This window comes from Pygocentrus nattereri, chromosome 17 (genome assembly GCF_015220715.1).
Source record: "Pygocentrus nattereri isolate fPygNat1 chromosome 17, fPygNat1.pri, whole genome shotgun sequence".
Taxonomy (NCBI): Eukaryota; Metazoa; Chordata; class Actinopteri; order Characiformes; family Serrasalmidae; genus Pygocentrus; species Pygocentrus nattereri.
In genome coordinates, this window is record NC_051227.1 from 16,610,593 (window position 1) to 16,682,681 (window position 72,089).

The following is a 72,089-nucleotide window of genomic DNA, read 5'->3' on the forward strand; positions in this document are numbered from 1 at the left end:
GAATATTTTTTCAGGTTGTTCCAGCTGCTACACATCCACTTATCTCCACAATGTGAACACTTGCATCTTTAGATCTTTAGAATGATCCACCACCCAAATAGTACCTTACACAGCAGGTCCTATTTGGGTGGTGGATCATTCTCAGCACTGCAGTAACACTGACTTGGTGATGGTGTGTTAGTGTGTGTTGTGCTGGTCTGAGTGGATCAGACACAGCAGTACTGTTGGAGTTTTTAAACACCTCAGTGCCGCTGCTGGACTGAGAAAAGTCCACCAACCAAAAATATCCAGCCAACAGCGCCCTGTGGGCAGTGTTCTTTGACCACTGATGAAGGACCAGAGGATGACCAACACAAACTGTGCAGCAGCAGATGAGCTATCGTCTCTGACTTTATATCTACAAGGTGGAGTGACAAGGTAGGAGTGTCTAATAGAGTGGACAGTGAGTGGACACAGTGCTTAAAAACTCCAGCAGCACTGCTGTGTCTGATCCACTCGTACCAACACAACACACACTAACACACCACCTCTATACCAGTGTCACTGCAGTGCTGAGAATGACCCACCACCCAAATAGTACCTGCTCTGTGAGGGTCCATGCAGGTCCTGACCACTGAAGAACAGGGTAAAAGGGGGTAACAAAGTATCAGAGAAACAGATGGACTACAGTCTGTAACTGTAGAGCTACCGAGTGCACCTATAGAGTAAGTGGAGCTGATAAAATGGACAATGAGCGTAGAAATAAGGTCATAATGTTATGCCTGATTGGCATATCAAACTGCTCACTGTCCAAATTTTATACAAATGAGCTGGGCAATGACCAATTAGACTGTTGATTATTTTCATGTTATCTGCTGCTGAAAGAGACTGTCACTCCCACAATCACATGTTGAGGTTTGACACTTGAATAAACAAAGATTTTGAGATATGATGGTCTCCAAAGATTTGGAGGCAACTGCTAATTTTACTGTATTCAGTGTATTTTATTGAACTCAAAACACAGGACATTATTAGTTGGATTAATGTTTCAAGTTTAAAAAACAATATTATAACACTCCATACACTTTTACTCTGGTCACCTCAGCCTGCTTGTGTTTTATCCACACACCCCCACAATGGTCAACAGTGAGGGAAGCGAACAAACGAACAAACAAACAAACAAACAAACAAACTAGTTTCCCTAGTTGAATCTATTTTTCATAACCACCCCCCCTCCTTATTTCAGTCCCGTTCTGTCTCTAGTCGTACAGTAGGTCATGCACTTTTTCTCACCACTTTGTCAGCTAATGCTGCTGTTTACTTCTCACTGCAATCTCAGTGTTGGCTAGCTTTGTACATAATGTCACCTTTTACAGTTACTGGGCTTTATATCATTATACTAGCAGCAGGTTTATAACATACATTACTTATATGGGCGGCACTGAACCTTTCTGTTCCTTGAAAAGGCCTAAACTTGGTTTGAGCTATTGTTAAATAATGCCTGGGCAAAATTCAGACATGCTCAGTAGAACCCTATTGGAGTGATCCATTTGGAGAGGGGGGTTCATGGGATTCATATGAAAAGTATTCACCAAACCAAGTCCCTAGGCCTGCAGACTGCTTCTACAGACATTAGTGAAAGAATGGGTCGCTCTCAGGAGCTCAGTGAATTCCAGCGTGGTACCATGATCGGACGTCACCTGTGGAACAAGTCCAGTCATGAAATTTCCTCACTACTAAATATTCCACAGTCAACTGTCAGTGGGATTATAACAAAGTGGAAGTGATTGGGAACGACAGCAACTATGTAACCATGTAAAAGGACAGAGTGGGGTCAGCGGATGCTGAGGGGCATAGTGTGCAGAGGTAACCAACTTTCTGCAGAGTCAATCGCTACAGACCTCCAAACTTCATGTGGCCTTCAGATCAGCTCAAGAACAGTGTAGAGAGCTTCATGGAATGGGTCTCCATGGCAGAGCAGCTGCATCCAAGCCTTACATCACCAAGTGCAATGCAAAGCATGGAATGCAGTGGTATAAAGCACTGACACTGGACTCTAGAGCAGTGGAGACGTGTTCTCTGGAGTGACGAATCACGCTTCTCTGTCTGGCAATCTGATAGACGAGTCTTTGGCGGTTGCCAGGAGAATGATACTTGCCTGACTGCATTGTGCCAAGTGTAAAGTTTGGTGGAGGGAGGATTATGGTGTGGGGTTGTTTTCAGGAGTTGGGCTCGGCCCCTTAGTTCCAGTGAAAGGAACTCTTAATGCTTCAGCACCAAGAGATTTCGGACAATTCCATGCTCCCAACTTTGTGGGAACAGTTTGGGGATGGCTGCTTCTTACTCCAACATGACTGCGCACCAGTGGACAAAGCAGGTCCATAAAGACATGGATGAGTGAGTTTGGTGTGGAAGAACTTGACCGGCCTGCACAGAGTCCTGACCTCAATCCATTAGAACACCTTTGGGATGAATTAGAGTGGAGACTGTGAGCCAGGCCTTCTCGTCAAAGGGTGGGCCAACATCATATTAAACCCTATGGATTAAGAATGGGATCTCACTCAGGTTCATGTTAATGTGAATCTAGACGAGCCAATGCTTTTGGCAATATAGTGAAGTTTGAAATGTTCTTTTTTTCTCATTTGATCTTGTTCGTTCTGTGGGGTTTTTTTTCCTTATGATTCCGTGATCTGTTTGTGAACAAGCTTTTCATGTATTATGTATTTATTTTCTGGGTTATTATTGATGGTCATTATTGTGTCCCCCTGCAGAGGAGAAAGACTGATACATGCTGGGCTGGGTAGACCAGTAGATGACTATTTAAGGAGCTCAATGCGTTTCTGTAGGAGAGAGGAGATGGTTGGTTGATTGTTCAGCCAATGTATTTTGAGGGAAACTCTTGCTTCCTCAAAGTTTATAATGTAATCTGTAAATAGTTTTTTTTGTTTATTTGTTTCTTTTCCTTTTTCTCAACATTTTGTTATTTTCTCAACACCTTTCACTAAATAAACACCCTTGCACTGAATGTGTCATCGCTTTTTCTTACAACTCACAACCTTGTCAGAGCATATCTACCCTCACCTGCAAGCAAGGTGTGACAGCTGCAGCATTAAACAATTTTGAAATGTGGGTGTGCTGGGCCCCCATAGCACCCCTGCTGCCCAATCCCCGTGCTAGGATTTAAAGCAGCTAGTTCTATGAGGTCACCCACTGTAAGTTATAAAGAAAGTATAATGGACATAAGAAGCTAGCCATAGCTGTAATATCTTTCATCAGTGTTCTAAGTGGAAATACGTGAACCCCTTAAACTACCAGGCTTATTGCATTCTAAGGCTTCTACATATTTAAGCTTCTAATTAAGGATCTAAGTTATTCATTAACTACAGGTACTTCAATGCAAACGGACTGAGTTATTCTTAGGTTATAGAAATGTGTAAAACGTTGGGCCCTGGCCATTTCAGGAGTCAACACATCCTCGACAGAGCTACACATTTTAACGCACAGTTACTGTTTATGTGCTGAATTTAATGCACAAGAACACAAATTGTGGCCTGGGCAGAAGTTAAGGCCCATTTCACTTTTTATTTTTATTCTTTTCCAAAATGTTAAACTCAGCAGATAAATAGAGACTGTGCAGATATTCAAACTTACTACTGTATTTCTTCCTGCTTGCCTACTGATCGGGTTAATAGAGCTTAGCTAATAGCTAATTTATAGCTAATAGGATAACCATCACAGCCATTTACACACATACTAATAGAGAAATGATAGTTTTATAGATATGGCTGGCATTAATCTGATTAACTCTATCACAGCGCAGGAGGTGGGATTTGTCGGGGTACAGAACAAGGAAAGAAATAATATGAGTGAACAGGCAGAAATGGGATGTGACAGGGCCAAATCAGCATGAGGTCTGAGTCTGAAGCCCAGAGGGGTCATCTGAGAGGAAAACTCACAAAAAAGCACATTTTATGCCAGTAGATAGAACTGAACTTTCCAGAACATGGCAAAAGTACCAGTGAAGTACAGCAATTCATATATATATATATATATATATATATATACACACACACACACACATTTATATTATATATACACACATTATATATATCGCTGTTGTCGGAAGAAAACCTTGTATCTCTGTTTTTGTCGATTTTCAGTTTCTCAACTTATTTGAAAATACCTGTTGCCCTTTACATTGTGTTTGAAGTTCATGACAAATGGACGAAAAGAAATGAGCCAAAATGACTTGGAAAAAGTCTGGTTTCATTGACTTACATTAAAAGTAGAGTAGGTTCTTTCCTTTTCCTGTAAAGTTGTCATTTTGGAGATACAAGGTTATACCAACATTTTATATATATATATATATATATATATATACACATGCAAATATAAAAACAGTGTAATTTAATTGTACTGAAATGTTAGGATTTTATTGTAGGACATGGTAACACTTCACTTCACTAACACTTCACAGGAACGCCATGTACAAGAAGCCCTCATGGCACATCATGAACAGTACAGTAAAACTCCATTACAGTTACATAACGAAAAATTCATTAAATACCTTTGCTAATGAGTAACGAACCAACAGTGTCATGAATGTAACACATATTCAGTGATGCTTAGTGTAAAATTCATGATATGATCATGAAAATATTAAAATGCACAGTCCTTTTTTCAGAGAGCAAATATTCTGGGCAAATGATATTCAAAAGATATCCATGCTGCATTTATTATTTATCCCTTAATAACATTCAAAATGATTGAAACAAAAATGGCTATGACATTTCACATTCCTGAACATGGGAAAGTGTCCATAAATGATTTACTAATATTTCATCCTGAAAGTGGCAATGTAATTTTACTTTAATATTACTGTACAGTTCACAAATGCTAGAGGAATATTTCACATATGAGTAGATGCTGTATTTGCATTCATTTCATGTCAGTCAGGGATGCTTTATGACCGCCAACAACAATAATGGATGTAACCTGGATTTCTGTTGAGTAGGCTTACCATATGCTTAGTGTCATAAGCTGCTCATTCCCAGAGTAGATTTTAATTCCTTTTTATAAAACGGATAGTTCTGGTCCTAAAATCTGATTGGCTGAGCTGCGTTTGAAGCCATTGTAAAATCTATGATACACCCACATCTATGAGCACCTCACAGCGACTGAACTCTGTATCACCATGGCACGAAAAACCCTTGTGCTGTTAAAGTAGTAATCTTTGACTCTGATGCTGCTCACATGGACCACTATTGATGATGTAAGAACCCTTTTTTTTGTTTAAAAAAGTCGCGTCAAACCCAGGTTGAATACCAAATGGCTCCATACTCCCTAAATAGTGTTCTAGCTATGACCATTTAGAAATTCTAGCTCTCTTTATATAGAAATAGTGCATCATTTATTGAGTGTGGATGAGTGTGAATCCCAAATGTCTATTTATTTTGGCTCTATTATGCACTGTTGAACTGCAGGATCCAGTATTTAAATTCCTATGTAGTGCACAATGTAGGGAGCAGGGAGACATTTGAGATTCAGCCCCAGCATGACCGGAGGAGCATTGCTGGATTTGTGCTAAATAAGACTTCACTGTGGTAGTTTTGTGAACAAAACATACTCTTAAAGCAAAGGTTTTTGCATTGAACAGTTATGTGTTATCATATGTTGATTCTTATATGCCAAAAAAAAAAGGCATGAAATGACAGCAGTTTATAGTAATGGGCGACCAAACGTTCTCAGTCAGCGGTCCATGGTTGCTTGGCAATGATACTGCACTCTAAGGGATTTACATTTCTTGGTGGAATACTTGTTTATGTCAATTATTATTAATATATGAATTGTGTATCTTATTTGAATTTATGTTGGCTGGCATTTTATTACAGCAACAAGCCACTTGAGGCCTCTCGTCGCTCACTGCTATAATAAATGCATCATAAAGTGTAGATTAAACACTACTGAGTGTGTTTTCAACCCATTATGTTACATGTTTACTACTTTTGAATTATTGAATGTACTGGTAACACTTTCTATGAATTTCTATGAAGAACATTATAACATTATAATTCATTCATAAGGCATTATAAACATGGTTATAAATATATATATACATATATATACATATATATATATATATATATATATATATATATATATATATATATATATATATATATATATATATATATATATAAATTAATTACACTTTATAACCATGTTTATTATATGATATGAATTGTTAATATAATGCATTATAAATAGTGTTTATAACATGTTATACTGTCATTACCAAATAAATCAGTCCCAGCTTGGAAAGTGTAAAGTAAAAGCAAATAAAGTTTATTTAAGAGATTTCCAGCATTTTATTTCTGACCACTGGTACTGTTTGGGCTGTATCTTTGGGGCTTCAGTTCTGAATATTCAGATGCTCCAAACAGGCTGTCCAGCCTAGAATTACTTCTATAATTCACTTTACTTAACCAGCGGTCTCACATTAAATGTTACATTACACCACAGAAAAACAAATACTCATCAGCCCCTCCAGAACCCCCTCTGACATAACACTGAGCATGAAGTCACAGTGGCGTGAAGGCCTAGAGAAGTAGAGGCGAGATAGTCGAGTGCTATCATTATAATTTGTTCCATCACTGGTTCTAACGTCAAGCTCTAGAACCCTTCACTCTGTAACATCACACTACGATACAGTCCAGTAATGCTTATTTCTGCTAGCATTCTATTGAATATGCAGTGTTAAGTTAGTGCCAGGCTAACGGTGGTGTACATTAACAGTGGTGTACATTGACTTTCCCACATTAGGTAAGACACTGATGGCAGCACTAGTTTAAACTCTGACGTTTGAAGCCTGTAATGAGCTTTATTGTTTATGTTTTCAGGAAATCCTTCAGTAAATGCTTCAACTTGAAGCCTCGCTCTTAACACTGGAGGAGGCTTTAGTACAGAGTGCTTCACTTTACTTTGAGTGGACAAATACAGTTTATGAGCTCTTATAATTTGTTATGAACAATACTCATCATGTATTATGTTAACAATTCATAATGCATAATAAGCATGATTATAACATGTATTGCAGTTTTATAAATATTTATAGCCACGTTTATAACACCTTATTAATGAATTATAACATGTTATGAATGTGTTTATAAAGGTGACATTCATAGAAAGTGTTACCAATGTATTTAATAAAAGTACAACTTTTAACATGTGTTATAACTGCATGACTGATTTTGGGGCAGTCATGGGTTGGAGGTTAGGGAACCAGCCCTGTGACCGAAAGGTCACCGTTTCTATCCCCTGAGCTGACATATGTGACTGAAGTGTCTTTGAGCAAGACACCTAACCCTCAACTTCTCCTCGGGTGCTGTGGATGGTGCTTCAGGCAAGTGTGCTCACTGCCCCCTAGCGTGTGTCTTCACTAGTGTGTATGTGGTGTTTCACTGCACAGGTGGGTTAAATTCAGAGGTGAAATCTCCCTTTTGGGGGACTAATAAGGGTCACTTGATCACTTTGTGTGATCAAGGTGTCTTTGAGATGAGCTCATTTTAAACATTCATAAACCTTTTATGAGGGCAGTCTTATTGTACAGTACTTCCCGTAAAGTGTTACCTAAAATTTATATAGATAAAGAAGTCACTTAGCAAGTATTAACTAAATAATTCAAATAGTTCAATTAGTGCAGCTGTGTTGATTAACGTTAACAAGCCCTGGGCCCGCCAGCAGGCCCAAATGTCTATAACCTAAGAAAAGCTCCATTAGTTTGCATTGAAGTTGTATTGTAGTCACTGAATAGTAAGCCTTGTATTAAATATATCTGGAATGTTAAGCGGCTAATTTATCGTTAAATAAAATATGTTTATATATGAAGTGTAATGCAATAACAAAAGCTTGTATTTCTGAAAAGAAGAAGTAAAATATTCTTAAATGTGAATGCATGCTAAAGTAAGGCGATTCTATCCAAATTCAAAAGTCCATTCATCATGAAATGTTCACTAAACATAAAGAGCAGCTGTGTTTTCAAAATACCTTTAAAAACTATGAAAAATGGTGTGAGATTTTCTCATGACAACAACATTGAGAAACGTTCAGGGAAGCATAGAATGTGGATGATTTTTCCATATTATTGACCTTGTGCCATCACAACTCCAGTCAACACACTGCAGCATATTACAGTCCCTATATAACAATATACGTACAAGATAAAATACGTCTATAATTAAACAGGCTCATGGATAAACAATGCATCACACATGCCAGCTCTAGAACGTTGTCATCCCCCTTGAAATAAATTAGAGTTATTATGGAGCAGTGCTGCATGATGCCCATACCAAAGGGAAATGCCTACTGAGGCCAGTGTTATTGCACAATCCAGTCTTGTTCATTTTCCATTTGGATAATTTACCAACTCCATTAGCAGGCTCTTATGAAGCCGCCATACCTCATTGCCGAGATGAGCAAATTACTGTATGTGCCTTCAGTGTGAAACTGCATCTCCGCGAGCCTGAAAAACGCTCTAATGAGTCCAGATTCTTCCATATACACATATGCAGGCTCCTGAATAATCATGAACTAATACTTATTCAACCCGGAAAGAAATTATAGTGAAGCGAGGGTGCTGTATATCTTCTTGGCAGTGAATTCAGTTGTAAGGTTCACACTGACACATGCACACCCACCCCCGCACACACATACACACAGAATCACGCTGCCACAGAAGTAATTGCTCTTGCTGTAACCGGCAACAAATCAGGCTGCAACCAGCAGCCACTTCCAGGTCAATAATTTCTATTCGGGTCTAAATGAGCTTTTTCTTAACTTATCGGTATTTCTGTCGGCTGACCCTTCCCCACATCCTTCTGGGGTCGATTGGCCAGTCAATCTCACCGGAAATCTGCACGTAATGGAAGCTTATGTAACATTTGCGAGGCTCCGTGTCCACAAAGCCATATTTGATTGGGCTCTTTTGGAGCCTCTCTCGAAATGCCAGTGGGTGGCGAGGGGTGATGGCCAGGGGGCTGGATAGCATTCAAGACCCAGAGTGAATAAACCAGAAGTTATTCTTCACTTTCATGTACAGCTATTGCACAGAGTTTCTGCTATCATTTCACCATGCCATAATGTGGACTGCTTAAAGTAATAGCCTAATAAAAAAAAAATATTTGCCCCATTTTCATTCCACTCTTCAACTCAAGTGAAGGCCATTAGCTAAGACTGTGGTGTAAAATAGGCATAAGCTGAAATGTGTCTTGCATTAATATATTAATATTTCCATTTTCAGTTTATTTGAGCATTCAACACCAGTACTGCACTGATAGTGATACCATACTGGTGCAGCATCAGCAAATAGAGGATACAGATGTAATTAGGCTATTTCTGACATGCATATGTGCAGCATGTTGTCAGTGTGGAATTAGTTCACATTTGAGACAATGAGTAGCACTAGTTGTGGGTCAGGTGCGTAGTTGTCATGCATCTGGTGAACTCTCCAAATGAGATGGACTTCATTTCCCAGACTCCTCTGGGAGATCGTGTGATAGTGCAACTCCCCTCTGACTTGGAATTTGAGATTGACTCCATTGCCCATAATACAACGGGGAATAACATGACTTCTGATGCTCTCACACACACCTATCAGAGATCACAGTTTCCTGAATACTAAGTGGTTTCACCTGTGGTTCATTGTCATTTTGGTGAGAACAGCTTAGTATATAAGACTGGGCTTTAGTTAGTTTCAGTGCGAGGTATTGCTTCCTAGTGAACTTAATAAGCATTTGTTCTGATTGCATTCTTCTGATTTATGACCATGGCCTTGTTTCTTTGACTGTGCCTTTTGCCTGACCCTTTTTTTGCCCATGAATTCTGTTTTGCGTTTTTGACCTTTTCGCCTGCTTTTTTGACCATGTCTTTTGTATTGTGTGCCTGGCGTTATGATCACCATTGTGATCCTTGTATGTTTTGGAGTATCGACCCACGCCTGTTCTTTGACCACGTTTTTGCATTGTGGTAATAAACCCCATCTTCTGTGTTTTATCCGCAAGCATCTGGATTCTGCTGACTTGTTACAGTAGTCAATTACAATCTGAGTTAACCCTTTTATGGCCAAGGCCCAAGGTTTTATTACACATTTCTACAACTTAGGAATATATCAGACAATTTAAGAAAATCCGCAACAAACACCACCTTCAGCACTGCATCATGGAGGCTTGTCACTGTCACAATTGGCCCCTCCCACTCTTCCATGTGCCTTGTGTTTACTTCCCGGTTGTCCATGTGTTTCTTTATTTTGATACTTCACTGTCCTGCCCCCTTGTTTCGTGACTCCACCCCTGATTGTTTCCACCTGTTTTCCACCTGTGTCTTGTGATCCCTTCTGCTATATAAGCCCCGTGTTTGCCCTGGTCTGTGCTGGTCTTTGTATGTATGGTTTGTGCTTTTGATATGTTTGATGTTTGATCTTCCAGCCCTGTTGTTTGTTTAACCTGTTCATTTTCATTATGTCTGTCCCTCCTGCTCTCCGTGTTGGCTCTTTAAAACTGGACTGTTTTGATCATAACCCTGGATTTGCCCTGAATAAATCTTGCTTTTCTTCGCACATGTCCACCTCATCATCGCTCCTTGTTACAGTGACAGCATAAAAAAAAAAAAATAAATAATAAAATAAAACGGTGTCCTGTGACTTTTGACACCCTGTATAGAACCATTTTCTTTACTAAAGAACCCTTGAGGAACCATTTTTAATGTGTGTATAACATCAGTGCTGTTATCTGAAAAACATGGAGAAAAGTAGAGTATATGGCTGAAAACAGTAGCCAGTCTGAAGCCTGATTTGTTTGCTGTTTGTTGTATAGACAACTGGTGGGCTTTGACCTTCCATCACTTGTTAGCTACATTAGCCTCAAATCTCCAGTGCAAAACTAAAGAAGTGAATTTCAGGCAGCAAACATGTCTAGGCTGACGGACAAAATTTAGGAGAAGTGACTGTAGAAGAAGACTGCAACCCTCTCATTGCAACTTTTACACGGAAATGTCTATTGACTCATGTTCATGTTCATATGAAAACTGCATTCACATGATAAAAATAATGTTATTGATTTACTGAAGACAACTGATACGTTCTGATTAAGCTTATTTTATCCACTCATGCTGAAAAGCATGAAAAGTAAAATGCATTGCTTTTAACCCATTAAATGGCCAGGGACCACCAGTGGGCCAGTTTTGTTTCACATATCTAGAACCTATAAATAGCTCAGCCACTTTGCACTGCAGTCCCTGTTACTGAGTAATAAGTCCTATAATTTAACAAGCCTGAGATTTTAGCAGGTTAAAATGGAAAAAAAAAATCTTTCTTCAGGGTCAAATTTGACCTAATAAGACAATCTCCATTAACTATGCAGAATAATGTGATTAATTATGACTAATTATTTTAATCATTTGACAACCCCAATGATATAAAGTTGTGTATTTAGGCATGAAAACTAACAATTTAAGGAGTCTCTAATAGACTTGCTTATCATTGTTGTCAGAACAAAACTTTATTTCTGTAACACTGGGTTTGTAAATCAGACACACGCAGACTCAAATGAACCCGGAGGGTTTATTTGAAAGGAGATGAACAGGGTTAACACCAGACCAGGTCAATAACCAAAAGAGCCAGATACAATACATAGGGGTAGGTGAAAATGGAATCCAGAAACAGGGGAGGGCCGTAACCATAGAAGAATCGTACAAACAACAAAGCCAAAAACAGGAGCGAGAATCAGAATCCGGAGGAAACAAAGCGAGGTCAAAACGCGGAACAGCAATCAGGAAAATGAACAGCTTGGTATGCACTGACGGAACAGTGGCAATACTTTGCAAAGACAAGGTTCAAACAGACTGCTTATACAGGACAAAACAGGTGGAAATAATTAGTATTCAGGTGTCTGCTGGGTGGGTCGTGAAGAGTCTCATGACAGAAGCATTCTGGGACGTGGAGTCCTTGATGATATGAGTGTCCAACTGAGAACCAGGAAGTGTGACAATATCACCATTTTTGTCATTTTTCAGTGTTTGACATAATTTGAAAATACCTATTATGCTTTACATTGTGTTTAAATTTCATGAAGAATGGACTAAAAGAAGCAGCCCAAAATGACATGGAAAAATGTCTGGTTCCACTGACTTACATTAAAAGTAAAGTAGGTTTTCTCCTTCTCCTGTAAAATTGCTATTTTGGAGATACGAGGTTTTCGTCTGACAACAGCGATATGTGGTTTACACAATGTAATACTGTTATCTATAAACATGAGCAACATCATTTTAATGTACTGGAGGTGAAACGTAATATAGAGGAACGGAAAAGCAGCTTTCTCAGAGAAACTGTTCTTCTCGAGGAAACATGAGCGTTTATTTTTGTTCTGTTCAGCGTGAGGAGGTCAGCGATCAGATGGTCAGTGGGATGTTGATAATGGAATGTGTGAGTGTGGCTGTGTGAGGTGGAGAGACCGAAGCCAGACGCTTAGGGCCAGCAGCAACATGAGCAAGGCATAATGAGAGCGTGTCAACACCCCGTCAGCCACCAGCCCAGCACACACGCACACTCAGAGATCTGTGGATCTCACGCTGGAGTGGACATCCAATCAAGATCTCATATGTTTTGCATGATTTCATGCATGGCCCCCCCTTGTCAGTGTACGGTGCAGTTTGAATTGGCCTTGTTTTCTGCAATGCTATGGACTGCTGGTCCACTGGATGATGTAGACATGAGATGATTTTTTTGCTGCTTTGCACTTTAGCAGAACAGAAAACACTTTAGTACTGTGATATATAGTATATGCTGTACACTTGGGAATATCCAACAGCTACAGTTCACCTCAGGCATTCCTGTCTGTAGCTGTCCATTTTCTGAGAACAGGATTGAAAATGCTCCTATGTTGCAGTCCTTTCTAATTTAATAAAATAATGTTCCATTACAAATTATATTACCAGCATGACTATTTTAATGGAAGCAGAATCTTCAAATTAATCACAGGATTTTCATAATTTCTCAAGGTTTCTCAACCTTTTGCTGTAATGACAGTGGGCACTCGAGCACAGACTCTGATCACTACCACCGACAAAAGCCTCTGATGAGTAGATCAGATCAACTGGGACGTCATCTGAACACAAGCTTTAACAAAAGCATTAAGACTTTAAAAATTACTCTCTACCTACACACTACTAACTACTGTAGACTGTAAATACTGCTGCTATTCCTAATTATGTTTACACTCATTGTGTTGTGAACTACCTCATGCTACTTAGTGCAATACCTGCTCTTATGTAAATACAAAAAAACTGTCTTTCACAAATCTGTTTTTTGTTTACAAAAAAAGTAAACATACAAATTAATTAATTCATTAATATATGTATGTAATTAATTAATATATGTAAGTTTATGTGCAATTATATGTCCTGCTACTGTAACACTGCTCGTTCTATCTATCTATCTATCTATCTATCTATCTATCTATCTATCTATCTATCTATCTATCTATCTATCTATCTATCTATCTATCTATCTATCTATCTATCTGTTTTCAAAACAAAACATATCTCCAAAATGGTAAGTAGGGAAAAGAAAAAAACCTACTTTACTTTAAATGTAACTGAAGGTAACCAGAATTTTTTTTCCAAGCAATTCCAGACTTTTTCTTTCGTTCCATTCATCATAACAATTTACATACATTATAAAGGGCAACAGGTCTTTTCTAATTATGTCAAAAACGGTAATTACATAATGTATATATATATATATATATATATATATATATATATATATATATATATGCACATTGGCTGCATATTCCAACTTCTCTGCGATTGCATTCTCTCGCTCTCATGCTGCTACCTTACATCTTGTTTCAAGGGGATCTTTGCTTTGCTTCTGTTAGTTTGTTTTGCATCGATTTAATCCATAGATTTCCCGTGAGCACTGCCCAGAGTACCCTGCCAAAGGCTGTATGGGCTGGAACTACTCTGAAACTAAAACTGGCTTCTTGTTGGAATTTGCTATTATAGACACCAGAATGTAACTACTGCACTAATTAAGAAGGAACGGCAAATGCCTACATCAAGTTGGCAATCAGTGAGCTAAGTCTGCCTTTATATCTATATCTATATATATATATCTATATATATATATATATATATATATATATATATATATATATATATATATATATATATATATCACTGTTGTCAGAATGAAAACTCATATTTCCATTTCTGTCGTTTTTCAGTTTTTGACATAATTTGAAAATACTTGTTGCTCATTATGTTGTGTACATTTTTTGAAGAATGAACCAAAAGAAAAGGCCCAAAATGTATGATTCCATTGACTTACATTACACTAGTACAGTATGTTGTTTCCTTCTCATCCAAGTGATCCAAGTGAAATATATATATATATATATATATATATATATATATATATATATATATATATTTATAGGGTAAAAAAGAAAGTAATATATTTGCATATTTTGATAACCCTTTGAACCATCTGTAGTCTGACTGTAACCCTCTCATTGCAATCTAGCTTTTATGTGGAAATGTCTAATGACTCATGTTCATGTTCATATGAGCACTGCATTCACACCATGAAGGGCGGCACGGTGGCATGGTGGGTAGTGCTGTCGCCTCACAGCGAGGAGGGCCTGGGTTCGATTCCCCAGCCAGGTGACCGGGGTCCTCTCTGTGTGGAGTTTGCATGTTCTCCCCGTGTCTGCGTGGGTTTCCTCCGGTTTCCTCCCACAGTCCAAAGACATGCAGTCAGGTCAATTGGACATGCTACATTGCCCCTAGGTGTGAGTGAGTGACTGTCTGTGTCTGTCTGTCTGTGTGCCCTGCGATGGACTGGCGACCTGTCCAGGGTGTATCTGGGCTCCAGCACCCCCCTGCGACCCTGATGGAGAAGCAGCTTAGAAAATGGATGGATGGATTCACACCAATATTAATATTAATATATTAATGCAAGACACATTTCAGCGTTCCGCTAAACTACAAATCTATCATTTTGCTGAAAGTAACATGTTTTTCTTCAGTTGTACTGTATCCATGTTCCTTTGTATTTATTCCAGTGTTAAATGGTGATTTGACTAGCAAAAACACACTTACTGTCCAGATAAACAGATTTAAAGTTCATTATGGCTACCTAAGCCTCTTACATTGCACTGTATATATGTAGTTTTTGTGATATTATATGATATTTTACATCATTTCAAGTTGTCCTTTGCATTGAGTGACCATTTCATTGTGAGTGGACCAATAGAAATGCTCTAAATATATATTAAAGTTAAGCCTCATTCATAAAGCCTCATTCATAAAGCAGTCCAGGCTGATAAACTGCTCATGACTTCAGTGTGAATGGGCTAAACTGATATAAACACTGAAAAAAATAACATCTTAATCAGTGTAAACTTCTTAAATGCAGTCAATAAATCTAATATTTCTCTTTTTGATGCTGTTGTGTGAATATTATAAGATTATTCCACCTGTTTCTGTACATTTTAACTGGACTTTATCCAGTGAAAGTGTCAAATTCCATTGGCAGATAAGTTTACTTGTTTTGCTAAATAATGAAGATAATTTTACTTATTTTAATAAATAATACTTTAAACAAGGAGCATGATCTGCCAATGAAATTAGACACTTTTATAAGATAAAACTGCTTAATAACAAGTAAAAATGTCTATCAAAACTGACTTTTTATTATTTTAATATTTTACATCATTTCAAGTTGTCCTTTGCATCGAGTGAACATTTCATTGTGAGTGGACCAGGATAAATGCTCTAAATGTCCATTAAAGTTAGGAACTTTGTTTGCTTTTCTTGTAATAGTCTGTATATTCAAAGTCAGTAAGCTTACAAAAGGTGGTAGACAGAGCTGCTAAATGGCTGTTTTCAGGGTCAAAATAACTTGTACTTACTCTAAGTTTGAGGGATTAGAGGGGGAAATTTTGGCCCAGCATTAGGAACATTAGTCGTACCACCAATCCAATGTGATCCGGCACCAGCAAAGTGAAAATAACCAGCACCATACAATACAGTTGAGTCTCCAGGTGGTCACCCTACTTAGGAAGAGGCTTCTGAATATTTAATGGTGTATACATTTAAAAATGAGTTAGGGAGCATATTCATCATAACTGTAAAAAAGGGATGCAATGCAATCTAAACAGCAGTGCTTTAAACATTCTTTGGCTATACATTCTGCAAAGAGTGCATATTGGCGCCCTACTTTTCAGAATTCAGAATTTTAGGTGATATTCATTTCTTTTTAGATTGATTTTAAAGCAATAGTTCAGTGAATCAAGTACAAATCCAGTTTCAAAAAAGTTGGCACACTGTGAAAAATGTAAATTGAAACAAAATACAAAAAAAAGAGCAAATCATTTAAACCCTGCGTTTCATTGAAAATAGTACAAAGACAACAAATCAAATGTTGAAACTAAGAAAGTTTGTTATTTTTTTTACAAATATTTGCTCATTTTGAATTTGATGCCAATAACACATTCCAAAATATTTGGGATGGGGGCAACAAAAGGCTGCTAAAGTTGAAAGAACACCTGGTGTTTAATTGGCAACAGGTCAGTAACATGATTGGGTATAAAGAGCATCTCAGAAAGGCCGTCTTTCGAAGTAAAGATGGGGAGGGGTTCACCACTCTGTGAAAGACTGCAAGATCAATTGAAGAATATCGTTTCTCAACATATAATAGCAAAGGACTTTTGGACATCTATAATACATAATAACATTAAATGATTGAGAGAGTCTGGAGAAATCTCTGTATGCAAGGGACAAGGCCGAAAAACTGTATTTGCTGGCCGTGATCTTTGGACCCTTGGACGGCACTGCATTAAAAAGCCAAAACCAAGCCAAATCACCAAACAAACCATGTGGAGCTGTTCAATAATCTCAAAAGATGATGTGGTTTCTGACACGTTGTTATCTATAAGCATGGAAAAATAGTAGCAACCACCTTGACGCCTGAATTTTGTCCATACTTGTGTCAATGTTCTGCACAACTCTTTGAGTTGATCAGATAATATGAGATGTAGTCGATCTGATTTGCTTCTTTAATTTTAGGAATGGAGCCATAAGCCTACTGTAGCAAACAAGCACTAGAAGTCAATAGTCACCCAAATCTGTAAACATGACCTCAAAACTTCTGTGAGCTCACTCAAACTTCATCCTGCTCTTCAGTTCACACAGACATGCCGATGTGGTTTAGGGCAATGAACATGAAACATGGAGGCAATGAAAATGAACGAAACTCTATCAAATAGCTGAACTCTGGGTGACTATTGACTTCTAGTGTTTGTTAGCTTTATTAGCTAAAAAGGCAAACTTAGGACACCAAATATGTGTTGATATCTGATTGCAAGTCTAAAATTCTTAAATGCAGTATCTAACATTTCTCACTTTGAGACTGCTGAAAGAATATTGTAAGATTATTTAACAAATTTTTAGACATTTATTACTTGTTTTTAAGTGGTTTTCACTTAAAAGATCACTTAAAAAGTAAAAATGTTCAGAAATAACTTATTATTATAACAGTCTCACAATGACAAATATTAGATTTATTGACTATACTTAAGAACTTTACAGGTACTAAGATATCATTCTTTTGCAGTGATGAAATTCACAAATCAATTTTCACTATTAAATTCTCCAACTACAATCTCCAAAGTCCAAATAAGTGCAAAGCAACAAAGCAAAATGAGGATACAGTGTGAAGTCTTTGAGTACTGTTGTTTATAGTGTTAGTATTTTGTAGGTCCCACTTATTTCTGTGCCAAAATTGCTTGTAATTCATTTGTACATGATCATTTTCCAACCCTTATCTTTAAGAATTAAACAAGCTGTTTCTGTTACTGTGCCCTTAAGCATCATTCATAAATCAGCCCAGGCTGAAAAACTGCTCTTAACTTTGGTGAAGAATATTATAAGACTATTCCACCTATTTCTAAATAATGAATATAATTTTGCTAATTTCAAGATGGAATGCATATAACAAGGAACATGATCTGCCCATGGAACGAAGACACCTTCATAGGATAAAACGGCTTAAAAACAAGTAAAAATGTCAAGAAAAAATTAAATAGTCTTATAATATTCTCACAACAGTCTCACAGCGAGAAATATGATATATTGACTACATTTAAGATGTTTACACTTCCTAAGATGCCATTTTATGCAGTGAATGCTTTTTTTATGACATCACAACAACCATTTTTTTCAGGTTAGTTTGTATTTATGGACTGAAGAGTGAAACTTTAACAATGTAAACATCCTACATCTGACTCAAATGAAAAAGCAAGAGCAAATCAGTTTTCAATGATAAGGCCCTTTAATGCGTTTGCCATGTGAACTTGGACAGATGATGAAATTCAGCCGTCTCAAGTGCATATGATAAAGCTGGATTTCCTCATCCTGCATTATGCATTTCATATTATTTATGCCATAGCCGCTTCTGTGAGGACTCCTTAAAGCACACGGACTGACAGACTGGACCAAAAGGGGGCAGTATGTAGTTGTGAAAGCAGAGACGGTGCCTTTCTCAAGCATCACGGCCTTGAAAGCCATCGGAAATGCTTTATATGCTTTAATATCTTCTATTTATCCCACAGATTGTAACGGTTCAAATTGTTTTCTCTACTCATTGAAGTGTCTCCGTCATGTAAAATTCATTTTGACTAATAGCAGTGAATAAAGCGCAGGGAGCGAGGAGTAAAATCATTTTCTCTGCTGTTAAAGTCGCCGTTTGACTTTTATTTTTCCGTGTAAAACCTGCTGAAATATGTCGCTGCGACGAGGCCTCTTGTCAAATATTACAGAGCTTCATTTCAGCCGGATGGTAAAAGCGTCACTCCTGAGATATTACGTACTGGAGGAACATACAAACATGGCTGCAATAAGAGACGCACAATAAACGTGTACCATCTGATTTGTAACAGTCGTGGAGCACGGCTCTCGAAAATGATCTCAACCACATCAATATTACATCGATTTATCAGTTTGTCATCATTTCTCCGTCATTGTGTCATCCATCAGGGCGGACAGAAGCTGCTGGTGACACCTTTGTTCCGAGCATGGTTTAATATTTGTGTAAAGGAGTGGTGAATTGCTTGCAGTAGGCCTGTGATGAAAAAAGAGAAAAGGAAACAAAGGAATTGCGTGAAATAAACTGACAATTGTAGAAAGTTGGAACTCAGTTCTTCTCTACTTCGGTGCATTTGGAGCAGTTACACCCCATTGACCTGACTACTATACAAAACCAGGAGAACACAGTACTGACATTAGCTCTGCACACTTCACACATCCTGCTGTACTCAGGTCTCTAAAAGGCTCTAGAAGAACCACTGTAGGCCCCTCAAGAACATTTCAGTTGAGAGTTATTTAGAGAACCATGTTTATGAGATTTGTGAGCAAGAACCTGAGCACAACCTTAAGTTGCTATAGAACCTTTACATAATGAAAAGGTTCTAGGACACACCCTTAGAATCTTTACATTGTGTCAACTTTGTGAGGTTCTTCACATGCACAAATCCTCTTTTTCAAACAAGGTTCTCTAGAAATTCAAATCTTTCAGTAGATTGTTTTTCTTTTTTTTTTTGGAAATTAAAGAAGCTTTTAAAGCATTAAAGAAGGATCTTCAGGGAACCAAATCTTTCAGCAGATGTATCTTTAGAGGACTTTTCTGTAAATGAGAGAACCTTTTAGACCTTTAAAGAACATCCAGAAATGTAAAAGGTCTAGGACAAATATATTATACTGTATTATAATCTTTTCATTGTGTCAACTTTGTGAGGTTCTTCAAATGCACAAATCCCCTTTTTCAAACAAGGTTCTTCAGAGAGCCATATCTATTAATGGATGCTTCTAAAAATAGCCATTATTGTCAATTTGATGTGTGAGTTTGAAGAACCCCCACATTATATGAAGGTTCTGGGATGAACCCTTAATAAATTGGCATAAAATCTTCACATAATATAAAAGTTCTAAGAAGAACATTTAAATTGGTTTAGAACATTTACATTATTTAAACCTTTGAGTGGTTTTACGGACTCACAAATCTCTTTTTTAAACAGACATCTATATAGTTCAATTGATGGTTCTTTAGAGCAATGGTTCTCAAACTGGTCCTGCATTTTTTCTCTGTCCTTATGCAGTGTGAATGTGAAGACCCTGAGGTCTGCTTTGAGAACCACTTCTTTAGAGAACTGTATTTATAAATGGTATGTGTGAGTGTGAAGAACCTCCAGGTTTCAAGAACCCTTAAATTGATATAAAACCTTTCCATTATGTAAAGGTTCTTCACTTTCACAAATGCTTTTTTTATTCCAAACATTGCTCTTTGAGGAACTTCTATGGCATCGCTCAGAGAACCTTTTGCAGCATGTTTTTTTAAGAGCACAGATATCAGGTTCTCCTGAAGAAGGTTGGCATTTTTCCATGTTCTATTTCAGAACGGCTTTTCTCCCTCAGTGAATGGCTTTGCGTGAGGTGGTGCAGGAGCACAGGGAGGAGTGAGTGAGGGTGGTGGGGATGGTCCATCCTGGTCTCTGGGGAACGAGCATCTCTCCTATAGGATGTAATGAAGGGACGAGTCCACGTCACACGTTCCGCAATTAATCTACCATTAAACTGCTTCAGATTCACTCAGCTCGCATCTAAGCTCTCTCTACCTCCTCTCTCTCACTCTCTATTTCTCTCTCTAATATCTCCTTTCTCTTTCTTTGCTTTTTCCTGCTCTCCCTCTCTCTAACCTTTCTCTCCTCTCTGCTTTTCTCTCTCTTTTTGTTCTCTCCTCTTTTTCCCTTTCCTTCTCCCACTATCTCATTTTTTCTCTCCTCTTTTTCTGCTTCCTTCTTTCTTTTGCTCCTTCTCTAATCTTTCTTTCTTTCTTTCTTTCTTTCTTTCTTTCTTTCTTTCTTTCTTTCTTTCTTTCTTTCTTTCTTTCTTTCTTTCTTTCTTTCTCTCTTCCCCTTCTTCTTTCCATCTCACTTTCTCTAATCTATTTCTACTCTATCTACCCTTTCTTTCTTTCTCTCATACATTTTCTCTTTTCTCTTTCTCTTCTCTCTCTCTCTCATTTGTTTTTCTCTCTCATTTACTCATAAACACATGCACTTGCTTTAGACCATCTCTCTCTCTCTCTCTCTCTCTCACACACACACACACACACTCTGTCTGTCTGTCTCTCTCTCTCCTCTCTATCTATATCTGTCTCTCTATCAGTCGTTAGAGCTTAATTCTCCTCTTACAGCTATGTGATTAGGTGTTTTAGGCATTCTTCCCTTTCTCTCTGTCTCTCTCTCTCTCTCTCTCTCTCTCTCTCTCTCTCTCTCACACACACACACACACACACACAGACATTTACCAATAGATACATCCCCCCTTGGTCCATCCCTCTCTTCTGCCTCTCTCTCTCTCTCTCTCTCTCTCTCTCTCTCTCTCTCTCTCTCTCTCTCTGTATGTCCCTCATCGCTCTCCTCCTTCTGAGAGTTTTCCCTTCTCTGTGTGCAACAACTGGCAGCCCCCCTTCTCTCTCTCTCCTCTCTCTCTCTCTCTCTCTCTCTCTCTCCTCCTCTCCTCCTCTCGGCTGCGTGGCGGAGAGTCCGCCGCTTATCTTTCAGCACCTGCGCTTCGGGGGAGGCTGGAGTGGGACCGTGTGTGCGTGTGAGGGTTTGAGCAGTAGCCAAGAAAGCAAGAAGGGAGCTGAAGGCTGAAAGCTTCTCTCCAGCAGCATCACCAGCATCACCAGCATCACCAGCGTCAGCAGCATCAGCAGCAAAGACGAAGGCAGTGGCTCGCTTTCTCGCTCACTCAACAGCACAATAACCTCGATCGCCCAGCCAGGAGCCGAGGAGAAGAACCAGGCGGACGACTCCCAGCTCTACGCACCCCCACCTTCTTGCTGGGAGGCTGCTCCACAAAGACGGACAGAGAGATGGAGAGAGAGAAAAAAAGGGCGAGAGACCTCCAGGGTAAGCTGCTTCAATGGACTGGGGAATTTGATCCTGTTTTTTTGTTTTTTGTCCGTTCTCTACTTTTCCCCTTTTGTTCCTTTGTGAAGTCCCACTACCACTATAGCAGGGGGGGCGGGGGGGCGGGGGGGGATTTCGTGCCGTGGGTTTTGTATCGTGTTGTGTGAGCTGGTCGCTACGGCGATGCAGATTTGTGTAATCGCTGCCACTATCAGGGCGGTGGATTTTGATTTTTTTTCTTCCCCTCTCTGCTGGATTTGTCAACTGCCGTATTAACATATTCATGGGATTCTCGCCTCACTCCTTCAATTAAATGGCAATCAGCGGCTCAGGCTGGAGCTTCTGACAGTGAGGACGCCGCTGAAGAACCTGGAGAGCTTTTAGGATCTTCTCTTTTTGTGTTTACCTTTGTGTTTTCTTGTGTCTGTTCGTTCAGCTTTTCCTACAGGTGTTTTTTTGTCATTGTTGTTATTGTCGTGTCTTTGAGTTACCCAAAAATGGGAGGGAAAAGTCGCTGAAGGGTTGGAGCAGCAAGTTCACCTCCCTGTTGATTGCTGTGATTGCTAGCATTGGCCAGAGTGAGGGTGTCTGGTACCTGCCCTTAGGAAAAATCACTGGCTCTCAGTTAGATGCACACTCGTTCTTCTACAAGTCTATTGCTAGTTTTTGTTTTTTGAAAGCATCAGCTGCCTTTTACATTTCATTCCATGGTGAACGGATCAATAGAAACGATGACTTAACTGAATAAAATGGCCTTAACATACATTAAAGTTAAGAACATGTTTAGTGTCTCTTAAGTTCTTATTTCAGAGATATTCACGAGAGTGACAGTATGTTCCTGACATGTAATGCGTTGCATGAGTGTCATGTTTTGAGTGAAACCTGCCTTTCAGACTGTACAGTATGAAGATGAACTTTGGCTTCTTATTCACCACTTTCTTATGTGAAATTTCCATTCCACCTTAAATGATATGGCTTAAATGGCTGAGTTGAATTTGGCTTCCTCTTCGCCAGGATCTCCTTTAAATCTTCCATTCCACCTTAAATGATATGGCTTAAATGGCTGAGTTGAATTTGGCTTCCTCTTCGCCAGCATCTCCTTTAAATCTTCCATTCCACCTTAAATGATATGGCTTAAATGGCTGAGTTGAATTTGGCTTCCTCCTCGCCAGCATCTCCTTTAAATCTTCCATTCCACCTTAAATGATATGGCTTACATGTTTCAGTTAGGCTTCCTTTTCACCAGCTTATTTGAATTTTCCATTCCACCTTAAATGGTGCATCTGAAATGGTGCAGCAGTTGCAGGTGCCAGAATGTAACTGCTGCACCATTGATACCAAGCCAAATTAAACTCGGCCATTCAAGCCACATCATTTAAGGTGGAATGGACAATTTAAACGGGAATCAGTTGAGTAGGAAGCGGTTTAAATCAAAGGAAGAGGATTTTGTCCTCTTTCTCAGCCCTAGGCTGCCTAATGGAGCCTGATGGAGCAACTTAAACTTGTTTTGCTAACATATTTCACTTCCTGTGAGAACTTTACCTTGAACAAGATTGAAATCGATGGTACTAGGTGTGACTAGTGGGTGGGCATATAGATGCACCTTTCAACCTGCTACTGTGCAGAAGACGCAGAAGAGCAGAAGATAAAGTTGCCTGGTCGAATTCACTCAAACGAACAGCAGAGCACTCCTTTAAAGGACAAAGAAGAAGAAAAAGATGGTAAAGAAAGTGAACTGAGTGACATTGTATGTGGATTCAAAGAAGTGTGGAAGAAGAGAGAAGCGGTAAATGAAATGGGAATGACATTTTTGCGTATTCAAGGCAGGGAGAGGGAGTGCACACGAGCAAATTCCGCCAGCTTTTGAAAAAAGATGCACGTTTCTGTCCATCTTTTTCCACTTCCATTTGGGCGCCGGTGCACCCCTCAGAAAATGAGAGTCGTAATAACAGTCATTGTTCCTTTTTTCTGACAGCCGTCATTGCATTCCTTTTTTTCCCCCCAAACGATCTGTAATTTGCCTCCCGCTGCTAATGGATTTTTCTGTATGGCTCCCCCTTCTTTCTCTCTCTCTCTCTCTCTTTTCCCCTCTCTCTGTATATGCGTGTGATGAGCATGTTTGACTTGAAGGGCTGACGGTGGTTGACTATTAATGCGGCTGGCGGTAGTTAAGGGCTTGGGGTGAATGGCAGGAACGGCAGAATCCTCTAAATGAGCCTACGTGGACATCATAGAGCGGATTGATGTTGAACACGAGCCTCTGTCCATCTCTCCATCCCTCTGTCCTTCTTTTTACCCTGACATCCCTTCATGCTTTTACCTCTCTGCAGCTATATCTTCCTTTCTTTCATCCATCCATCCAGTACTGTCTCACCACCTGCTATACTGAAATCATTGTATGCTGATCTAACTTACTCCTTCAAATTCTCCCTCCATTTCAGCTCCCTTTGACTTTGGGTCAGCCAAACTGGATCTCCACTGGCCTTCGGGATATACACCAGAGATCTGGACCAGCAGGACGAGTGTGCAGCCACAGACCGTCACTGAGGTAAGCCTTTCGTCAGGCCTCAGAGAGTTTATCACTCAAGCTCCTCCTACGATCTTAAAAATAAAGGTGCCACAAAGGGTTCTTTAGAGTGATGCTGTAGAAGAACCACTCTCAATGAATGGTTCTCTAAAGAGCCATGTTTCTAAAGGAAATGTGAAGATGTTTAAAGAGCCTCCACATGAGATTCTAGAACCATAATGGAAAGGCTTTGTTCAGTAAAGGTTCCACACAGGACCAAAATGTAAAGCTTCTATTCTACTCCATTCAATAAAGATTCCACAAAGAGATATGATGTAAAAATTATATTCTATAGTGATTCTATAAAGTACCATAATGTAAAGGTTCTTTTGTTTGATGATGCTGTGAAGAACCGTAATGCAAATATTCTGTTCTCTAAGGATTCTATAAAGAACCATGATGTAAAAGTGCTGTTCTATAATGGTTATCTAGAGAATCATCATATAAAGGTTCTGTTCATAATGTAAGGTTCTGTTCTGTAATGGTGCTATATAGAGCTATAATGTAAAGGTTCTGTCCTGTAATGGTGCTATATAGAGCTATAATGTAAAGGTTCTGTCCTGTAATGGTGCTATATAGAGCTATAATGTAAAGGTTCTGTTCTGTAATGGTGCTATATAGAGCTATAATGTAAAGGTTCTGTTCTGTAATGGTGCTATATAGAGCTATAATGTAAAGGTACTATTGTACAAAGATGCTACAAAGAGCCATAATGTAAGGTTCTGTTCTATAATGATGCTCTAAGAATAAGAAATAGGTTGTGTTCTATAAATATTCTATAAAGAACCATGAAATAAAGGTTCTAGTCAAAAAGATTCCTTAAACAGCCATAGTGTAAAGACTATGAAGATAAAGGTCCATTTTTATTAAGATTATAAATAAACATCATGTAAAGCTTCTATTTTATAAAGATTCTCTAAAAAAGTCATGCAGAAGGTTCCATTCTGTAAAGATGATATAAAGAACCATAAATATTCCAAACAATTCTATAAAGAACCATAACATAAAGGTTGCATTCTATAAAGATTGTTTAAAGAACCATAACCTAAAGGTTCTATCCTATATAGATTGTTTAAAGAACCATAACCTAAAGGTTCTATCCTATAAAGATTGTTTAAAGAACCATAATGTAAAAGTTCCATTCTGTAGAGATTGTTAAAAGAACCATTATGTAAAGGTTCTATCCTATAAAGATTGTTTAAGGAACCATAATGTAAAGGTTCTGTCCTATAACGGTTGTTTAAAGAACCATAATGTAAAGCTCCTATTCTATAAAGAAAAAGTAATGCAAGGTTCTATTTTGTAAAACATTTGCGAAGAACCATAATGTAAAGGGATTGTTCTACAAAGACTATCTAAAGAACCATCACGTAAAAGTTCCATTCCATAAAGACTCTATAAACAGATTCTATGTACAAGCCAAGAACCACAACGGAACCTTTATTTTCAAGAAAGAGCTTCCTCCCCAAAGCTCCTGCTCAGAAACCCCCAAAAAGTGTCTTCATTTCTGTCTACAGATGCTTCCTTTGGCGGGGCGTGTCCTGCCTCGTGAGAAAGGCCGTCTTCAGTCCAGGCCCCTAGAGAGAAAGGCTGTGGTTTGGCCTGTGTGCCACAGTGGATGTCTGAGAGTCAGGCGCTCCCTCTGTCTCTCTCTCTCTCTCTCTCTCTCTTTTTCTGAGGCTCTCTTCGGTGACGGGTATTCTTGGGTGGATAATACGGATCACGTTGTTATTGCTTAAGAATACGCGTAGTTGAGGAGAGTCATTTTCAACTGTGCCTTCGGGGAGTGACCCTCGCTGACCGCTCGGCTACCGGCTGCCTCCATCATACCGCTAGAAACTGAAAGGAGAAAAAAGAAAGAAAGAAAAAAGACTGAACATTTCTATTGAGGTTCATTTATCAGTCCACCAGATAATCATTTCCCCTGCGCATCCATTGATTTCTCTACTGCAGGCCTGTGTGTTGTTATTACTCGAGTGTTACGGTGAGTCCTGTCCTGTCGGGGGGGGCCGGCGTTTCCTGCTTGTCGAGGCTTCATCTGTTATCTGTGCATTTTTTTTAATTTTATTTCTCCCACCATCTTGCTATCATCCATCGTGCCAAAGCGATGTTTTATGTAGCGCCATTCAGCGACTCGTATTCTGCATTTCACACAATTTGCTTGGTTTGCCGGGGGGGGGGGGGGGGGGGGGCTGGGGGGTGGTGGGAGTGGGGGGCAGGCTGTTTATTCTTTACTCTCTTCAGGGAGCGTTTCAGTGTACACACGCCTGCTTGCCTCTCTGATGGGAATGCATTTGCTGCTTTTTATTCTTAGTCCTTAAAAGCTGCAGGATCCTGGACTGCATGGAGTTTCTCGCACGCATTGATTCTGAGAAGGCATTAGGCGCACAGCTGACAGCAGCGAGAGGCAGAACGTCCATCAGATTTACGCAAGGCCTCTGTGGAAGATAGCATAGCTTCATAATACATTAGAAATAGGCCAAAGGCATCACATAACATAGAAACATCCTTCTGACTGAACACTTAAACAACAGAGAACGGCTTATATGTGTTAAAGAGCCCGTATAATGGAAACCCATTTTTGGAATAAGAGCTTGAAATAGTATAATCTCATATCTCCAAAATGTTAACTTTACAAGAGGGATAAAAAACATACCTTTAATGTAAGTCAATGGAACCAGACTTTAAAAACATCATTCACTCATGAAACATTTGTGGAAACAGCCTGTTTTTTCTAGTTATTTCCACCTGCAGCAGTTTATACTATTAGAAATAAAGGTTCTGTGGGGCTCCTGAGTGGCGCAGCCATCTAAGTGTTGGCCCTGTCATCAGGAGATCACAAGCTCAATCCCTGGTGATGCTACAGCTGTCAATGGCCGGGAGTTCAAGAGAGCACAACTGGCCTCGCTCTCTCTGGGTGGGTAGGATGTCCCCAGCTTCTCCCCATCACTCAACACGATACTAGTCAGTGCAGGCGTCTGTTAGCTGACGTAACAGATCTGGCGCTTTCCTCTGAGAGCGTTTGGCTGTCCTGTGTGAGTCGCAATTCAAAAAGAAGTGGCTGGTTTCACAGGTCTCGGAGGAAGCCTGTGCTGCCTTCGCCCTCCTAGCATTGATAGCGTCGTGTGATTGGGGGAATCCTAAGTAGGAGGTGGAATTGGAAACAACTAAATTGAGTAGAAAAATGAGTAAAAATAATTTAAAAAAAGGTTCTGTTCAGGTATCTTCAAGGTATAAACGATGTAAATGCTCCCTCAAAAGTACAACAGTGGCTTTAAGGTCTGATTGTGTTCGTATTTTTACCTTTTCATAACCGAATGTTTTAAAACAGAACAATAAAATAAAAGCCTGGAGGCGAGGCGGGGTGTGTGGAGTCAGTACAGCTTAGAACATATCATTTCTGTGGGTTATGGTTAAGTTATGTTCCCTGACTAAGAGGGATCCTGCCCCAGTGATAGTTTAGTACCTTTATTTCTGAGTGTAGCTCCGCCCATTCACAATGAGGTTATAAGGAGTGTTTCAGGCTGCACTACTGTTAGAATGAAGCACAATACAGGGCAGCCAATCAGAACAGAGCTCATTTATATATGTATTAAAGACAAAGCAACAAAAACAGCCTGATTAATTGCTGTAAAGGTTCTATTAAGAATGTTTAAAGAACCATCGTGTAAATATTCTATTCTATAAACACTGATTAAAGAACCATCATGTAAAGATTCTATTCTATAAAGTTTATTTAAAGAACCATCATGTAAAAGTTCTATTCTATAAACATTGCTTGAAGAACCATCATGTAAAGATTCTATTCTGTAATGTTTATTTAATGAACCATCGTGTAAAGATTCTATTCTATAAACCTTGTTTAAAGAACCATCATGTAAAGATTCTATTCTATAAACATTGTTTAAAGAACCATCATGTAAAGATTCTATTCTATAAACATTGTTTAAAGAACCATCATGTAAAGATTCTATTCTATAAAGCTTGTTTAAAGAACCATCATGTAAAAGTTCTACTCTATAAACATTGCTTAATGAACCATCATGTAAAGATTCTATTCTATAATGTTTATTTAAAGAACTATTGTGTAAAGATTCTATTCTATAAACATTGTTTAAAGAACCATCATGTAAAGATTCTATTCTATAAAGCTTGTTTAAAGAACCATCATGTAAAAGTTCTACTCTATAAACATTGCTTAATGAACCATCATGTAAAGATTCTATTCTATAAAGTTTATTTAAAGAACTATTGTGTAAAGATTCTATTCTATAAAGTTTAAAGAACCACCATGTAAAGATTCTATTCAATAAGTTTGTTTAAAGAACTAAAGATTCTATTCTAAGATTTCATAAACACACATAACATAAGAAGTGATTAATTCTAAGGGATAAAGAGAAGCTGTAAAACGGCAGTTGTGACTGGTTTTGTACATATAACCAAACAAATGTCATGAGGGGACCCCAGGAAAAAAAAAAAGAAAATGCAAAGAAAGAAAAAAAAACAACTTTAAGCTTATTATCATGAAAAGTCAGGCAAGTGAGACACACAGCTAAACACACAATGTTTTCTTTTGTACTTAAAATACAGTTAATCCCTCTTTGCTCAACTATTTTAAGCTAATAGAGCTTATGTGATGATTACAATACAATCATTGTATTAAAATGTACTCTGCTGCAACAGATTGGCACAGGAGATGAGTTCCCATTGGTTACTCGCTTCATTCATTTACATACGGGGTGTGTCTTCCGCTTGTCTTATTCACCACCTCTGTGTTGTTTTTCCTCTTAAGCCATCTTCCATTGGGTTTCTACTTATATATCTAAGTCACCTGTCAGGCATTGTAATTATTGGTTTTAAGAGCTGTTGCCATGTTCTCTGTTGTAGAGTGTGGTTCTAAACTGACTGGACACTGCAGTGACCACCTTTAAATTCTACTAAGATATGTTGGACAGATGTAACTTAACCAGTGCTAGTAAATTAAGTTCCATGTACTTTAATGAGATAGAAGTGTTAGAAATGTGATATTAGATTATATTTAGCCAGTTGGTACATTATGTTGGATCAATAAAATGTATTTATTTTGAAACAAAGCCAGATTATGGTATGGAACTGTACATAATTCAGTTAAGTGATGAAAGCACCATCATTATATATATATATATATATATATATATATATATATATATATATATATAATTCATCCATAATGCATTTTAACAAATTCATTAACTCATTCATTTTTATAGCTTTTTTAAATAAAAGAGTTTTGTAACATTTTATAAATGACACTAGTTTCAAATTCAGTGTTTTTGTGATGTCACAGATGTGCATACTCAGTGTGCATTGTTTTAGCTCTGCCCATTCACCCTGACATTACAAGGAGTGTTACCTCTTTGAGACAAACATCATAAGTGGACTTCAGGAAAAAACAATTCAGTGCAAGAAAAGTGCAGTATATGGGCACTTTAAAGAACAATCAAAGGCCAATTGGAAAACTGTGAGGGCTAAAACGTCTTAAATGTCTTCCTCCCTTCAGATAAAGACCCTTACATAAAATGATGTGCTCTCTAAAAACACTAATTACATTTTAATGATGCGCTCCAAATGTCTGACTTGTGTTGGTGAAAACCAATGAGGCCTGTGCCACATGATAATGACCATCACTTTCTGCAGAGTCATCCCATTTAAATGTCATCATATTTATCTTCAAACTGTAGTACATTAACCGAAGAGTAGGGTTTGGTTAAACACAATCAGATGTAGGAGCTGCGCCACTTTACCGAATTTATAGTTCCAGGATAAAGTCCCGAACGCTCTTGAGAAAAAAGGCATTGTTAATTATGTTTCACCTCTAGGGGATGGTTTCAGTTCATCACAAAATATATTCACAGGAGCCCTGAAACACACACACACACACACACACACACCACTGATTTCTTTCATTAAGCTGCTTCAAAAACGGCCTTGACTTACTTGCCATACTTCACAATTAAGTCGGATGCTTACATTCTAGACAGTTCGAGAATTTTTTGCCCGACAACTATTTGACCTTAACCTGAGAAAGGGGTCTGGTGTTTGGTTTCCACTTCTGTGGTCCAATGGAGGTGAGACTAAAGCACGACTGGCCTTGAGTTAATAAATAAATAAGCAAGCGAGCAAATAAAGAAATAAATACCAACCTGTGAATTCCTGCAGAGTTTTATTCCTGGTAACTGTGAGTCCTGAACACTCAAGCATAAGTGCTGTTATTGCAGAGGAGAAAGACTCCCCAGTGAGAAATCCCCAGAGTGAAAGTAAAAATGTTCTTTTTGACTTTCTTCTTCCTCTTTTTTCTGTTATTTTAACTGATACAATTACCAGCATATGCAAGGTTGTTTGTAAGCACTACGGATGAGTAAGGAAATATGAACGTGGCTGGATGTTTCGAGGGGAAAGCAGCCGAGTGGGTAGAATCAATTGCTCGAAATGCGCTCGAGCACAATAACTAGCGCACCCGGATTAATTCTTAATACAAATGTCGATGCTTTTTCATAGACTTTCTTCTTTATTGAGAACTATTCGAATTCAGATTCAACATTGATTTAAATGTTTGGATGTTTTAATATGTGACGTCTGTGAAAAGGTTTGCTCTCACATTCGTACAAAACAAAGCAAGGGAAGAGGAAAAGAAGCAGAGCTTTGAAATTTTGGTCCAAGCATGACTGTCTGAGAATTTACCACCCGAGCCTGACCCTACCAGAAACACTGCATCACATTTTGAGTCCAAACACGACCAGAGCCTGACAAAATTCTGTCTGAACTCGGCTTGACCTGACCCGAACCACATCATCAACTTATGAGACAAAACTGACCAGAACCAGCCCGTCTTGACCAGGCTTGTATCATGGAGTTATCGGCTCCTGGGCGCAAATGTATGAAGGGCTTCTTCCTGCCTACTTTTTGGGTAGTGAGTTAATATTTTATGGTATCTCAGCAGGTTGCAGAGAAGCTATGCAGCACCACAATGCCAGAATACTAACTGCATTGTTGGGCACGTCACCACTATGAGGGTGTATTTTTTTTCCCAATCGAGACAAAACAATAGCATGCCCAGTTCGATCCTCTGAGTTGTCAGTCTGGGACTGAAGTGGCCTTGGGCAAAGCACCTAACCCCCAACTGCTCCCTGGGCACTGCGGATAGGGCTGCTCACCACTTTGGGCAAGTGTGCTCATTGCCCCCTAGTGTGTATCTTCACTAGTGTGTATGTGGTGTTTCATTGCATGGATAGGTTAGATTGCGGAAGTGAAATTTCCCCATTGTGGGACCAATAAGGGTCATAATAATAACAACAACAATAATAATAATAATAATAATAATAATAATAATAATAATTAACAAAAACACAGACTGGCATAAACCCTACAACCAATGCAACATTTTCCAATGTAGCTTGTGTCGACTCTTGGCAAGCAAAACATTTACCCCAGTTGAGATGACAACAATTAAAATTCTACTGAGATGTGCAAAATAAAGATGAAAGGAAAGAGCAAACCGAAGAACCCAAACCCAAGCATCCTAAGCTAAATCATTCTACAGTAAACATGGATTTTTTTTTTTCCATTTATATCTCGCCTTTGATGACATTATTCACAGAAGTACACCGTTTGCAGGTCACTACAGACTAGGACAATGAAACTATTTACATTTTATGTTTAGCTTTGGAGATAGACATCATCTGCACCAGGGGTATTTAATTAAAATTTCAAGGTCCAGCTAGAGAAAATGTCCTTAAGCAAAGTCCAGAACATCATAATGTCTAACTTGCGTCATGATTCAGTGCCATATACTTTTTACTGAAGTAGCCTAGCAGGTATATCAACATCTTATACAGTGAACAACTGAATATCAAATCAAATAAAGTGAAACTCAATGATATTTCAGCAGCATTTATCATCTGGGTCTGGACTTGGCTGTTAGTGACCTCTGGTCTACACTGTTAAAATATCAGGTCTCACCTTTACTGATCCCTGTCTTTTACATATCTGGATCAATCAAAACACTTTCTTGAATGAGGTAATAGTAGATAGTGGAACCGTTTCTAAGCAGTGACTGAAGCAGAAAATGAACAGGATGTTTAGGCCAAAACATGATCAGCTATATCACAATGACTAATCTGAAATGAGTTCATTTTTCTGCCGCGCTGCTAATAAAGTTTTCACCAAGAGTCAAAACAGCTGTGTCGATTTTTTCATAAATATCTGCTCAGGCTACATAAAACCCATAGGATGATCTAGGCCTGATAATCACCCACAAACCTGATATTTCTATTGATGCTGCTGGTTAAATTTCTGCATAGCAACAATAGTAGCCAACATTAGATCACAGGTAAATAAAACATAGAAGTACAAAAATAATTTTATTTTGCAATAACATTAATTTATTACAAAATAAAGCAATGCATGAAAGTTTAAACAAATGTATTCATCTAACAATGCTTTTGAACAACATCACATTTTTTTGTCTGGATAGACCTTCCATAGGAAGCTGTTCTCACTGTGCTGATCCACCTGTTTAATCCAAAATATTATATTTCTCTACATTCAACATGTTGCACAGCAGTTAGGAACAAAGTGAGGACCTGCAGGGCTAAATTGCAGAAGGACTGTGCTTGTTCATTCAGTCTATTTGTATGCTAAGGCTACAGAAGGCAAGCTTAAAGTTAATGTACTATCACTCACTGGCAAGTTAACTAACTAGCTAACAGTCATTCCAGTTCTCAGCCAAGAAACAGAGTTTTCAACATGTTCACACTCACATATTTTAAACCATCCACTCACTGTAACTATATTAGCAGGCTTAGTCTTTTTGTGATTTTGGAGTTGATGTTGGAGGAAGGTCACTGTGGTTGGCCTGTAATGGGCTGGCCTAGAGAAAAGTCCAGGGCTTACTTTAGTCCAGCCCTTACATTTCCTATATTACACATTAAAACTCTTTTCAGCTGCTAAATTATTTTTCTCATGAGTCGACTCAATGTGTTATTTCCTGAGCCTACATTTTTCATGACCATGGGCCTCGTGGACCTCAGTGCTAAATTCTGTCAACAAAAAGAGAGGATTAAAAAGTTTTTTAAGGTGATGAAAGTGAGGAGTAAATCTAAAGCAGGGGAACCTCTTTTAACCCTCTTATTGTATTTTGCGTCATTTAACCCCATTCGATATTTAATGTCTCTAAATAAATGGCTTACATTTTTTTTTGCTTCAAATTTAATGACTTTTCCTTAATCTAATGGGAGCAACTTAGTAAACTTAAAATTGACAAGATGATATGTTTTCATTACCAGGAACATGTGTTCATGTTCTTTGGGGTCAGTTTGACCCCTGGCTGTTTTAGCAGAATAAAAGATAAGCAATATCCATATTTTACACGCTTTTGTTTTGGTTGTTGAGTGTGATATTTAGATTAAGATTAAGTGACCCTTATTAGTCTCACAAAGGGGAAATTTCACCTCTGCATTTAACACACCTGTGCAGCCAAACACCACATACACACTAGTGAACACACACAAAAGGGGGCAGTGAGCACACCTGCCCAGAGCGGAGGGCAGTCCTATCCGCAGCACCTGGGGAGTAGTTGTGCACTCAAGGGCACTTCAGTCACGTACTGGCGGCCTCAAAGCTGGTTCCCTAACCTCCAGCCCATGACTGCCCCAATAGATGATTCCTAGCAGAGGATGGTTGGAAACTACCTGTTGGGGCAGTCATGGTCATACAGGACATTGAAAACATATCATCATATCTATTTTATGTCGAGGTCACTATAACATGAATTTTATAATCTTTAAAAAAGCTTCCCCCCTGCTTTAGGGCCTCTAACTAACATGCCGATACCTGTAGTTGAAAACATCATTTTTTTATATTTTCCTGGAGATGTAAATTACTGGGGTCAAATTGACCCAAGAATAAAAGCCGTTCGTAAGTGTAAGGATAACTGGAGGGAAATCTGACCCTGACCCAAATTTGGGAAAAGATATCTGAACCTGCTGTGAGCACTCAGGTCCTATCAGCTTCTCACTGACATTTCAAGCTCTAAAAGGAAAGAGAAATGATTCATAACAAGGCTATTATTTGGTTAAGGATGATTTATAGATAGGAAATGTGTCATTAGATTGAAAGAGTGGGCAGCCAGAGAGGGGTCAGAGAGTCTACACAAGTTTACTGTGAATATTTATGTATGGATGGAGAATGAGTGTTTCATGTATCTGGGTGAATTTAAAGGCAATGAATGTTTGTTATTATGATAATAATGACAGCTCTTCAATAAACGCAACTTTAAATATGCACAAATCATGTTTGTCACATTCTCCGAGTTCAATTTTGACATTCAGTATGACTTGCTTGCATTCGTCACGCTTCTTCGCTTATTGCTAATGCCTCTAGATGCCGAAAGCATTTTTCCACTTAACTGTAACTTTATGCTTCAATATCATCCTCATTGCATCATTTCTGCATAATCAGTGAATAATGGTTGTAGGATTTCTGCGATATGGAGAATATGGACAGAATATAAACTGAGACTTAACGAAATTCAGATATAAACATGGACATGTATGGAATTTGGAGATCTGAGGGAGTTATTAACCCCTTAAAATCGCAGGCTTATTACATACCAAGGCTTCAGTCATTTATTCAGTAACTTCAGTATTCAGTAAGTACACAGACTAAAACTAGATGAGCTATTCTTAGGTTGTAGAAGATTGTAGTCAAATTTTGGGCCTGCTGGTGGGCCCTGGTAATTTAACGGGTTTAACAATATCTGAAAAATCCTGGAATATTAATTTTACACAATCGACATGTACAACCCCAATTCCAATGAAGTTGGGACGTTGTGTAAAACAAATAAAAACAGAATATGATGATTTGCAAACTTATTTGATTTTCAACCTATATTAAATTGAATACACTTCAAAGACAAGATATTTAATGTTCAAACGGATAAACTTTATTGTTTTTTGCAAATATTCACTCATTTTGAATTTGATGCCTACAAAACATTCCAAAGAAGTTGGGACAGGGGCAACAAAAGACTGGGAAAGTTGAGGAATGCTCAAAAAACACCTGTTTGGAACATTCCACAGGTGAACAGGTTAATTGGAAACAGGTGAGTGTCATGATTGGGTATAAAGGGAGCATTCCTGAAAGGCTCAGTCATTCACAAGCAAGGATGGGGCGAGGTTCACCACTTTGTGAACAATGTTTCTCAACGTGCAACTGCAAGGATTTTAGGGATTTCTTCATCTACAGTCCATAATATCATCAAAAGATTCAGAGAATCTGGAGAAACCTCTGCAAGTAAGCGGCAAGGCAGAAAACCAACATTGAATGCCCGTGACCTTTGATCCCTCAGGCTGCACTGCATTAAAAACCGACATCATTCTGTAATGGATATTACCACATGGGCTCAGAAACACTTCAGAAAACCACTGTCAGTGAACACAGTTTGTCGCTCCATCTACAAGTGCAAGTTAAACCTCTGCCATGCAAAGCAAAAGCCACATATCAACAACACCCAGAAACGCCGCCGGCTTCTCTGGGCCCGAGCTCATCTGAGATGGACTGACGCAAATTGGAAAAGTCCACATTTCAAATTGTTTTTGGAAATCATGGACGTTGTGTCCTCCGGGCCAAAGAGGAAAAGGACTGTCCGGATTGTTATCAGCACAAAGTTCAAAAGCCAGCATCTCTGATGGTGTGGGGGTGTGTTAGTGCCCATGGCATGGGTAACTGACACATCTGTGAAGGCACCATTAATGCTGAAAGGTACATACAGGTTTTGGAGCAACATATGCTGCCATCCAAGCAACGTCTTTTTCAGGGACGTCCTGCTTATTTCAGCAAGACGATGCCAAGCCGCATTCTGCACGTGTTACAACAGCGTGGCTTTGTAGTAAAAGAGTGCGGGGACTAGACTGGCCTGCCTGCAGTCCAGACCTGTCTCCCATTGAAAATGTGGGGCACATTATGAGGCGCAAAATATGACAACGGAGACCCCGGACTGTTGAGCAACTGAAGCTGTACATCAAGCAAGAATGGGGAAAGAATTCCTCCTACAAAGCTTCAACAATTAGTGTCCTCAGTTCCCAAATGCTTATTGAGTGTTGTTAAAAGGAAAGGTGATGTAACACAGTGGTAAACATGCCCCTGTCCCAACTTCTTTGGAACGTGTTGCAGGCATCAAATTCAAAATGAGTGAATATTTGCAAAAACAATTAAATTTATCTGTTTTAACATTAAATATCTTGTCTTTGTAGTGTGTTCAATTGAATACAGGTTGAAAAGGATTTGCAAATCATTGAATTCTGATTTTATTTATGTTTTACACAATGTCCCAGCTTCACTGCAATTGGGGTTGTACATCTCTTGCTACAAATAAACCCTTGAACTTTGTTTCCAGCACCTACTGTTCATTGTACAATTCCACTAAAATGGTGGGAAGCGCAGTGTTACAGTTTAGCCCTTGGTTGGGTTGATTGTAACAGACAGAGGGTCAGTTTCACACCTGCTAGAAAAGTCAGATGAATCAGTGGAAAGAAAGTTAATTCATTACAGTTCTTTGTTGAAAAATACATATTTATTTTCCACTCATAATGCATTATATATCATCTATCTGTAACACAGCTGTGACAGACAGCTCAATAAATACACACACACACACACATTAAAGTATACATGAAAACTGACATGAGACTGTGTGTCAAACAGATTTATTCCAGTGAAGGACAGTAAATAAAAACATCACACAGTAAAATATGAAACTTTGTTTCTGACTAACTGCAGCTTTTCCAGCTGTTAATGCCAGTTTCATTAATGTACTTAATTAAAAACCAAAATACCACCGTCTGAAAGACACTAGCAAAGTACAAGTAAAACCCTGTTTTTGGATGTTTTCTCTTTTTCATCTGAAAATCTTAGTAAACATTTGGAAAGAAAAAGACAAAATGTACTTTTTCTTTGTTTACTAAAGGTGGCTCGGTTGTCATGCTGTGTAAGAACTAACCCCCCCGTAGGGAGGCTGTACTTAAGCCTAACTGGCACTTGCTGTGAGCTTATCAGCTGCTTCAAAATGGTGCCGTGTTGTTGGAAACAAAACGGTAACTAAAGTAAGGAAAGGTTGGATTTTGTGATTTACGCAAACATCTCAGTAACCGAAAAAAACAACAACAAAAAAGTGTGGTAAAAAAAAAATGCCCTGAAAACACGTATGTAAACTGTGACCCTGCCCGTCTTCAGTGACAGCAGAGGAGGGTAAAGTTCAGCTCCATTTACAGTTACATTTAGGGCATCATATGCCTTCAAAGAGGGTGGCAATGAAGCTGAAGTCAGATATTCACCAGATTCTTGTTTAAAGTTTCCCGTTCTACCTCAAATGGTGCAGCAGTTACATTCTGGCGCTTCAGGTGTCAGAACTACTGAACTATTTAAGGTGGAACGGGAAAGTTAGCTAGGTAGCTACTGAGATATTAGCATGCTATTAGTGAGTTTTTATGCTTGTCGTGAAGAAAACGACCTTTATACATCAAAATGACATTAAACTAATATTTGGGTTCATATAAAACATATGAGTCAGTCTCACAACAGTACTTAATGTGATACAACCTCCCCCAAAGACTATACACATTAGAGTAAACTAGAGAAACTGCTGATTTACACCATATCAGTTAGAACATTTACCTTCATTAAAATAAGTGCAAACCACAACATAATCCGGATGTGCAATTTAACAAGCATCTCCTGTCAGATCAGGGGGGGTGTTGGATGTGTACAGTAGTGATATTACACCTGTATGTTATTTCTGAGTGTTGAAACGTTGAAACTTACAAACACAGTAAGTGAGGGTGAAGAGCTGATTCTGAAATTTCAGAAATGCAACTGCAACATAAAAAAGTTTTTAAAAAAATTGCTAAATGTTTAATTAAACATTTACCAATTTAATTGCTTCCCTCACCAAGTACTGGGCGCTTAGGGAGCATGCTGCTAAAACACAAGCAGCTTGGTTGACCCAGAGTGAAAGTGTCTGCAGAGGTGTAGGACAGGTTTGTCCTGCAAAGCAGCCCTTTTTTTTAAAAATAAATTTTAATGAAACATATTAATTTCCAACGTTGAGAATGTTAGTTTTATTTCCAACTACTATATTTCCAACTATTATACTCTATATGCGTGTAACTATGAGTGATGCATTCAGTTAATGTAAACAGCCTGACAGATTGCATTTCATACAAATTATCCAAAAAAAAATAAACAAATGAGGTTGCATTGTTGCATGACATCACTGTGTGCACATGCATGCATGATATCATTCTGGTGTAGGATGCCTCTCAGTGTTAAGCACAAAAACCATTAGAGTGCTAATAGCACCCCCTTGTTTAACATTTCTTGCTGTTAGTGAATGTTCATTCAGCAGTTTCATTAAAAAGAATGCAGTGTGCAGTTTTTCTTGTGTTTCTGTTATTATTGTTTGAGTTTAGGCACAAAAAATTGTTTGCACAATTTAAATAAAAATGACTTTTTATAATGATATGTAAATCATGTAAATCATATTTTAAAGGAAAATACTACAAGGACAACATATCAAATATTAACACAGAAATGTTATTGTTTTTTGAAAAATATGTGCCCATTTTGAATTCCAACAACATGTTCCAAAAAAGTTGGGACAGGGGCATGTTTACCACCATCTTCTTTTAACAATACTCTGTAAATGTTTGTGAACTGAGGAGACACTGCTGGAGTTTTGAAAGGGAAATGTTTTCCCATTTTTGCTTGATACAGGATTTCAGTTGCTCAACAGTTCGGAGTCTCCTTTGTGTTTTTTTTTTCCATTTTATAATGAACTAATTGATTTCAGTCATGACAAGTCTGGACTGCAGGCATGCTTTTTTAATGCAAAGCCATGCTGTCGTAATGCACGCAGAATATTGTTTGACTTTGTCTTACTTAAATAATCAAGGCCTTACCTGAAAAAGACATTGTCTGGATGGCAGCATGTGTTGCCAAAACCTGTATTTATTGTTCAACATTAATGGTATCTTCACAGATGTGCATGTCACCCATGTAACATGTCACTAATGCACCCCTATATCACAATGAATACTGGCTTCTGAACTGCACACTGATAACAAGCTGAGTGGACTTTAGACTGGAGGACACAGTGTTCTGGAGGACAAAGTGATTTCCAAAAAGAATTTCAAATGTTGCTTCATCAGCTCACAGGACACTTTTTCACTTCCTTTCAGTCCATTTTAAATGAGCTCAGGCCCAGAGAAGGCGGCAGCATTTCTGGATCCTGTTTATATATGGTTTTATCTTTGCATTTTAAAGCTTTAACCTGCATTTGTGGATGCAGAGTCAAACTAATTTCACAGACCGTGGTTTTCAGAAGTGTTCCTGAGCACTGTAGTGAGATTCTGTAGTGATTTCCACTACAAAATCATGTCTGTTTTTAATGCAGATGCGAAGAGGGCCCAAAGATCATGGCCAGCAAATACTGGTTTTCAGCCTTGTCTCTTGCATACAGAGATTTCTCCAGATTCTCTGAATCTTTTGTTATTATGTACAGTAGATGCTGGAAAGTAAAATTTTACTTTACTTCTGAAAGACTTTTTATACTCAATCATATGATTGAAAATGATCTGCTGCTGCTGTAATATTGTGAATTTCCCCGCTGTGGGACTAATAAAGGATTATCTTATCTTATCTTATTACTGACCTGTTGCCAATTAACTGTCATGCGTTAGTTTTTAAGCATTACACAACTTTACCAATGTCACGATTGGCCCCTCCCAGTCCTGTCCATGAGTTTGTGTTTTGGTTTAGTCCATGTGCATTTTTTTTGGTCCAGCCCCCTCGTTTCATGACTCAACCCCTGATTGTTTCCATCTGTCCCTCATCAGCCCTGTTGTATTTAAGCCCTGTGTTTGGCGTTTGGTTTTTGTTGGTCTTTGTGTTAGATGTTCTGGTTTGTCTGTCATGTCTGCCCCCCGATCAATCCATGCTGGCTCTATGACCCTGGACTGTCTCGACCCTGATTTTGGATTTACCCATAAACGTCGCTTATGTCAGCATATGCGTCCGCCTCCTCGCTCCCCGTTACAACCAGCCTCTTGTTGCTACGTCCCAACTTTTTAAAAATGTGTTGTTGGCTTCAAATTCAAAATGGGCAAATATTTTTTTCAAAAAACTATAGAATTTCTTAGTTTTACCATTTGATATGTGGTCTTTGTAGTATTAAAAAAAAAGACAGGGTTTACATAACATCATTGCACATTATTTACATTTTGCACAGCATCCCAACTTTTTCTGGAAATGGGGTTGTACATATAAACACAACTGTTTTTACAGTAAAAATGAGCAAAAAAACAGAACAGACTTTATATAGTTTCAAGTAAGTATTTCCACATGAGTCATTTCCACAAATTGTTTATTTGTACATGGGTTTTGTCCTCAAACACTGCAGAAAATGGAATGTTTGCCAAAACTTAAACTTTATTCAGTGTTGAGACTTTTTATTCTGCTGTATTCTCATCATACATGGGTATCGACAACAGAGAGATAGCTCCAGTCTCATCATAATGATACTCTCACAGGCGCTCTTACTGAGAAGATCAAGCACTCCATTCAAAAACAGTTCATATTGTCAAGAGGGCTGATGTGCTTTTGGAAATTGCAACATGCAATGAGATTCATTAAAAACTAAACAAAAACACATTTAGAGACATTTTTCCATTGTTTTAGAAAACATGTTTTCCATGCTGCATCCTAGCAAACTGCTTGGTATCTGGTGTACGTTGCTGCTAAATGCTGACATGGCTTAAATAATTCAAATGGCAGATCCGTATAGAGTAAAAACATCCCGAGAGCAGGCTCATGAGAGCGAATATGATCTTGGCTGAATGTGAAGCTCCACTAAAAGTACATCCAGATGAAGTGTGAAGATGCAGTTTGTGTGGATGTGCGTGATGTTTGTGTTCTTTCATCCTTCGTGGAGCCGGCTCCAGCTGCCCTGCCCCCACACCTCTCCCTGGGAGGCCACACTCAGCTTTTAGCCCAACCGCCCGCTCTCTGGAGAGGCTCTGACTGTCAAAAATAGGAGCCAGAACTCAGCTGATCAAGAGTGTTCATTCTACATGCTGCAAACGTTGCATTGCCGTGTGTGGAGATAGACTGCGGAGGCCTTGTGCTGTTCATGCATGAGTGTTCAGAGCTGATTTGGAACGTCTTGGGTTTTGTTGGCCCTTGAAAAGTCCATATGACTAAGACTTCATTAAGACAAGTCAGTCTAATTCCTCAAACGCAGAGACCACCAGCCCAATCTTCTCCGACAACAACACCAATAAATCCAAACATTTAGCTGGTGTGCTATACATCTGTAATGTTTGGGACCCTTTAGAATGGGGATACCTGACTTTTTTGTCTTGTGCCAAAGTTTAACCATTGTGCACTCTGTAGTTCTACAATTACAGTTAGTGTGTGTTGCGCTGGTCTGAGTGGATCAGACACAGCAGTGTTGCTGGAATTTTTAAACACCTCAGTGTCGCTGCTGGACTGAGAATAGTCCACCAACCACAAAGATCCAGACAGCAGCGTCCTGTGGGCAGTGTCCTGTGACCACTGATGAAGGACTAGAGGATGACCAACACAAACTGTGCAGCAGCAGATGAGTCGTCTCTGACTTTACATCTACAGGGTGGACTGACAGGGTAGGAGTGTCTAATAGAGAGTGGACAGTGAATGGACACTGTTTAAAAACTCCAGCAGCACTGCTGTGTCTAATCCACTCATACCAGCACAACACACACTAACACACCATCACGTCAGTGTTACTGCAGTACTGAGAATGAGCCACCACCCAAATAGGATCTACTCTGTGAGGGTCCATGGGGGTCCTGACCACTGAAGAACAGAGTAAAAGGGGGCTAACAAAGAATCAGAGAAGCAGATGGCCACCGTTTTTTTCCTTCACTGTTCTAGAACATTCTTATACATTCACGGTTCAAGGTTGCTCTAGAATGTTTTCTCCCCTTCACAATGTTCTAGAATGTTCTATTTTTTACACTGTTCTCCAAACTTCACTCTGGTTTGTTTGGCTTGTCAGTTCATGTTTGTTGGGGAATTTTGTATCTTCGTGCAAGAGCCTTGAAAAAGGGTTCTTTGAAGTGATGTCATAGAAGAACCAGTGAATCAGTGTGTAGGGGAGAGAACAGTCTAGAACAGTGTGAATCTGTTTGGGTCTGATGGAAAAGTATGAATTAATGGGGGAGGGGGCATGACAGTGAAACATTCTAGAGACTCCTTACATTCAAATACTTGTCAGCCATTGATGCAGACCATTGGGTCTGTGAGGTCAGGGCTTTAAAGATTGCTGTCCAGTGTGAAGTACTCTGTAGATGCATATTGGTATCAAAATGAAAGTGTAGTATGCAAAATTACAATGTATTTGTGTGTTGATTTGCATTTCAATCTCCCACTCATACCCCAGGGTTTCAGTCAATCTTTCTGTCATGGCCACTATATTTCACTGCTTTACACAAATGGAACAAGGTGAAAGACTCACCTTACTTTGGAAGAGAAAACCCCAGAGAAAATAAGGCTACACCTCCTCTTTTAATAAAAGGCATCACATACCACCAGTTTCACACAACACGTTGGACTAGCAACTACACAGAGAGCAGGCCCAAATACTCTGTGGCTGGTCTGGCTGAGGAGCCCTTAGGAACCCATTGACCAGGCTTATAAGCTCTTGCCCCGATTTCAGAACATCCAATCAGCACGCTTCATTACACTTCCCTCAGCAGCAACACCTGACGGCGATGGTCGACACGAGAGCAAGAAGCTGATGAGAGTGGAAGCCTGATCAAGAAAGGAGAGAGAAAAAAAACATGTAAACAGTACGATGTCGGACGTAACATCGTCTTATAAATGCTCTAGAGCTACTTAAATCATTAACACACTTTCTGGTGATGTTCAGTTGATTATCAACAACGTTAGGGTTAGGGTTAGGAGTAGATATAGGTTTTGCTGTGAGGTTAAGGTTAGGGTTAGGTTTAGGAGTAGATATAGGTTTTGCTGTGAGGTTAAGGTTAGGGTTAGGTTTAGGAGTAGATATAGGTTTTGCTGTGAGGTTAGGGTTAGGGTTAGGAGTAGATATAGGTTTTGCTGTGAGGTTAGTGTTAGGGTTAGGTTTAGGAGTAGATATAGGTTTTGCTGTGAGGTTAAGGTTAGGGTTAGGTTTAGGAGTAGATATAGGTTTTGCTGTGAGGTTAGGGTTAGGGTTAGGTTTAGGAGTAGATATAGATTTTGCTGTGAGGTTAGTGTTAAGGTTAGGGTTAGGAGTAGATATAGGTTTTGCTGTGAAGTTAGGGTTAGGGTTAGGAGTAGATATAGGTTTTGCCTTGAGGTTAGTGTTAGGGTTAGGTTTAGGAGTAGATATAGGTTTTGCCTTGAGGTTAGGGTTAGGTTTAAGGTTTAGGTTTAAGGTTTACAAAGCATCTATAGGTGAACCATCTAAGTAACATTCAACTTCAAGTTCAGTGGCATTTAATGACTATTCAGTTCAATGTTACTTAAATATATACTGAACATTTACAAAGAATCTGCAGTGGATCGTCCAAATAAAGTGTTACCAAATAGAGAAACACAAGCATCAGGGAACCAGTCTTGTGACTGGAAGGTCGCCGGTTCTATCCCCTGAGCTGACAGTATATGAGTGAGGTGCCCTTGAGCAAGTCACCTAACCCCCAACTGCTCCCCAGGTGTTGTGGATAGGGCTGCCCACTGCTCCGGGCAAGTGTGTTCACTGCCCCCTAGTGTGTGTGTTCACTAGTGTGTATCTTAAATATGAGACTGAATGTTGTGGGTCAGAAAACTAAGTTGTGTTTCGACAGACGTGATTCTGTCAGTTCAGCTCCAGTACTGCAACCCCTGCACTGCATAACTGTGGATTCCTTGGTTAAAATACCTGATATTAGTATCTGATTAATCCCTTCTTAATCTGAACGAGGTGTGAACAGCAGAGAGAAACACTAAACTCTAAATTCTGAAAACAATGTATTAAAGGTCTGTGTGTCTCTCGGCGTTCAGCTTCTGTCACGCCTTGCAAGTGAATAACTCACAAAGCACAGCAAACTGAAGGCATCAAATTAGCACAGTCACTCCCTATACATCACACAGAATGCAAGAATATGCAGTGTTAAGCTCAAAGAGATCATAAATTTCGATGCTTTATGAGTAGCTTTATTAAATTAAAACATATTTCCAGAACTACACACACACACACACACACACACACACACACACACACACACACATTCTAAACCACTTATCCTTATGGGTTGCATGGGGAATCTGGAGCCTATCCCAGCAGTCACTGGGTGAAAGGCACGATACACCCTGGACAGGTCACTAGTCCATCACAGGGCAGACAAACACATATACATTCACTCACACATTCACACCTAGGAGCAATTTAGCACATCTGATTGGCCTGACTGCCTGTCTTTGGACTTAGGGCATGAGAACATGCAAACTCCACACACAGGGACCCTGATCGCTCAGCTGGGAAATCGAACCCAGACCCTTCTTGCTGTGAGGCAACAGCTCAACCCACTGCTACCATACATTGAATGTATGAGTGGGGAATGTAAATGCAGACATACAAATATGTTGCCATTTTGCATATTACATTTCAATTTGGACACTGATATGCTTCCACAGAGAGGAACCTTTTGTATAATTTACAAAGAACCCACATCATGTACATATTCTACACCTCTAAACCAAGAAACATTGTTTGAAGGGTGTAGCCATCAGGGTTGCTGCATTGTTGAGCTTTTGAGGCAGAAAATGTTTTCCATGGAGCATCTGCAGGTGCCGAGGTCAAGTGGATACTCTTAGATTTATTTGAATACGCCTGTTGTAGAACTGCCTTCTCTCTCTCTCTCACTCTCTCTCTCTCTCGCTCTCTCGCTCTCTCCCGCTCTGTAAATAAGCTCTGACCTTTTGCTACATAATCATCTCCTGGAGGCTGCACACAGTCCGCTTGTTTACTCCATCATCAGGACCACCTCCAGACAAGACCCCTTTCTGCTCTCACTCTCCGTCCCTCTATCTTTCCACCCCTCTCTGCCTCCCTCTCCACTGCCCCCCCTCTCCACTGCCCCCCTCCCCCTCATGCCACGCGGGTCATATCTTTAATTATTCTGTGATAATTAGTCCAACAGGGCATTTTGGTCTGCATTGATATATGGCGGTTCAGGTCAGGACGCTGGGTTTGTAAGTTTGAGAGAGCGCAGAGGTAATCGGTATGCGTGCCATCTGCCCTCCAATCACTCTCAATAGTTTGGTTGCAGATCAAATGGAGGCCTACCAGCAAGAAAAAAATACGCAAGTCAATTACCCACATGGCATGAGGTTTCTTTTCTGAGCAGTGCACCGTTAGCGTGTAGCAGACGTTCTAATAACGTAAAAGAAAACGCAACGTGATCAACATCCTCGACAGGATTGTACTGACCAAAAACGGTCACAGTTTGAAACCCAGCTGTTCAGTAGATTCGTTTAAAAGGTGTTTTTCACTGCACTTTGAAAAACACTATACTGGAGTGATGCCATCTGCCATTAGAGTTTGTTGGGGAATTCTGGGTCTATGTGCAACAGCCTTACAGCTGCAAAAGAACCATTTTTGGTTCTCTAAAGAAACTTTCAACAGATGCTTTTTAAAATATTATTATTATTATTATTATTATTATTATTATTATTATTATTAAGTTACATTTATAAAGAGCCTTTCACAAACCCAAGGTGGCTTAAGGGTAGAGAACACCAGCCCAGCATTGTCCAACAAACCAGAGTGTTGGCAGAGAACATTCTAGAATAGTATGAATGGGAGAGAATATTCTAGAACAGCATAGAGAGAAAAGGCCATTCTAGAACAGCATGGATAGATGGGGAAATTTAGAAGTGTCAGTGGAGGAGAACATTCAAACAGCTACAGAACAGGAACTTATTGATTAGATTCGTTGGTGTTCGATGCAGAACATTGGCTCTAAGTGCCCAGGACACTCAGAGTGTGCAAGTGTGAAAAATCTCTAAAGTTTAAAATGAAATGTTTAAAATCTTCTGTGTGGATGGAAGAGAACATTCTAGAACAGTGTCAATAGGGGAGAATATTCTAGAATATTGTGAACAGGGGAGAACATTTTAGAACAGTGTAAGTGGAATAGAACATTCTAGACTGCACATTGAAAACTCAGAAGAAGTGACCCTTCAAGTTCATTTTCCTCTTGCTTGAGAGACAAAAGTCATCAAAATAATTATGAATAAATGAGCGTCTAAGTTACTCTCTAAAATATTCTGAAGTTCTGAAGGCTACCTACCGCTTTGCCCGCCAACTGTGGGATCTGAATCTTAAGGGCTAAATCAGCACTTTACACACAGTAAAGATCTTTTAAAAAGCATGTCAGTATCTCTGCTTTCACTCTGAACATACAACCTGTTAAGCTGATTCAAATGATTAGTTTGGCTAAAGCTATTTGAACCCAAGAAACTAGACAGTAGAAGCACCATAGTTCACCTTTGAGTGCACTCATTAGTGCTGTAATAGCAATTGGTAACTTTATTTTCACCTGGAGAACTAAAGAATTCACTAACTGGTTCTTGGCTTCAGATGTAATTGTAACCAAAGATAGAAGAGAACACCCTCAAGTAAATTAGATCCTGTTGGTACCAGTTTTGAGCACCAAAAACCATAAAACTGAAACCTTTGGGTCTGAACTGATGGTGAAGTTTTTTGTGTCAAAGTTTCGGGCACTTTGTGCAAGAGACGGATTTATTTGATTCAGTTCACAGAGTCTTGATTAATGAACTTCTACTTTTTATTTGAGCAAACTCAGCCCTCAATTAGATTTGAGAATATGAGCTTTTCAAATGAGTGTAAAACTTGACACCTACTAAACTGTCAAAGCACTACTTACCACATCAAAAATGCATTGCATTACACTCTCATTACCATATAATAATCAGATTTGATGAATATAATAAAAAAATAATAATTTATTACATTTTCTGTTTACATTTGTCTGTCATGTTTAAGCTGAAAGTGTTCTGGACATATCTGGAGACGTATTAGCATATTATTACTGAAATCTCGGTATCACTTTACTGTAGTATGCTGTTTATAAGGCTACATGATGCCTACATAAGCTTGTCATAACAACTGACATAACCCTACATACACGCTTATAAATGTTTATTTCAATTATCGTCATCTGTCATAAGGACTACTTTTTTACAAATTTTGATCAAAACTGGCAAATGTAACCTTTATAGCAAATGACGCCTATTGAAATATGCACTCATCAACATTTTTGTAGAATTATGTCAATTTATGTAGGTGTCATAAAGCCTTATGACCAGCACCCTACAGCAAAGAGTTACCAAAAGTTTGTGTGTTTTTGATGGTTATCATGTAGAGCTGAGGATTTTCCCTCTTTCTGCCCTTCCTAAAGTCAATTTATAGTCTTTAACATTTGATGCAGCCTCAAAGAGGCAGTTCAGTCAGCCGGCTTTGCTATACTCAGAAAGATTGACACCAGCAGGAATTCCAGATCAACTGTTGCCAGATTTGTGTGCTTAGAACTGACACATTGACACACACAGCAGTGCATCTCTCTGTTAAACAAATGGTTCGTTGAGCTGCGACTGACTCAGAGATCAAATAAAAGCTCGCCTAAATCCTCTAAAGGAGGACAAACCCTGTTTCAGTCTGTCAGGAGAGAAACTGTCAGCGCTAATCAACTTACAGCGAACCTCACAGTCACCTCAGGAGCAGAAGCTAATTGTCGAGTGTGTAGATCTCTGTACTTTAAAGCCCAGAGAGCACCAACCCATCATTCTCCAACAAATACCAACATTCACCAAAACATTCTTTAAAAATGACTGTTCTTCAACAAACACTTTTTCTCGATAAACAAATGCCAACATTAACCACCAGAAAAACACCTAAATTGTCCAAGAACCAACATCACCTACCAAATGCCAACATTCTCCAAAAACACTAACATTCATTAAACATTCTTTGTTAAACAGTACTGTTCTCCAACAAGCACTCTCTTTAAGCAAACACATAAACTGACCACCAGAAAAACACCTAAATTCTCTGATAAGCACCAACATCACCACCATCACAACACCACCATTCTCCCAAAAAATTTCTAGAAAAGCAACTTTTTGTTGAGTGTGAGCACACCAAGGCCAGAGAACACCAACCCTTCATTCTCCAAAAGTGCCAATTCTTCATCAAACATCAACATTCTTCATCAAATGCAACCATTCTCCAACAAACACCAATACTCTCCACCAAACACCACCATTCTCTAACAAATATCAACACCAACTTTCCTAAACAAGCACCAACTTTCGGTAAGAAACCCCAAGATTGTCCACCAAACACCGCTATTCTCCAATACATATCAACATTCTCCCAAAAAATCTGATCATTTTCAAAAATCATCTCTCTCCATCAAATGTCATTATTCTCATATACACACCATCATTCTCCAAAAAACATCAATATTCATAATACCAACACATGGTATTTGTTGGGGAATGCTGGGTTGGTGCTCTCTGGATTTTACACTACATCCCCCACTGCAAGTAGCGGGGGCTGGGATGTTTTGTATCCAGATGTTCACACCTGGTTTCCAAGTCACCTGTGCTTATTCTCTCTGGCTGACAGCAAGTGAAGTGATGGCTTGTGTTAAACAGAAAGCTCGCAAACATGCTTTCTCCAGAGATGTATTACCTCTGGCAGGCTCGGCCACAAACCTGCTGAGAGCCTGGGACACTGTGGCCATCTGGACCATGCAGTGTCACTGAAAACAGCACATACTCTCACTGCCTGCAGCCTGAGATTAGTCTTGAGGCCTTTTCAGATGTTCCTGATGCCATCAGTCACTTTTAGGATGCAGTTCCACTTGGTAATAACAATAACACCAAAATACCCGCATCTCAACAGCTGTGATCAGACAGTTAACTGAATATCTTTAATGTATTCACATCTGGCGTCAAATTGCAGATCATCTGTAGCATTCACACAATGTGATCTGATTTTTGTTCTGCCTTGCACCATTTCCTTTCCACAAAATGGTTGGAAAACAAAGAGCATACACTCAACCTGCAAGCCAATGCATCTTTGCCTGAATTCAGAAGTGAATCATATATACAAATTTTTTTCCACCAATTCCTAAAATTAATTTTATAATTTAATCATTAAGATGTACACAGTGTCACTCAAGGTGGTTTAAGGTGAAACATGGTTTGATTTTTTTATTTTTATATATATATATATATATATATATATATATATATATATATATATATATATATATATGGCACATGGTCTGAGCACTGACAGGCTGAGCTCCCACTTCTTTAACCTCTGCAGCAATGCTGGCAGCACTCATAATTTTTTAAGCCAACCTCTGGATATGACGCTGAACACGTGGACTCAACTTCTTTTGACAACCCAGGTGAGGCCTGTTCAGAGTGGAATCTGTCCTGCAAAACCACTATATGACCTTGGCCATTGTGCAATAGCTCAGTTTCAGGGTGTTAGCAATCTTCTTATAGCCTAGGCCATCTTTGTGGAGAGCACAAATTCCATTTCTCACATCCTCAGAGAGTTCTTTGCCATGAGGTGCCAAGTATATATATATATATATATATATATATATATATATATATATATATATATATATATATATGGTTGTGATCATGTATATGTACACACTGATAACCAGCTTCTGTAGAAAGAAGAATGAAGAAATAAGAAAGAAGTGTAAGATCATCTTGTCATACATGCTGAAGTGGAAGCTCCAGTCTCCAGTTGGCTGATGATTTCCTATGAGAGCTCAGTGAAGTGTAAGAGACTCCGATAGTGGACTACAGTGGATCTGTTTTGTTTGAGTGTGTGTGTATAATTGAAAGTAACCCAGAGGTCAGTTACCACTGAATCCTTCCTATCCAGTCAGAGCCGGCGGTGAAGCCGTCCAGCACCTTTCGTGTTTTCTCAGTGCCTTCAAATCCGTCACTGTGAGTCAAAATAGCCCTGAGCAGAATCAGAGGTGTAGCTTTAGCCTACTTTGGTAACCCTCCCTCCAAGCCGCCTCTAATCCTCCACTAGCCTGGCTGGCTGAGCGCAGATGCATGGCTGTAGTGGCTTTAATCCAGAGCCATTCTGACAGAGGAGAGATCAGGCCTAGAGTTTAGCCTCCATTTACTGCAGGGACGGAGAGCTATGGAGAAGACCAGTCCAGAGACCAGCAGAGACAAGCTGAGACAGTCTGATCTGACTTAAACCCCACACACAGACACTGCCTCTCCCTCAGCGGCCTCTGCTGAAGCTGGGTTTGAATTATTTTTGACTGCAATGTAAAAGTGAAGCGAACCTAAATATGATTTTGTCATGTGTAAAACCTTTTTTTTCTCTTTTCTTATCTTAATGCAGTTTCCTGGGAGGAATATTAAAGGAATAAAACCTAACCCCTTAAATCCTACAGGGTTTCTGTGTGGGTCCACACTTCAGTTTGTCACCCTAATAACAGCGTGACATAGTTTCATCTTAGTTATTAAATGTATTGTACACTGTAAAATTTACAATATTTAACACAAAGTTAAATCAAAAGACTGCATTCAGTATTTTATTGTGAAATCAAGTCATCTTTATATATTTTCTGTAATAATACAGCAAATTACTATAAGGCTGACATTAATGCAGAGTAGAATCTTGGGCTTTATTTATAGATGTCTTGTGGACACATAGGTAGCAATAGTGAATCCCCGGGGTTTCTATACCTTTGGAGAAGGTCTAATGACTTCTGGGAACCAAAAACTCTATGTCTGAATTTTTTTGTTAACTTTTATTCAATAGAATTATGCTTGTATTTGGACTCTGTAAATACTACATTACTATTCTTTTGTTTACTTTTTTTGTTGAATGCACTGTGTATTGTACAGTAGTTTACTGTATTGTATTGTACAGCACAGAGTTCTGTGTTTAACTCTTTTCCTTTTCTCTCTGTATCTACAGTGACTTATTTCTAGCAGTATCTGAGCTCAGGACCGTCTTTCTCTCTAACCTACTGGTAACTAGCAAAGATACTTTCTCTAGACAGACAAAGCACTTCTTGTAAGTCGCTCTGGATAAGAGCGTCTGCTAAATGCTGTAAAAATGTAAATGTACTCCCGTTTTATTGTTCAGTTTTCTTGAAACATCAAGCAGAAAAGTGGCCGATGTTTTTTTTCCCGTAGTATCTAGGTGGATACAGCTAAGGCCTTGTCCACATGTACACAGGTATTTTTTAAAACATATCTTGTTCTGAGAATTTCAGACGTGTCCACATGCAAACTGCATTTTGGGTCACTGAATAGGGCCTTTTGCAAAACTACTACCAAGAAAGATATTCAGTAGATAGGGAAAATGGAGCTTTTGGCATTTGAGCGGGCACAATTATATCTTGTTAAATTATATTTTGTTTGAGGTCAGAGTGTGCACCTTTGTCTCATTTGTTTCTGTGAGGTGATTCTGTGCAAAAGCAGACGTTGCCAAAATAGTGCTGGTTTTAACATGGCTAACGGAACTTTCTATAAATATACAGTTATTCCTACACTATACGGAAGAACAGAAGACCTCTAGTGGACGGGACAACTTTGAAAACTAAACGAAGGACCTCCTGAGTGGTGCAACCATCTAAGCGTTGACCCTATCATCAGGAGAACATGAGTTCGATCCCTGGAGATGTTACAGCCGTCCATGGTCGGGAGTCCAAAAGAGACCAGTTTCATGTGCATGAAGAATTTTTTAAACAGTGCTTTTAAAAAAACATACCTGTGTATGTGTGGACTAGGCCTAAGTGAGCTTTCCTATTGGTTAGGGCTTCAGGGGCTGAGGAGAAGATCTAATGTGCTGGATTAGCTATCAGCATGATTATGAAGTAACAGAGGAATCAAGCAATCGTTTTGATTTCCAAAAGGCTGGACCAAAGACAGACAATGGCAAACTAGATGTTCCATTGTTTTCAGTAGAGCTGCCACTGCAAGTGACAACAGTCCACAGTGGTCAGTGGAAAGCTCTGTGAAGAGTTCAATTTTCCCAACTTTTGGGAGTGATGGAATAAACCAGATGTCGATTTTTTGGGAGGCCTAACTCAATGTTTAATTCCAGATGAGCTCTGTAACGTTCAGAGAAAAAGACTACAGAACATCCTCCTGCCTGTTCCACCTATGGCCACATAATGCTTTGAGGTGCGATTGATGTTTTTTCCAAAGCAAGCATGAACACAGCATAACAGTCATTGAAGCAATTTAAGCTTTTTTTATTTTATTTTTTTTTTTTTTACTGTGTAGAAATATATAAGAGATGAATGTCTAGAGTTGTTGTGATTTTGCCAGGCTATTTTAAAGCAGTCTTTAACTACATTATGTTAGATCATTTTTACATTCAATTTACGTTAGGGGTAGGGTTCGTTTTGAACAGTTTGAGTCTGCCCCTCTGACTTTTATATCATTGTCAAAAATGCTTTCTGCAGAACAGTTATTATTAATGATTATAGTAAATGAATCATATCCATGTTGTCGGAAGAAAATCTTGTATCTTCAAAATGGTAACTGTACAGGAGAAGGAAAAAATATACTTTACTCTCAATGTAAGTCAATGGAACCAGACATTTTTTGGGCCATTTCTTTTGGACCATTCTTCATGAAATTTGTAAACAATATAAAGAGTAACATGTATTTTCAAATTATGTCAAAAAGCAACAAAAATGAAGATACTAGGTTTTCTGACAACAGTGATATAACATTGTTATTAATAACTCACAACAAGAAGGGTCTGGGTTCACTTCCCTGGCCAGGCGACCAGGGTCCTTTCTGTGTGTTTGCCCTGTGATGGACCAATAAATTGTCCAGTGTGTTTCCTGCCTTCTGCCCAATGATTGCTAGGATAGATCCAGGAGGATAAACAACACAGATAATGTATGTGTGTGTAAATCAAAATAAAATAGCTCCTCTTCTACTTAGAAAATACATATCCTGTTGTTGGAGCAAAACCTCGTATCTCAAAAATTAGAACTTTATAAGAGAAGGGAAAACATACTTTACTTTTAATGTAAGGCAATGGAACCAGAGTTTTTGGGGGTGCTGGAGCCTATCCCAGCGGTCATCCGGCAGAAGGCAGGATACACCCTGGACAGGTCGCCAGTCCATCGCAGGGCAGACAGACAGACACAGTCAATCACTCACACACTCACACCCAGGGGCAATGTAGCATGTCCAATTGGCCTGACTGCATGTCTTTGGACTGTGGGAGGAAACCGGAGAACCTGGAGGAAACCCACGCAGACACGGGGAGAACATGAAAACTCCACACAGAGAGGACCCTGGTCACCCGGCTGGGGAATCGAACCCAGGTCCTCCTCGCTCTGAGGTGACAGCGCTAATACATAATTAACACAAAGTCATGACATGCTGCGGCTTCTATAGCACAAAATGGCAAACAGAACATCGCTGTGATTTGGTGCTAGTAGCAGATTTCTCTGGGTGTTGTGCTGCTACACAGTCGTATGCCATAAGTTGACTGATTGGCCTACTCTGCGCAGTGATGAGCAGCTTTGAAAAATGGTTCCCCCTGTTTTCTCATGATTTGCCTTTATGTATCTCTTCCAAAGCTCCACCACTAGATTCTGACTTGATGTTCGAAACCTGTGAGGAAGCAGGGAAGAATGAACATTGTATTAACCTCCCATTGCTGTTTTAAAGTGTCACGCATATCAAAGCCCAAAGTTTCTCTCAACCTCTGAATTCAGACGACTGCCATTTACTAGAATTACTGAATCAATTAATTGGAACACCATTGGATAGGAGGCACCTCCTGGTCCAATATTGCAGTCTGTTTCTCTCTTGTTTCATCATATCGGGGATAGTTATAGTTTTCAGTATTCTTTTTGTTCTGGACGTCTGCCAAGTTCTACTCTGGCAGCATTGCTATACGGCACTTTTCCATGGCTGGCAAAGACCAGAAAACGTGAAGCTTGACATGTGTTAATGCTTTGTCCTAATCCAAGGAATGCACGGATTATGAGACAAAGTAACAGAAGAAAAATCACCAGAAATTTGATAATTGCTGCTGTATAGCCTGATGCTTCCCCAGGCAGTGTCTCCACATATAAAACAAAGATAGATCTAAATAAGGGATTCCCAAATTAAAGCTTCACTTAGACAAAAAGTAAAATTTACAGTGTTTTGTCTGATCCCAAATATCGTTCAACTGTGTTTGCTGTCTGAACTCTGCTTTTCTCAGTTTTGCACTGGATCTATGCGGCTAAATATCGGAAGCTCGTATCTCACCAATTAGCACTGTGAAAAAGGCATGTCTAGATCATCACCTGATCATCATAGTCTACTATTAAACTTCAACACTAATACTATTTTACCAACACAAGCAACTCAAACTGCAGCAACACTGTGAATAAAGCTTGCTGGTATTGTATGTGTGTGGGGTATTTTGGTTTCCAGTCTTTTGGTGCCAATTCAGTGTGTAGTGTGTGTTAGCTTAGACATAGCAACAGTTCTATTTTGGCTCCTTAACTCTTAAAATCCAAGGCTGCTTATACACTAAGGCTTATTTTTCACTAAGTACAGGGACTTGTACTGTGCCGAGCTATTCTTAGGTTATAGAAGTGTGTAATAAAACCTTGGGCTGGCTGCATGTAAGAGCTTATTAACAACCTTGATCTTTAGAGGATCCCATGACAGAAAAATGTCTGTACAGCAAAACCATATAAGCTTTGTGACGTTGTCCCTATAGAGAATAATACTTTAGATCTAGAGTTCCTCATATGAGCATGATGGCAAGAAAGACCATATGACTCTAGAGTTCAGGACTCAGGCCAGTCAAGTTCTTCCACACCAAACTCGCTCATCCATGTCTTTATGGACCTGCTTTGTGCACTGGTGAGCAGTCATGTTGGAACAGGAAGGGGCTGTCCCCAAACTGTTCCCACAAAGTTGAGAGCATGAAAATGTTCAAAATCTCTTGGTGCTGAAGCTTTAAGAGTTCCTTTCACTGAAACTAAGGGGCCGAGCCCAACTCCTGAAACACACCCCCACACCATAATCCCCCCTCCACCAAGCTTTACACTTGGCACAATGCAGCCAGACAAGTATCGTTCTCCTGGCAATTGCCAAACCCAGACTCATCCATTGGATTGCCAGATGGAGAAGCGTGATTGGTCACTCCAGAGAACACATCTCCACTGCTCTAGAATCCTGTGGCGGTGCTTTACACCACTGCATTTGACATTTTGCATTGCGCTTGGTGATGTAAGACTTGGATGCAGCTGCCCAGCCATGGAAACCCATTCCATGAAGCTCTGTACGCTGTTCTGGAGCTAATCTGAAGGCCACATGAAGTTTGGAGGTCTGTAGCGATTGACTCTGCAGAAAGTTTGTGACCTCTGTGCACTATGCCCCTCAGCATCCGCTGACCCCACTCTGTCATTTTACATGGCCGACCACTTCGTGGCTGAGTTGCTGTCTTTACTAATCGCTTCCACTTTGTTATAATACCAGTTGACTGTGGAATATTTAGTAGCAAGGAAATTTCACGACTGGACTTGTTGCACAGGTGGTGTCCGATCACAGTGCCATGCTGGAATTCATTGAGCTCCAGAGAGCGACCCATTCTTTCACTAGTGTTTGTAGAAGCAGTCTGCAGGTCTAGGGGCTTGGTTTTATACACCTGTGGCCATGCAAGTGATTGGAACACCAGAATTCCATGATTTGGATGGGTGAGTGAATACTTTTGGAAATAGAGTGTGTGTGTATATATATATATATATATATATATATATATATGCTTATTGCTTATGTAGTTTCTGATACTGTAAAATAGCACTGTTTTGAATAGCTGTTGTAGCTGCTGCAATCAAGATATGCATACATTTTTTTGGGAATACATTTTTTTGGGACAGGAATATTTTGGCTTATTGACCACATTTGGGATAATTTTGAGGAAAATGGGATAAAGTATGCAAACTTCATTCTTAACACTTTAGAACAACTAACAATAATGATCTAATATTTTTCTAATGACTGTTAATGATGAAAACTTCTTGTGCACTTGTGCATTAATAAATTACATAATTTGAAACATTATCATTTTATTAACAGTTAGCAAAATACAAATAATGATATTTTGTCAATAATGATGTAGTTGTTGGATATTTTTAACATTTTTATGGACTTTGGAGCATTTCTTTCCCCTCGTCATCTCAATCAAACACATTTAAATGACAGCTTTGTTTTTCAAATTCTTACCAAAATAAAAACAATTCAGACAACAAATTAACTACTTGAAATGTTAAATATTTACTCAGTTGCATGGAACCAGTTCATAATAGCCATGAATTAATTGTCTATATCTTGTTTTACAGTTTTTGTGTACGTCCTACTTTATGCTCCATAAGGTTTTCCTCAGTGCTTAGTTAACAATAATAAATGGTTCATATCATAAATTGGACCTGTATTACAAATCTGCTGTTTTATGATGTATTTCTAAAGACACATCACATAACTTGTTACACCTAAATACATCCATGAGAAACATGTACATTAATTTATTATTTGTAAATGGCTAAAATTACAAACGGTAGCACTTATAAATGGACATGTAATGATTACATACGTCATTAACCATCATTAGCAAACTATTACAGAATGATTATGTTGATGTTATTGAAAGCCTGTTATTGTAAAGTGTTGCCATGGTTTCTAACCCAGTCTGTATAGAAGTGTCCCACCTGACAGGGACAACCCTGAAATGCTTTTACCTTAACAGAATACATACACAAAGACATAAAGAAAGTGCTAACAAGGAGAAGAATGAAAGAAAAGAATGAAAGAAGGACAAGAAGAACAGTCCAAGAGCAGATGAAAGAGCTGTTATTTCCCAAAAAAAAAAAAAAACTCAAAATAGGATGTTTCTCTTTTCAGCTGCTTCAAATGTGCTGTATGAAACGTTATTTACAGAGGTTTTTGTGAGGCACTCTTCAAAAAAAAAAAGGAAAACAGGGAAAGCTTTTTTCTTTTCTTTCTCTGTGGCTGACACTGTCACAGGAGGCAGCCTGTTAAATGTAGGAAAGTGTTTGGTTTGCTTCTCTCTCTCTCTCTCTCCCTCTCTCTCTCTCTCTCTCTCTCTCTCTCTCTCTCTCTCTCTCTGTCTGCCTGCCACACAGCTGCTGTGTCTGTGTCATCGTCGTTTGAACTTCTGCCTTGCGGATCAAAGCATGCAGAAAGGAGCGCAGGTTGCTTAAAACCAGTGATGTGTTGAAGCGCACTGTGCACGCACACACACACACACACACACACACACACACGCGCACACACACACACACACACACACACACACACACACACACACACATACGCACTCTGTGAAGAGCTGATGGAACTGCACCGATGGTACTGTGCGCCTCCATGATAAGCATGAGAGGTAAGTGGGCGAGGTGAGATAGGACATTTTTCAGGCATTCTACAAATGAGACCGGATTGAGAGGAATCCCTCCATCTAAACGCATCTAAACATAGCTTTACAGACTTTATTTTCACTTGCCGCTCTGTGAGAAACAGATATCGATTCACACACACACACACACACACATACAAAAAGGCACTAGACGTTTGTTACAGTAGTGAAAAATCCCTGTGAGCTGGGCTGACACAAAGGTTTTTTTTTCCATAAATGTTCAAACAAGCCACCCCTCGCTTTGACAATGAACATGTGATGAACTTTTGTCTCTGACTTTAAATCTACAAGGTGGACTGAAAAGGTAGAAGTGTCTAATAGATTGGACAGTGAGTGGACACAGTGTTTAAAAACTCCAGCAGCACTGCTGTGTCTGATCCACTCAGACCAGCACAACAGACATTAACACACCACCACCACGTCAGTGTTACTGCAGTGCTGAGAATGATCCATCACCCAAATAGTACCTGCTCTGTGAGGGTCCATGAGGGTCCTGACCACTGAAGAACAGGGTAAAAGGGGACTAACAAAGTATCAGAGAAACAGATGGACTACAGTCTGTAACTGTAGAACTACAAAGTAAGTGGAGCTGATAAAATGGAGAACGAGCGTAGAAACAAGGATATAATGGTCATAATGTTATGCCTGACCAGTATGTATATATATATATATATATATATATATATCCATCCATCCATCCATCCATCCATTCATCCATCATCTTCCGCTTCTCCGGGGTTCGGGTCGTGGGGGCAGCATCCTAAGCAATAAGGCCCAGACCTCCCTTTCCCCAGCCACTTCCACTAGCTCCCTGGGGGGGATTCCGAGGCGCTCCCAGGCCAGCTAGGCGATATAGTCATGCCAGTGCGTCCTGGGTCTTCTCCGGGCTCTCCTCCCGTGTGGACTTGGCTGTGACACCTCCCAAGGGAGGCATCCAGGAGGCATCCTAACAAGATGCCCGAACCACCTCAACTGGCTCCTCTCGACGTGAAGAAGCAGCGGCTCTACTCCGAGTCCCTCCCGGATGACCGAACTTCTCATCCTATCTCTAAGGGAGAGTCCAGACACCCTGCGGAGGAAACTCATTTTGGCCACTTGTATTCGCAATCTCGTTCTTTCAGTCATTACCCAAAGCTCATGACCATAGGTGAGGGTGGGAACGTAGATCAACCAGTAAATCGAGAGCCTTGCCTTGTGGCTCAGCTCTTTCTTTACCACAACAGACTGGTAAAGAGCCCACATCACTGCTGACCCAGCACCAATCCGCCTGTCAATCTCCCGCTCCCTTGTACCATCACTCGTGAACAAGACCGCGAGATACTTAAACTCCTCCACTTGAGGCAAGAGCTCATCCCCGACCCAAAGAGGGCTCTTCATCCTTTCCCGCCTGAGAACCATGGCCTCAGATTTGGAGGTACTGATCCTCATCCCGGCTGCTTCACACTCGGCTGAAAACAGATCCAGCGAAAGCTGAAGTTCACAGCCTGATGTCCCCAGCAGGACCACATCATCTGCAAACAGCAGCGATGTGACCTTGAGGTCACCAAACCAGACACCCTCCATCCCCTGACTGCGCCTAGAAATTCTATCCATAAAAATTATGAATAGAATCGATGACAAAGGGCAGCCCTGACGGAGTCCAACTCTCACTGGGAACGAGTCTGACTTACTGCCGGTCATGTGAACCAAACTCCTTTGTTTGTACAGGGTCTGAATGGCTCATAGCAAAGAGCCATGTACCCCGTACTCCCGAAGCACCTCCCACAGAATACCCCGGGGAACACAGTCGAATGCCTTCTCCAAATCCACAAAGCACATGTGGACTGGTTGGGCAAAATCCCATGAACCCTGGAGAGGGTAAAGAGTTGGTCCAGTGTCCCATGACCAGGGCGGAACCCGCACTGCTCCTCCTGAATCCGAGGTTCAACTATAAGCCGGACTCTCTTCTCCAGTACCCCTGCATAGACCTTACCAGGGAGGCTGAGGAGTGTGATTCCCCTGTAGTTGGAACACACCCTCCGGTCTCCCTTTTTAAAAAGAGGCACCACCACCCCTGTCTGCCAATCCAAGCCTATTCCCGAATCCCCAGACTCTGCGTCCTCACTGGAGAACGTGTTGGTGGGATTGAGAAGGTCCTCAAAATATTCCTTCCACCGCCCAAAGACGTCTTCAGTCGAAGTCAGCAGCACACCATCTCCACTATATACAGTGCTAGTGGCACACTGCTTTCCCCTTCTGAGTCGCCTGACGGTTTGCCAGAATCTTTTTGGAGTCGACTTAAAGTCACTTTCCAAGGCCTCACCAAACTCTTCCCACACCCGGGTTTTTGCCTTGGCAACGACTGAAGCCGCAGATCGCTTGGCCTGTCGATACCTGCCAGCTGCCTCTGGTGTCCTACAGGCCAACCATGCCTGGTAGGACTCCTTCTTCAGCTTGATGGCATCTCTCACCTGGGGTGTCCACCACCAGGTTCGAGGATTACGGCCCCGACAGGCACCAACTACCTTGCGACCACAGCTACAGTCAGCCGCTTCAACAATGGAGGAGCGGAACATGGCCCATTCTGAGTCAATGTCCCTCACCTCCCCTGATATCTGGTCAAAGTTCTGATGGAGGTGTGAGTTGAAGATCAATCTGACAGGTTCTTCTGCCAGATGTTCCCAGCAAACCCTCACTATATGTTTGGGTTTGCCTGGTCTGACCGGCATCTTCCCCCACCACCTGATCCAACTCACCACCAGGTGGTGATCAGTTGATAGCTCAGCTCCTCTTTTTACCCGAGTGTCCAAAACACATGGCCGCAAGTCCGATGACACGACTACAAAGTCAATCATTGAACTGCAGCCTAGGGTGTCCTGGTGCCATGTGCACTTATGGACATCCTTGTGTTCAAACATGGTGTTCGTTATGGACAAACTGTGGTTTGCACAGAAGTCCAAAAACTGAACACCACTCGGGTTCAGATCGTAGAGGCCATTCCTCCCAATCACACCCCTCCAGGTCTTACTGTCGTTGCCCATGTGAGCGTTGAAGTCCCCCAGTAGGACAATCGAGTCTCCAGGAGGAGCACTTTCAAGCACCCCTCCCAAGGACTCTAGGAAGGCTGGGTACTCTGAACTGCTGTTCGGTGCATAAGCACAGACAACAGTCAGGACCCGTTCCCCAACCCAAAGGCGTAGGGAAGCTACCCTCTCGTCCACTGGGGAAAACCCCAACATACAGGCACCAAGTCGAGGGGCTATGAGAAAGCCCACACCTGCCTGCCGCCTCTCACCATGGGCAAGTCCAGAAAAGAATAAAGTCCAGCCCCTCTCAAGGAGATTGGACCCAGAGCCCAAGCTGTGTGTTGAGGTGAGCCCGACTATATCTAGCCAGTATCTCTCAACCTCGTGCACCAACTCAGGCTCCTTCCCCGCCAGTGAGGTAACGTTCCAAGTTCCAAAAGCCAGTTTCAGCAACTGAGGATCAGAACGCCAAGGCCCACACCTTCGGACACTGCAAGATCCACAATGCACCGAACACCTACTACTGCCCCTCCCATCCGTGGTGGGTCGATGGGAGGTGGGACTCATGAAGCTCCTTCGGGCTGGGCCCGGCCGGGGACCATGAGTGAATGCCCGGCCACCAGACGCTCGCTGGTGAGCCCCTCCCCCAGGCCTGGCTCCAGGGTGGGGCCCTGGTAACCCTGATCTGGGCAGGGTACACAAGTCCTGCTTTCTTGTTTTCATAGGGGTTATTATGGATCACACTTTGTCTGGCCTGTCACCTAGGACCAGTTTGCCATGGGAGACCCTACCAGGAGCTTTTGCTCCAGACAACATAGCTCCTAAGATCATTCAAGCACGCAAACCCCTCCACCACGATAAGGTGGCGATCCATGGAGAGGTATATATATATATATCTATATATATATATATAGATATATATAGATATAGATAGATAGATAGATAGATAGATAGATAGATAGATAGATACATAGATATGGTTCTTTGAATTGAAGGAGAATGTGTTGCATATGGTTTTATATAGAACCTTTTTGAAAAGGAGGCTAAGGAGCTTGGCATTGTAACAATATTTTTTTTTTATGCTTTATACCCTCCATTTCTTGCTTTTGAGCCATTCCTTGGTGGATTTACTTGTATGTTTGGGATCATTATCCTGTGGGAAGACCCACTTCTTCAGCTTCAACGTTTTGACGGCCTCATATTCTTCTGCAGCACTCTCTGCTATGAAAGAGAATTCATAGTCGATTATTACATTGTCCAGGCATTGAGGCAGCACAGACACAAACCATAACATTTCCATCACCATGCTTTACAGTTGGTAAGATGTTCCTCTGAAGAAATGTTGTCCTTGGTTTTCACCGGACATGTGAACATGCTTCTACGGCCCTGTGGCTCAACAATTGAGTCTTTGTCATCTGATGTTCTTTTTGCTTGTGCACCTCCCACATACATACATGTACTCTCTAATGGTAGATGAATGACATTACTGTGGCAAGAGCTACCTGCAGATCCTACGACGTCCTGGCTTGGACAAGTTGGAGGTGGTTTTAAGTCTCCTTCACTTGTACATGATCTTCTGGACATCTTCTTCTTCTGGAAGAATCCCCACATTTTATCTTAATAAACCCTTCCCAGACAGACAGACATGACCACTATAAATCTGAACATGTCTATATGTGTGTTATATGAATGCTATAAATCTGAACATGTCTATATGTGTGTTATATGAACACTATAAATCTGAGCATGTCTATATGTGCTATATGAACACTATACATCTGAGCATGTCTATATGTGTGTTATATGAACACTATAAATCTGAGCATGTCTATATGTGTGTTATATGAACACTATAAATCTGAGCATGTCTATATGTGTTACATGAACACTATGAATCTGAACATGACTATGTGTTATATGAACTCTATGAATCTGAACATGACTATATGTGTTATATGAACACTATGAATCTGAACATGACTATATGTGTTATATGAACACTATAAATCTGAGCATGTCTATATGTGTGTTATATGAACACTATAAATCTGAGCATGTCTATATGTGTGTTATATGAACACTATAAATCTGATCATGTCTATATGTGTGTTATATGAACACTTTAAATCTGAACATGACTATGTGTTATATGAATGCCATAAATCTGAGCATGTCTATAAGCTCTGCTATGAATGTGAACATGTGTATGAACAGTGTGAATGAGAGCTTACAGCTGTGCTTGATTATAATGATATTCTGACCCCTGCTGATTCCAGAGGATCCAGCATGCCTGTGATCAGGGGAGCGCCCCGGGCTTATCAACGCTGTACACAGTCCCTAAAATAAATATTAGATTTGAAAAATATAGAAGTATATGACTCTGAGAGAGGAAAGGATACACAGAGAAAATTGTGTGTGCGCGTGAAGGAGCGATGATATTAATATGCTATTAGAGAATCTTTATTTAGCGTATATATTATGAGAGTAATTTTGTATGACTAATGTACAGGTCTGTTCTATTATGATTTTCTTAATAAATCATTGGGGCTGTCCTAGATGCTCAGCATGTCCTAATGATGTGATTGCGTCAAGGTAAATAATGCAGAACGCTATTCTGGGCAAAACACATGAAACACACAAACATGTATTGAAAACACCCACTCACACATATGCACACAGTCGTGAACACATGCGTGCCTCTTCAACCACCCACAACACACACACAGATGGGGATGCATGTTGTCTATATGTGTTCCATGTAATGTATTGTGCAAATAAGACCACCATTCTTTACTTATTTACTGGCCAAAGCAGCCATTTAGTACAAATTATTCATTCCTCAGCTTCAGGAAACAAGCAGAAAACATCTATTTAACAATTATTTACACCAAACATGATTACACCAAAGCTTCAATAACTAAATACAGTATTACATTTTGCATTATTTAGTGTGTCAATGTTTTACGTTATTACAGCTTCCATTCTTAATGGTAGACACATTTTCAAAGATATCTTCAGGGATAATTTTCCAGTCTTAGAAGTTGGATGAGCATTTTCTGCTTTCCATGATCAATGAAATCCAAAACTCTTTCAGTGATGTTGAGCTGTGGACTCTGGACTGGTTAGTCCACTGTTGTGAGAACACCAGAAAAGTTTTAGATAACTTCTTTTTTTTCATGCATTTTCCTTCAACTTCATTATGTAGGTGGATTATTTAATCTGCTCAGAAACATCATCTGAAAAATCAATAACTTGTACTCAACCTCTGTTTTGACTTGATGTCACTGGGAAGTAAGATGTCATTCTCAATTTTGTGAAAAGTCAGGATCATGTTGTTGATTCTGTCTGTTTTTTTCTGGTTTTTCATACAAAGTCTGCGATTCAGTCCTGTAAATGTATGAAAATAAAGAAGAGTGCATACACACACACACACACACACACACTTAGCACTTTCATACTGGAGCAAAACAGAGCTGCTTAGCAGTCGGCAGGTGTTTGAACATCAACAAAAAAAAAAAATAAGGCCTGCTGTGTTATGATGGAGCAAATCATTCACTGGCTGCAACAAGACAGGAGAGGAAAGAAGAAGGGGACAGAAGAGGACTGAAAAATAGAAGATAAGATAAGAGAAGAGAAAAAGAGAAGAGAGAAGTGAAGGTGAGAAGAGAAGAGAAGAGAAGAGAAGAGAAGAGAAGAGAAGAGAGAAGTGAAGGTGAGAAGAGAAGAGAGAAGTGAAGGTGAGAAGAGAAGAGAAGAGAAGAGAAGAGAGAAGTGAAGGTGAGAAGAGAAGAGAGAAGTGAAGGTGAGAAGAGAAGAAAAGAGAGAAGTGAAGGTGAGAAGAGAAGAGAGAAGTGAAGGTGAGAAGAGAAGAGAAGAGAAGAGAAGAGAGAAGTGAAGGTGAGAAGAGAAGAGAGAAGTGAAGGTGAGAAGAGAAGAGAAAAGTGAAGGTGAGAAGAGAAGAGAAAAGTGAAGGTGAGAAGAGAAGAGAAGAGAAGAGAAGAGAGAAGTGAAGGTGAGAAGAGAAGAGAAGAGAGAAGTGAAGGTGAGAAGAGAAGAAAAGAGAGAAGTGAAGGTGAGAAGAGAAGAAAAGAGAGAAGTGAAGGTGAGAAGAGAAGAAAAGAGAGAAGTGAAGGTGAGAAGAGAAGAGAGAAGTGAAGGTGAGAAGAGAAGAGAAGAGAAAAGAGAAGTGAAGGTGAGAACAGAAGAGAGAAGTGAAGGTGAGAAGAGAAGAGAAAAGTGAAGGTGAGAAGAGAAGAGAAGAGAAGAGAAGAGAGAAGTGAAGGTGAGAAGAGAAGAGAAGAGAGAAGTGAAGGTGAGAACAGAAGAGAGAAGTGAAGGTGAGAAGAGAAGAGAAAAGTGAAGGTGAGAAGCGAAGAGAAGAGAGAAGTGAAGGTGAGAACAGAAGAGAAGAGAGAAGTGAAGGTGAGAAGAGAAGAGAAAAGTGAAGGTGAGAAGCGAAGAGAAGAGAGAAGTGAAGGTGAGAACAGAAGAGAAGAGAGAAGTGAAGGTGAGAAGGGAAGAGAAGAGAGAAGTGAAGGTGAGAATAGAAGAGAAAAGTAAAGGTGAGAAGAGAAGAGAGAAGTGAAGGTGAGAAGGGAAGAGAAGAGAGAAGTGAAGGTGAGAACAGAAGAGAGAAGTGAAGGTAAGACGAGAAGAGAGAAGTGAAGGTAAGACGAGAAGAGAAAAGTGAAGGTGAGAAGAGAAGAGAAAAGTGAAGGTGAGAAGAGAAGAGAGAAGTGAAGGTGAGAAGAGAAGAGAGAAGTGAAGGTGAGAAGAGAAGAGAAAAGTGAAGGTGAGAAGAGAAGAGAAAAGTGAAGGTGAGAAGAGAAGAGAAGAGAGAAGTGAAGGTGAGAAGAGAAGAGAAGAGAGAAGTGAAGGTGAGAAGAGAAGAGAAAAGTGAAGGTGAGAAGAGAAGAGAAAAGTGAAGGTGAGAAGAGAAGAGAAGATGAGAAAGACATGAGAGGACAAAAGGGAGAGGAGAAGAGAAGAGAAGAGAGAAGTGAAGATGAGAAAGACATTAGAGGACAAAGGGAGAGAAGACAAGGTGAGAAGAGAAGAGAGAATTGAAGGTGAGAAGAGAAGAGAAAAGTGAAGGTGAGAAGTGAAGAGAGAAGTGAAGGTGAGAAGAGAAGAGAAAAGTGAAGGTGAGAAGAGAAGAGAAAAGTGAAGGTGAGAAGAGAAGAGAAGAGAGAAGTGAAGGTGAGAAGAGAAGAGAAAAGTGAAGGTGAGAAGAGAAGAGAAAAGTGAAGGTGAGAAGAGAAGAGAAAAGTGAAGGTGAGAAGAGAAGAGAAAAGTGAAGGTGAGAAGAGAAGAGAAAAGTGAAGGTGAGAAGAGAAGAGAAGATGAGAAAGACATGAGAGGACAAAAGGGAGAGGAGAAGAGAAGAGAAGAGAGAAGTGAAGATGAGAAAGACATTAGAGGACAAAGGGAGAGAAGACAAGGTGAGAAGAGAAGAGAGAAGTGAAGGTGAGAAGAGAAGAGAAAAGTGAAGGTGAGAAGCAAAGAGAGAAGTGAAGGTGAGAAGAGAAGAGAAAAGTGAAGGTGAGAAGAGAAGAGAAGAGAAGAGAAGAGAGAAGTGAAGGTGAGAAGAGAAAAGTGAAGGTGAGAAGAGAAGAGAAAAGTGAAGGTGAGAAGAGAAGAGAAGATGAGAAAGACATGAGAGGACAAAAGGGAGAGGAGAAGAGAAGAGAAGAGAAGAGAGAAGTGAAGATGAGAAAGACATTAGAGGACAAAGGGCAAGAAGACAAGGTGAGAAGAGAAGAGAGAAGTGAAGGTGAGAAGAGAAGAGAGAAGTGAAGGTGAGAAGAGAAGAGAGAAGTGAAGGTGAGAAGAGAAGAGAAAAGTGAAGGTAAGAAGCGAAGAGAAAAGTGAAGGTAAGAAGCGAAGAGAGAAGTGAAGGTGAGAAGAGAAGAGAAAAGTGAAGGTGAGAAGAGAAGAGAAGAGAGAAGTGAAGGTGAGAAGAGAAGAGAAAAGTGAAGGTGAGAAGAGAAGAGAAGATGAGAAAGACATGAGAGGACAAAAGGGAGAGGAGAAGAGAAGAGAAGAGAGAAGTGAAGGTGAGAAAGACATTAGAGGACAAAGGGAGAGAAGACAAGGTGAGAAGAGAAGAGAGAAGTGAAGGTGAGAAGCGAAGAGAGAAGTGAAGGTGAGAAGAGAAGATAAAAGTGAAGGTGAGAAGAGAAGAGAAGAGAGAAGTGAAGGTGAGAAGAGAAGAGAAGATGAGAAAGACATGAGAGGACAAAAGGGAGAGGAGAACAGAAGAGAAGAGAGAAGTGAAGGTGAGAAGGGAAGAGAAGAGAGAAGTGAAGGTAAGAAGAGAAGAGAAAAGTGAAGGTGAGAAGAGAAGAGAAAAGTGAAGGTGAGAAGAGAAGAGAGAAGTGAAGGTGAGAAGAGAAGAGAAAAGTGAAGGTGAGAAGAGAAGAGAAGAGAAGAGAGAAGTGAAGGTGAGAAGAGAAGAGAAGAGAGAAGTGAAGGTGAGAAGAGAAGAGAAAAGTGAAGGTGAGAAGAGAAGAGAAAAGTGAAGGTGAGAAGAGAAGAGAAAAGTGAAGGTGAGAAGAGAAGAGAAGATGAGAAAGACATGAGAGGACAAAAGGGAGAGGAGAAGAGAAGAGAAGAGAGAAGTGAAGATGAGAAAGACATTAGAGGACAAAGGGAGAGAAGACAAGGTGAGAAGAGAAGAGAAAAGTGAAGGTGAGAAGAGAAGAGAAAAGTGAAGGTGAGAAGCGAAGAGAGAAGTGAAGGTGAGAAGAGAAGAGAAAAGTGAAGGTGAGAAGAGAAGAGTAGAGAGAAGTGAAGGTGAGAAGAGAAAAGTGAAGGTGAGAAGAGAAGAGAAAAGTGAAGGTGAGAAGAGAAGAGAAGATGAGAAAGACATGAGAGGACAAAAGGGAGAAGAGAAGAGAAGAGAAGAGAAGAGAAGAGAAGAGAGAAGTGAAGATGAGAAAGACATTAGAGGACAAAGGACGAGAAGACAAGGTGAGAAGAGAAGAGAGAAGTGAAGGTGAGAAGAGAAGAGAAAAGTGAAGGTGAGAAGAGAAGAGAAAAGTGAAGGTGAGAAGCGAAGAGAGAAGTGAAGGTGAGAAGAGAAAAGTGAAGGTGAGAAGAGAAGAGAAAAGTGAAGGTGAGAAGAGAAGAGAAGATGAGAAAGACATGAGAGGACAAAAGGGAGAGGAGAAGAGAAGAGAAGAGAAGAGAAGAGAAGAGAGAAGTGAAGATGAGAAAGACATTAGAGGACAAAGGACGAGAAGACAAGGTGAGAAGAGAAGAGAGAAGTGAAGGTGAGAAGAGAAGAGAAAAGTGAAGGTAAGAAGCGAAGAGAAAAGTGAAGGTAAGAAGCGAAGAGAGAAGTGAAGGTGAGAAGAGAAGAGAAAAGTGAAGGTGAGAAGAGAAGAGAAGAGAGAAGTGAAGGTGAGAAGAGAAGAGAAGAGAGAAGTGAAGGTGAGAAGAGAAGAGAAAAGTGAAGGTGAGAAGAGAAGAGAAGATGAGAAAGACATGAGAGGACAAAAGGGAGAGGAGAAGAGAAGAGAAGAGAGAAGTGAAGGTGAGAAAGACATTAGAGGACAAAGGGAGAGAAGACAAGGTGAGAAGAGAAGAGAGAAGTGAAGGTGAGAAGCGAAGAGAGAAGTGAAGGTGAGAAGAGAAGATAAAAGTGAAGGTGAGAAGAGAAGAGAAGAGAGAAGTGAAGGTGAGAAGAGAAGAGAAGATGAGAAAGACATGAGAGGACAAAAGGGAGAGGAGAACAGAAGAGAAGAGAGAAGTGAAGGTGAGAAGGGAAGAGAAGAGAGAAGTGAAGGTAAGAAGAGAAGAGAAAAGTGAAGGTGAGAAGAGAAGCGAAAAGTGAAGGTGAGAAGAGAAGAGAGAAGTGAAGGTGAGAAGAGAAGAGAAAAGTGAAGGTGAGAAGAGAAGAGAAGAGAAGAGAGAAGTGAAGGTGAGAAGAGAAGAGAAGAGAGAAGTGAAGGTGAGAAGAGAAGAGAAAAGTGAAGGTGAGAAGAGAAGAGAAAAGTGAAGGTGAGAAGAGAAGAGAAAAGTGAAGGTGAGAAGAGAAGAGAAGATGAGAAAGACATGAGAGGACAAAAGGGAGAGGAGAAGAGAAGAGAAGAGAGAAGTGAAGATGAGAAAGACATTAGAGGACAAAGGGAGAGAAGACAAGGTGAGAAGAGAAGAGAAAAGTGAAGGTGAGAAGAGAAGAGAAAAGTGAAGGTGAGAAGCGAAGAGAGAAGTGAAGGTGAGAAGAGAAGAGAAAAGTGAAGGTGAGAAGAGAAGAGTAGAGAGAAGTGAAGGTGAGAAGAGAAAAGTGAAGGTGAGAAGAGAAGAGAAAAGTGAAGGTGAGAAGAGAAGAGAAGATGAGAAAGACATGAGAGGACAAAAGGGAGAAGAGAAGAGAAGAGAAGAGAAGAGAAGAGAAGAGAGAAGTGAAGATGAGAAAGACATTAGAGGACAAAGGACGAGAAGACAAGGTGAGAAGAGAAGAGAGAAGTGAAGGTGAGAAGAGAAGAGAAAAGTGAAGGTGAGAAGAGAAGAGAAAAGTGAAGGTGAGAAGCGAAGAGAGAAGTGAAGGTGAGAAGAGAAAAGTGAAGGTGAGAAGAGAAGAGAAAAGTGAAGGTGAGAAGAGAAGAGAAGATGAGAAAGACATGAGAGGACAAAAGGGAGAGGAGAAGAGAAGAGAAGAGAAGAGAAGAGAAGAGAAGAGAAGAGAAGAGAGAAGTGAAGATGAGAAAGACATTAGAGGACAAAGGACGAGAAGACAAGGTGAGAAGAGTAGAGAGAAGTGAAGGTGAGAAGAGAAGAGAAAAGTGAAGGTAAGAAGCGAAGAGAAAAGTGAAGGTAAGAAGCGAAGAGAGAAGTGAAGGTGAGAAGAGAAGAGAAAAGTGAAGGTGAGAAGAGAAGAGAGAAGTGAAGGTGAGAAGAGAAGAGAAAAGTGAAGGTGAGAAGAGAAGAGAAAAGTGAAGGTGAGAAGAGAAGAGAAGATGAGAAAGACATGAGAGGACAAAAGGGAGAGGAGAAGAGAAGAGAAGAGAGAAGTGAAGGTGAGAAAGACATTAGAGGACAAAGGGAGAGAAGACAAGGTGAGAAGAGAAGAGAGAAGTGAAGGTGAGAAGCGGAGAGAGAAGTGAAGGTGAGAAGAGAAGATAAAAGTGAAGGTGAGAAGAGAAGAGAAGAGAGAAGTGAAGGTGAGAAGAGAAAAGTGAAGGTGAGAAGAGAAGAGAAAAGTGAAGGTGAGAAGAGAAGAGAAGATGAGAAAGACATGAGAGGACAAAAGGGAGAGGAGAAGAGAAGAGAAGAGAGAAGTGAAGGTGAGAAGAGAAGAGAGAAGAGAGAAGTGAAGTTGAGAAGAGAAAAGAAGATGAGAAAGACATGAGAGGACAAAAGGGAGAGGAGAAGAGAAGAGAGAAGTGAAGATGAGAAAGACATTAGAGGACAAAGGGAGATAAGACAAGAAGAGATGAGAAGAGAAGAGATAAGTGAAGGTGAGAAGAGAAATGAAGATGAGAAAGACATGAGAGGACAAAAGGGAGAGAAGACAAGAAGAGAAGAGAAAAGAAGAGAAGAGAAAGAAAAAGAATGGATAGGAGTGAAAGTAAGAAGAAGAGCAGAGAAGAGAGAAAGATGATATAAAGAGAATAGCAAAGAAGAGTGGATAAGACAATGCTACCAAGAAGAGAAAATAAGAAACAAGAAGAGAAGAGTATGGTACCAAAAGAAGTGAAGAGAAACAAACAAGAGAGGAAAGAAGAGAAGAAGAGAGGAGAGAAGAGAAGAAGAAAGGAGAGAAGAGATGAGAAAAGAAGAGAAGAGGAGAGGAGAGAAGACAAGAGGAGAGAAGAGAAGAGAAGAGAGAAGAAAAGAAGAGAAGAGGGGAGAGAAGAGAAGAGAAGAGACGAGAAAAGAAGAGAAGAGAAGAAGAGAGGAGAAAAGAGGAGAAATGTCCATGACAGACAAAATACATGCAGACAGCTTCCCTGAACTAAGAGAAAAAGATAGACGTTATTGAAATATTAAACACTGTATGATGAATGCAGGGCTGGAAAGTTTAAATGGGATGACTTTGACTGAAATTGGCCTTTTTAATGCCTCCCTGCACCAGGTCTGACACAAAAACTCTGCTCACTACATCACTGATGAATCGCTGATGAATGGTGGATAAACTCAGAGCTTATATGTTTTGTTTTGACCCTTGGTCTGAAGTGCAAGTCCATCTTCTTTCATTTGCAAACAGTAGCTTAGAGCTTCAACAAAACACACAGCAGCCACAGTGTGCGTGCACCTCTTTCATGGTTGTTGTTCTTGGTGAACTAGACTGTTCAGGGCATGCAATGTGATTAGATGAATGGATTGCATGAATAAGAAACCAAAAAATGGAGTGAGTTTGAAAGACCCATGGAGCGTTATTTTCCAGAAGCTTTTTTAGGCCTGAAAAAGTGAATTTTTGAAATTTCTTCTAGGATTTTCATGATTTTTAGCCCTGATAAAAGAAGAGGAGAGAAGAGGGAAATAAACAGTGCTAAATACAAGGTGAAGTGACCTACTTCTACGTGTGAATGCAGTGGTGCTGAGGTGTTAACAGGCATCAAGGACACTGTCTGAGACTGAAGAAATGGCCAGTGTTGAATTGAAAATTGCTCCTCTCTCTGGATGGGCTACACACTATGTGAGGGAGCTTTTGTATGAGCCAAGGGCGAATTTCACACAACACACAGAAATGTAACATAAAAATGCAGCTGAAATCTCCATTCATGCCTGGAATGTTCATACATGCACATAAAAATGACCTGAGTCTGAAAATGCAGTTGAAAAGAATTGCTAATATGAGGGGAGACTCAAAAACCCTGATTTGTGTTGTCATCAAACACTGTTGCCATTGTTGCACCTGAATGCTTAGTGACTTCTTAGTGACATTAAATTTG

The 72,089-nt window shown here is 39.9% G+C and overlaps 1 long non-coding RNA gene across 1 annotated transcript; it reads left to right on the top strand.

Annotated features, from left to right (window-relative positions):
• The first annotated feature begins 21,537 nt into the window (after positions 1-21,537).
• LOC119265802 lies at positions 21,538-26,740 on the top strand. The gene is made up of 3 exons (XR_005131745.1): positions 21,538-22,007; positions 24,449-24,555; positions 26,091-26,740. It is a non-coding gene; the product is annotated as an uncharacterized LOC119265802 (long non-coding RNA).
• The last annotated feature ends 45,349 nt before the right edge of the window (positions 26,741-72,089 follow it).